General features: G+C 42.7%; 1 long non-coding RNA gene and 1 pseudogene across 1 annotated transcript; one reads left to right on the top strand and one right to left on the bottom strand.

The window, feature by feature from the left end:
- The first annotated feature begins 39,320 nt into the window (after window positions 1-39,320).
- Window positions 39,321-39,865, top strand: LOC115272685 (annotated as a pseudogene).
- Window positions 39,866-41,281: 1,416 nt separating this feature from the next.
- On the bottom strand, window positions 41,282-62,918 carry LOC115271670. Its single transcript, XR_003900051.1, has 3 exons — window positions 62,859-62,918; window positions 59,940-60,050; window positions 41,282-41,621 (listed from the first exon to the last, which is right to left on the bottom strand). It is a non-coding gene; the product is annotated as an uncharacterized LOC115271670 (long non-coding RNA).
- Between the last annotated feature and the right edge of the window lie 7,973 nt (window positions 62,919-70,891).

Here is a 70,891-nt window from a genome sequence, read left to right as displayed (position 1 = left end):
GTCCTTCTCTGCCTGACTTATTTCACTTAACATGACACCCTCGAGGTCCATCCATGTTGCTACAAATGGCCAGATTTCATTCTTTCTCATTGCCATGTAGTACTCCATTGTGTATATATACCACTTTTTCTTGATCCACTCATCAGGTGATGGACATTTAGGCTCTTTCCATGATTTGGCTATTGTTGACAGTGTTGCTATGATGCCCCTATGCATCAGTAATCCTGTATCCCTTGGATAAATCCCTAGCAGTGCTATTGCTGGGTCATAGGGGAGTTCTAGGGATAGTTTTTTGAGGAACCTCCACACTGTTTTCCAGAGCGGCTGCACCAGTTTTCATTCCCACCAACAGTGTAGGAGGGTGCCCGTCTCTCCACACCCTCGCCAGCATCTATAGTCTCTTGATTTGTTCATTTTAGCCACTCTGACTGGTGTGAGGTGGTATCTCAGTGTGGTTTTGATTTGTGTTTCCCTGATGATGAGTGACGCTAAGCATAATTTCATGTGCCTCTTGGCGCCTGGATGTTCTCTTTGGAGAAGTGTCTATTCATGTCTTCTGCCCATTTCTTCACTGGATTATTCACTTTTTTGGGTGTGGAGTTTGGTGAGTTCCTTGTAGATTTTGGGTACTATCCCTTTATCCGATATGTCATCTGCAACTATCTTTTCCTATTTTGTCAGTTGCCTATTCGTTTTCCTGATTGTTTCCTTTGCGGTGCAGAAGCTTTTTATCTTGATGAGGTCCCAATAGTTCATTTTTGCTCTTGATTCCATTGCCTTTGGGGGTGTGTCTAGTAGGAAATTGCTGCAATTGAGGCCAAGGAGGCTGTTTCCTGCTTTCTCCTCTAGGATTTTGATGGTTTCCTATCTCACATTCAGGTCCTTCATCCATTTTGAGTTTACTTTTGTGTATGGTGTAAGAAAATGGTCTAGTTTCATTCTTCTGTATGTTGCTATCCAGTTCTCCCAGCACCCCCTGTTAAAGAGGCTGTCTTTTTTCCATTGGATACTCTTTCCTGCTTTGTCAAAGATTAACTGGCCATACATTTGTAGGTTCAGTTCTGGGTTCTCTATTCTATTCCATTGGTCTATGTTTCTGTTTTTGTGCCAATACCATACTATCTTGATGATGACAGCTTTGTAGTAGAGGCTAAAGTCTGGGATTGTGATGCCTCCCATTTTGGCTTTGTTCTTCAATATTACTTTGGCTATTTGAGGTCTTTTGTGGTTCCATATGAATTTTAGGATAGTTTGTTCTAGCTTTGTGAAGAATGCCAGTGCAATTTTAACCCCTGACCCTACTTCCTTCTTCCATACCACAAAAATACAATGAGAACCAAAGTGTGGTAGAAAACCAAATAATTGTATTTGCAAAAGTAATGTATATTATTCTCAGTTTTGTTGTTTTATTATCACCGATTTGGTAAATTTATATTTTATAGGTCACTAGTAAACTTTTTCTATGCTTCATGTTGATATAAAACACAGTGTCAATCAGTGCTTTTATATTTGCAATATTATAGCTTATAATACATCAATGGCCCTCAAAAAACCCATTTTCTGTTAGTAGATCAATTATTGCAAAAATCATGAAGACACTGGTAGTGGATTAAATGGTAACCTTCGAAAACTTATGTCCACATTCTAATTCTCAAAATTTTGAATGTGATATTAATTGGAACAAGAGAGTCTGCAGAAGTAATTAAGTTAAAAATCTCATGATAGCCCAGGTGGGCCCTAAACCCAATGACAAGTATCCTTGGGACAATAGACACACAGAGGCACATGAAGAAAAGTAGGCGTTGTCAAGACAGAATTGAAGATTAGAGTGATGTATCCACAAACCCAAGAATGCCAACAGCCACCAGACACTGGAAAAGAAGGAATGGAATCTTCCCAAGAGCCTCTAAAGTGTATGCAGCTGTGCCCACATTATGTAGACTTCTGCACTTCAGAACCATGAGAAAATTAACTTCTGTTGTTCTAAGCACCCCCCCCCCACACACAGGGTACCCATTTGCCCAAAATAGGACAACATAAGAAACACAAAAAATAATGTTTGCAATAGGTTCATACTATATATATGTGTAGGTGTTTATTTAAAATTTATGTATTTGTCTATATATATAATAGAAATAGTTATTTAAAATTTTTAAAATAATGCTTTTTTAAAAAGCTCATGATTATAACTGGAGATCAGTAGGGCACTAAGTTAAAAGTCATAAAGAGAAGAATGAAGTGTTTATCTTGCATTTCCAATGGAGACTATATTTCAGGGTAACCTAATAGCTAATAAGATAAAGAAAATTATTATGGAAGAATTCTAGCTAAAAAATGCAGAAAGAATTATAGAATTAAAATTACAATGTCACTATTATCCAAAGTCATGAAATAATGGTTCTAAGAAATAATCATCAATGGATCTTGTAAAGCAGGAGGGATACATTTGACAGGAAATTCAATAATGGAGATACAGGGCTGACGGTGAATGAACCCACCCTTCGCCTTGGCATCACTAAGAGTGGGAGGAGAATCAGAAACATCATTCTCTACATGAGATGACGTAACAGGAAGCATACAGTCCCAGCTTTGATTCATTATTATTTCTTAAAAGTTTGAACCTGAATCTAATCAAGCCTCAAGTTCTAACAGTTTATAGGAAATACAGAGAAACACTTTGAAGGTTACTACAGGAAAGTAAGTAGCCAAATCTTTTGTCTATAGGACAAAAGAACTTGTTTCCCCCCAAAATCAGTAGTATTTATCCAAAAAGAGAGAGAAGAGATTATAGAATAAAGAGACATAGCTGCTAAATGCTGATAAATGTGTGTATCTTATTAGAATCTTTGTTTGCACAAACCTTCTTTGGATGTGACTGTGTCTAGATATTTTCCATTTGCTTTTCTAGAACCACTCCATACCCTACTTGACAGTCTCTGTGTCCCAGGTTGCTAGTGTTTATGAACTAAAATGGATCACCTAACTATGACCTGTGGGCCAAATGTAGCCAGTGACTTGTCTATGTACAGCCTGTGAGCTAAAAATATAAACGTGGGGGTGACTTGCATGGCTCCGTTGGTTCAGTGGCCAACTCTTGATTTTGGCTCAGGTGAGGGAGCCCAGGTTGCACTGACGGCATGGAACCTGCTTGAGATTCTCTTTCCCTCTCTCTCTCAGAATAAATAAATAAACTTTAAAAAATAAGGAAAAAGTGTGTGTGTGTGTGTGTGTGTGTGTGTGTGTGTGCAATATAATGGAATATTATTCAGCTCTAAGGAAGAAGGAAATTCTGCCCTTTGTGACAACATGTATGAATCTGGAGGATATCATGCTAAGTAAAATAAACCATAAATATACTGCATGGTGTCATATATATATATATATATATATATATATATATATACATATATATATATGTATATAAAATCTGAAAAACAATAAACTCATAGAAACATAGACTACAAAAGCAATAGGGAGCTGGGGGTTGGGGAAACAGGGAGAGGCTGGTAAGAGGGTATAAACTTTCAGTTATAAAATGAGTGAGATCTGAGGATCTACTGTGTAATACAGTGACTATCGTCAACACTGTATTATATCATTGAAACTTGCTAAGAAAGTACAATTTAAATGTTCTCACCAAAACAAAAAACCAAACAAAAGCAGATAAATATGTGTGGTGATAGATGTACTAACTCAGTGTGGGACAATCCTTTCCCAATATGCATGTATATCAAATCATCCTATTTTATCCTTTAAATGTCCTACAACTTGGGGCACCTGGGTGGCACAGTTGCTTAAGCACCTGGCTCGGTTCTGGCTCAGGTCATGATTTCATGGTTCATGAGACTGAGCCCCACATCAGGCTCCATGTTGACAGCCTAGAACCTGCTTGGAATTCTCTCTTTCTCCCTCTCTCTGCCATTTCCTTGCTCACTCTCTATCCCTGTCTCTCTCAAAATAAGTAAACAATTTTATAAATAAATAAATAAATCTTACAATTTTATTTGTCAATTTTACCTCAGTTAAGCCAGGAGCAGGGGTCGGGGGTGGTTATACCGGGCGGGGGGGGGGGGGGGAGGACAGAAAAAAAAAAAAAGAATATGGGAGAGAGACTGCATATGACCCACACAGCCAGAAATATTAACTGTCTGACTCTCTGTAGAAAAGACTTGCCAACCCCCGTACTAACGACTTGGGAACCCCGTCCTCTAACTCAGATGGAGTGTGGCCAATGGGAGACACCAAGAGGAGCCCTACGGGTGAAAGGAAAGAGATGAAAGGGTTTACTCCTCCATCTCTCTCCCTTCCGCAGGCTTCTCTCCGACTTGCAGGAACATTCCTCCCCTCGCTTCCTCAGCCCTACAGGTGACAACACGTTTCATGACTGCTAGCCTTCAGGCCCCACAGCATCCCTCGCTGGTTTTCTTTAACTCTGGCCGCAGTTTGTAAATAGTCCTTTTATTTAAATCTCTTCAATTATCTCTTTTGAATCAGCTGTCAATTTCCTACCAGGACCCAACTCAGGCAGACTACATGTTTAGGTAACAGCTTTGTTTGGCATGATAATGGCACGGTGTCTCTGCTGGAAAATGTCTCAAGATAGAGACACATACTGAAATATTCAGGGATGCATGACATGATGTCTGGACTGTGCCCTTAAATACTCCCGAAAGAGATGTGAAGAGATAGATTAAACCAGAGAGATTTGTGTGTAGAGGGATCATATATACCATTGGGTGCATACGGGGATACATTATACTATTTTCTCTAGTTTTATGTATATATTTAAAAAATCCTAATGTAAAGAAAGAACAATTGTAGTTTAATCTTACATTAGCTACTGAATTAACCAAAGGAAAGAATAATCATATTGAATAATTTTTTTAAGAGCCAACAAAGGTTAGGGTAGGTCTTATGGTTAAGAACAAGAACTTTGGTAATAAAGAGCTGTGTTTAAATCTCACTTTGGACACTGAGTGAGTGAGTGGAAAAAAGCTTTGTAATTACTCTTCAGTCTCATTTTCTCATCTGTAGAACACAGATAATATCATTGGACTATTGTTAAAACAGGTAAATAAGATAATGCATGCAATATGGGTGATACCTAGTAGATGCTTAGTAAATTATAGTTGACACTCCTGTTAATATTGATTATGATAGCTCATATTCAGAGAACACAATGGAATTGAATTTGGGATCAGAAAGAGAAAAAAAGGAAAGATGGAAGGTAACAAGAATAGTTTAATAGATATGTGTCCTCTGATACAGATTGGATTTTTTGTGAGGTTTCTTTTCACTAGAGACCCTAAATTCTTCCAGAGGCTAATTGAACTGTATCATTTGAGGTAAGTGCAGTCAAAGCTATTTAAATAGCATGTAGCAATTAGGAAACTCGTTTAATGGAGAAGATCTCAAAGGGAACTGATTCTTCCCCCTATTCGACAGAATGAATGTTTTAACACCTTAATAGGGATGCGGCATTGGTTCAAACCTTTTAATTGGGATGGTTTTCATTGTAATTGCATATAAAGTCCCATTATAATGAGAACATGAAGACGCACAGATGTTTTGTAATTTCACTTTATGCCTGTCCCTCTGAATGGTTCAAAAGAAAGATCTAGTGATGTGTTATGGTGCACATTTGTTTTAATATTTGGCTAGAGGTTCCTGATAAATTATTAACTGATCAATACAATGTCGTGTGAAAGGGCCATAAAACAAAATTATGTCCCCACTGAGATAAGGGAGAGGCAAAGATGTGCTTATTAGCGGTGTCTACACATGAACGAAGAATGACAAATTGAAACAAGTCTGCTGGGAACCTCGAGTCCAAAAATCACTCTAACCTGATATATTCACTCAGTTGAGGAAGAATCGCTGCAGGCTTTAACATTTCTAAGTGAAAGCTCTTACTTCCACCCTCACATTAGTGCAGCTGTGTCTATAAGCACAGATGGTGTGACCTTTGTCTTACCTCAGGTGACTTGGCTGTCTAAGCTTCCCATTTAACTGGGACCAAACAGCCTCCCTCGGGAGTCTTGGGTCTCTGTCAAGAGGCATCCTCTTAGGTGGCTCCACTGGGTTGTCCCCAGTACCCTAGTGCTCTCCCCCTTTCTAGAAACAAGTCACCAATCCCATTTTCCATGGCACACTCAGGTTATGAAAGACTAACACATTTAGATTTGTAACTTTTCCGGGGAGGTCGAATTTCAGGAGGAACCCATATCATAAGCGTAAAGAGTGTGAAGCTCTAATAGGTACAGTGTGGGGCTCACTTATGCTGGGGGCAGTGGTGAGAGAAAGTGGATCGTTACAGGGGATCCTGTACAGGGGACCCAGGCTTGGGGACACTCGGGGAAGTCATCAGAAGGCAGTCTCGAGCCAGCCCACATCTACCCATGACACACAGGCTCTAATGGAGCCAGGCCTGTCCACTCTGTCACTGAAGGGGGCCTTGAACGCCATACAAAACAAACAAAACCTGTACTCAGTCTAAAGACTGAAATTCTGCATGTGACTTTCTTATGTAACATCTAGAGAACATTTGTCTCTGTGGCACCAAAATGTTTTAGTGCAGGGTGATACCTGGTTTTCTGACACATCCTCAGTCATTTGTTCCCTTGGCCTCCGTGATTTTAAAAGTGAGGGAGGAAACTAAGGACATACTAAGTACAGCTATAAACGTCATGTGACACAGGAAGCTGTTCATATGTTTCAGGCTCCTCAGAGGAGAGATGTGGGAGAAGCTGTTCCTTCAGGACATTTCCCTTGGCAACTCAACAGCTTCTCTTAGGAGCTAATCCTGGTGACATCCTAGGGGAGACAACAGGATTAATGGTTTCCCTCTCCAGGGTTGTATGTTTATATTCAACAGAGATCTTTCGGAAGTAATGTTTTAACCCAAAGTGGTGATTTTGAGAACACTGTTCCCAGGTACATCAGTACGTATGCCTGGAAAAAGGACCCATGGGTCAAAGATGTTTAGTGAATTCTGAAATCAGTGCCTCCTTTGTAGTGATTCAAAATGCATGCATTAAGGCTCTGAGAAGTCCTGCAGTAAAGAAAACTATTAGACTCTGCATAACCCAACTTTCACCATTTTTTTTGTTTGCATGTTTATTTTGCAAACAATGTTTGCAACATTGTTCCAGAGAACACATGTTTATAAAATGCTGGTTAAATCAGTGGCCCCATTCCAGGGGCCATAAATCTAGGTGATAAAGCACAGGGTATGGGCAGTGGGAGAATAAAAACTAAAAATGCAGACCTACCATGAATTTGTATGTTTACAAAGCATTATCTCTAAACCTGATAAATAACAGGGCTTATAGATATGTGGGTGACTATATTTCTATATATTAAGGTATTATTATAATTTATTACATATGAATCTATGTAAAAGCACCACTGACTTTGTAGCTGTTTGTTTTGCATCTTTTTTTGCTCATTGGAAACTGGAAATATAGCTATAAATAATGTGGGACAGCTACAATGTTGGTTGATGTTAAAAAGGGTTCCTTGTATGAAAGAAAAAAAAAAAGGTGGGGAACCACTGCCTTCACCCATAGGAGTGACTCTAATGGTTGGAAATTCAGGCCAGGTGCCAAGGATGGGGACATTCTGAGGACATGAGCGCTGGGTTCTCCCAAATCATCACCCACAGTGTCACGTGGTCCACGCAGGAGCAGCCTGGGTGCGTAGAGGCCAGTGCTGTGGACAGAGCCCTGCCTTCACATCCCCCGGAGGCCAGGGTTCTGTGGGGCGCTCGGCACAGCACGCACTGTGAAACTGATGTGTCTGGATCCCAGCCTATAAATTGCTGCAATGGCCCGATGTGACCCTCCTGACCCCGTTTGTGTGCAGCATGCACAGGTAACCTCGACGACTCCCAGGGACCCGGCTGGCTCTGCGAGTCTTTGACAGGGGACTTCTGCAAGTCGTGCCTCAGAAAGTCAGACAGACTCCCGTGGAAGAGAAAAACTGTATTCGCAGATGCGGCTCTCCAAGGAGAGGGCAAATGCAGGTCTACCCAACGAAAGCAAGCTCTGCAAGGCCCCAAGTCACGAGGATGACCCCTCGATCAGCCGGAGCACGGCCTGCACAGCACAACCTCATCATCACTCTGCCACCATCGCAGCCCAGATGCAGAGATGACCATGGTGATGACCACAGCAAGTAGTTATGCAAATAATCTATTATGTGGCTTTGGATCCTTTTTTTTCCCTAGACCAGCTGAGAGACATGTAATTTTCTTCTTGGTATAAGAAAACCACCGCTGCTCTGCAGCGTTTGGACCTTCACAAACCCTCTGGAGGAACTGAACTTTAAGACAAAGTCCACATTTAGATCACAGCCCCTCGCTCTGAGGTTGAAAATGCAAGCTGACCAGGAACCCAGCGGGACGCAGCCAGATTCTGCCTTTGCTGGGAGCCGGTGTGGCGCCCTGCGGAGGAGGGTGAGTCAGCGCTGCTGGCAAGGGCAGCGTGCGAACCCCCTCTGGGGAAGGGAGGCCTGTCATGGGCAATCAGGAGCTCTTGCACTCTAGTGTTTCCTAACGACTCAGTAGTTGTTGACCTGGAAAGCATCCAATTCAGAGGAGCAACTTTTTTATTTAATTTCTTATTTTATTCTTAGCTGCAAGCTTTTGACCTTTTCATCTGTGACTCTGGATCCAAATTCTTTGATATCTTACTTTGCCAGGTTACTAGTCCCTTGGATGGTTTTAAATTGCTCCTGTCATGTGGGGTCTACAGTTTCCGGTGATTTTTCTATGAGGCATCTTCCAAACTGGGGTTCTAAAGTTTTCAGCTTTGAATCTTGTTTTAGGGTCTCTTGGGAAAAAAACCACATTATAGCTTTTGATGGATAACAGTGAAAAGACCAAGGAGGCAGAAATTCAGCAAACTTCCATGAATGGTAGCCTCAGATTTCTTTCAGGGGGAACATGATTTCTTCCTGGTTTTGCCTAGTTTTCCATTTTATTCATTGCAGATAAAAAGATAATTAACATTTACAGCTAAAGGTCCCAGTATACAGCCAACTAACAATAATAAGATTATCGACACAATAGAAAGCACCAGACCAGTATGATATGAAGCGGAGGAGGTGCAGAACAGGAAGAAAGGAATTAGTCCATGATTGGAAATTCCTGGCTACGGCCGCACAATGCCAGGGATTTGCAAGACAACTGGGCTTTCCAAATATTTGATTGATTGTAAGCAAGGTGTTTTGTTTGATTGGTTGTCTTTTTTATTTATTTATTTTTTTGGTTTGGTTTGGTTTTTAGTTTTGAGTACTAGGTATTAAGTAGACAACAGTCTTTCAAGACCATGTTTTTATTTACAATCTTGAGAATTACTAATTCTTTACCCGTTGGGCCATTTACCCAGCAGCGACAACATTTTAGATTCCGACCATGTGTGCAGGATAGCAAGCACTTTCTGAAGGATCATTCCTCTGGCTTTGTCATTATGTGGGTTCTCATGAACACGTGTGCTCAGGCACAGAGTTCTCCTGGGCTGACTACAGGTTTTCAGATGAAAACATGATGTTTGACTCTCTGCTGATCTGGACAAACCAGTTGAGCCTTGATTAATCCAGTCCTCATTTTGTTATTTGTTTCAAAATATGTGGAAAAATTATCCCTTTCAGGAAGCCAGGTTAACATATTAGCAGGAGGGAAAGACCCTGGGTAAATGAATAAGGAAGGGCCAAGGGGAGATAATATAGTTTTATATATGTCCTATTTATTTATTTATTTATTTATTTTAATTTTCATAAGCAGGCTCCATGCCCAACATGGGATCTAACTCAGGGCTTGAACTCACAATACAGAGATCAAGACCTGAGCTGAGATCAAGAGTCAGCTGCTTAACTGACTGAGCCACCCAGGCACCCCATATGTATTTTTTAAAAAGCACTTCAGAGGCATTCGGACCCTGAGCGAAGAGGACAGGGGTGCTGGACCCTTGGGCATTCAGTGTTGAGTGGGAAGCAGGCTGACAGAGTGCAATGTCTCTCACACTATGCTCCATAGACCATGTTCCTCCAGGTGTTAATAGGCATGCTAAGGAAAAAGTGCACCATGCTCAAGTACGTTTGGAAACTTCTGGGTTGGACAGAACTAAGCAGGTTTCTTTACTGCAGAACTTATCAGAGCCTAAGTGTACTTGTGCATTGTGAATTTCCAAAGAGAAGAATATAGTATCAAGTTTCCAAAGGTCTCTTAACCACAGGACAGTCTTTTAGAGACATGTCTCTTAATATAGCCTCACGAGATGTTTCTAGAAACCATTTTAGAAAGTTTTCTTGTAGTGCAAAAGTCTTGGCTTTAGAACAACAGGTCAAAGTGCAAATCTCGGCTCTTTCTCCTACTAGCTGTATGGGCTTAGGCAGGCCACTTCCTACTATGAGTCTGAGGCTTGTTGGTGTAAAATGTAGATTTAGATCAGTACAGTACAGAATTTTCATAAGAACAGTAATAAATAGAAATTGAAATTATGAACAGTAAAATATAAAATCAATGTTAGTTAATATTATTATGAATTCAGGTGATACATTATAAAAATTATCATCAGATATTTATATGAACACATTTTTCACTTAGAAGCTTTAGTTCTTAAGGGCGTTGCCAATAAAGCTGATATTTAACTGAAGAGGGGCACGCTCACATTTGACAATGTTCTGCAGAGCAGTTCATTTCTGAGTACCCCTCAACAGTTAGCAAAGTGGGCCCAAAGGAGTACCTTACTTTTTATTAAAAAATAGCTGGGAAAATCGGCTCAGTTCTACCCACAAAAACGTTGCAACCAAGTCCCTGAACATTTGGAAGCGACACAGCTAGTTTAGGATTTATGTCTGCTCTTTAAAGTCTGAAATAAGCTGAATTGTGTAAACATTTTGGCACAGTATGCGGGGAGTTAAATACATTACTCTGGGCATTATTAACAGGTGGTATGGGAATAAGTTGCTATGGAGAGTTCGTGCTGCAGTGTCAGCAGAAGAAAACGTATTTTATAGGCTTATAGGGAGAGAGGAAGGGGCCAACTGAGGTTCCATGAGGTCTGATGCATGAAGATGACTGCAAAATACTTTCCAGCTGTCACAACGGCACATGGGGTTGGATGATTTCTTGTAGTGTTATGAATGTAAACGCTATTCAATTAACTGTTTCAAAAGCAAAAAGGTTTTTTTCTAAAAGAGAGCAATTTCTAGGCACCTGAAATGGCTGAAAACCCCTGTTATTTTCCAAGTTGTTCAGTCTCTTGAGAGAGATCACCTCCCTTCTGACAAAGGCTTCCTGGTGCTCTGAGGATATAAAAATAGACATCCAGGGAATATAGTCTCTTTAATAAGAGGGGTGGCTGTCAATTTCCACAAAGCTGAGCTCGGATCGGGATCCGCTAAACCACCTGCCAAACAATAATGCAAGAAGGACAAGAAGGAAAGAGCTTAAACCACAGGAGGACAAACTCAGGTTGAGATTTGGAAAGAATGCTGAACACAGCATGAAGACAAGGAAAATGATGGAATCTGCTTTTCTGAAGCGTATACGGCAAAAGGACCCAATCTAGGATGACTGAAGGGTCCCTGCAAGATTTCTTTATATTTTTCAAGAATGAGCAAAAGGAAACCATTTGTTGCCAGAGGGGAGAAGCAAATATTCTCCACTGTGGTCTAGATGGGAATGGAGCCCAACACCGTGCCTGACAAGAGGAATAAGGGTGTTGGGAAGGAAACATGCACCAGCCCCGGTCGCCCTGGGCACGAGTGGGCCAGTACAGACAGCTAGCCAGCACTGGACACAGGCTCGGAACTATTCCATGTGCCTGGTTCAACAGGCCAAAACACCTGAGGTTTCCCCTTGTTAACTCTGGGGGATTTTTGCCAAGCAGGTGATGAGTTCTCATAGTCCATATTATTTCATTATCCCCATGTGAGTGCTGAACCCTGTGCCTGTGGCTGTATCATCAGGAAGCCACATGGCCCCATTCCAAATACCTGTCTACCAGCGCCACGGAATTCCCCAAGGCCTCGCAGTCAGCGGCCATCCTCGCTTTTACAACACAACACACTCACTGGCAGTGGGCTGAGGACAACTTCGTCGAGGGGTTAAGAATGTTGGCTCTGAGGGATGCCTGGGTGGCTCAATCAGTTAGATGTCTGAGTTTGGCTCAGGTCATGATGTCACAGTTCACGGGTTCAAGTCCCGTGTCGGGTTCTGTGCTGACAGCTCAGACATGGAGCCTGATTTGGATTCTGTGTCTCCCTCTCTCTCTGCCCCTCCCCTGCTCATGTTCTGTCTATCTGTCTCTCTCTCTCAACAAATAAATAAATACCAAAAAATTTTTAAAAAGAAGCGTTGGCTTTGGAATCTAAGAAAAGCCTGAGCTCGGGTTCAAATCTCTGCTCTGCCACTTAAGGGGTGAGGTACTTAATGTCTCATCACCTTTGCTTCCTCATCTGTGACATGATGACAACCACAGTCTCTCATTCCAGGGTTTTGTTTTGTTTTGTTTTTGTTTTTCTCAGGATTACATGATATAAGCCGTGTAAAGTGCAGTGACTGGTACTTAGCAAGCACTTAATACACTGGAGGCGGGAGGGTCCCTGCTCTCTGCAAAGAAAGGGCTGCTTTGGATGTTTGCCGTGGCTTCGTGAAGGTACCAGGCCCCACGCGCAGTAGAAGTTGCCCAGCGTCTCTTTCTTAGCGAGAGGAGACACCAGGGAGCACTGGCACGAACGCCCAGCTCCCCGGACCTGTGTTCCTATAACTCTCCTCTCACCTGTGTGCAGGATGCGATCCAAGGCCCAGGCCACGCGCTCCGATCTTGTTAGCATTTACGGCGGCTGAGCTGAGTGACGACTCCCGCTTTCAGCCGGTAATTTAAATAACTATATTTGAGTTTCAGTGTGTTTGGGATAGCACAGGACCTGCCAACATACATCTGTGTTTTTCAGATGAGAATTATTCACTTGGCGGGGAATCCACCCAAGCCCATGTAACCAGAAATTATGATTACAGCATTCAAAATTGTCATTTAATTTGTTTTAGTATTCAATCTGTCCTTCTACATCCAGAAATTCTACACCCAAGCAATGAGCAAATGAGGTCAATTTATATTTATTGCAATGGCAATGGATGTGTACTACATCTGCTGTGGCCCCGCCGGGCGTGAGGACCGCCCAGGAAAAGCCTGAACACGGGGGCTTCAACCACAAACACAGATTCGAGGCCTCGCCAGGCCCCTGCGTCCCACCACACGGAAAGCCTCGCTTCTGGTGCCCAGATCCGGGCCGGCGCCCTGCTCCCAATGCCGCTCCCCGCACCCCTCCAGTAACAAGGGTGACTGTGGTGGGTTCCGGCGATGCCAAAGCCGCCCATTTGATTGAACAAGGATGTTAAGTTTTTTTCATACGTGATGTTAAACAATTAAACGAGTTGATTTCTCATTAAGTTGAGAGATTTAGAAGTTATTAGAACTCAAATCTCAAGGCTCTTAATCCCATATTGTATCAACTAAAAAACATGAGGTTTAGCACTCTCTTGGCTCCCTCCTGTATGCCTCCCTATGACACTTAAAATTGAAATTAATATGAAAACCAGTCAAATATGGTGCTGTCATAACAGAAAGAAACAGGAGGCTGACTTGAAACAGCCTGCCGATTGTCCACCATCTGATATTCCACCATCCAGGGTGTTTACATTTAAAAATTCTTTCTAATTAAAAATTTTTGTAAATGTTTATTCATTTTTGAGAGACAGAGCATGAGCAGAGGAGGGGCCGAGAGAGAGGGAAACACAGAATCCTAAACAGGCTCCAGGCTCTGAACTGTCAGCACAGAGCCTGACATGGAGCTCAAACTCATGGATCATGAGATCATGACAGGAGCTGAAGTGGGATAATTAACCAATTGAGCCATCCAAGTGCCCATAATTTTTTTTAAAGTTTGTTTATTTTTGAGAGATAAAGACAGAGTATGAGCCGGGGAGGAGCAGAGAGAGAGGAGACACAGAACCAAAGCAGGCTCTAGGCTCCGAGCTGTCAGCACAGAGCCCGATGTAGGGCTTAAACTCACAAACTGGGAGATCATGACCTGAGCCGCGGTCGGAGGCTTGACCGACCGAGCCACCCAGCAGCTTTATCCTGTTAAACTAATCATTTGTCAAGCTGTGCTCAGCCCTACTCCTAGCCAAGCCCACCAGTGCCCTCCCCCAATAAAACCATAGACATCATCTATGGTCCCTAACCTCTGGCTCATTTCAGTTCACACCTTCTTGATCACTTGTTCTGTGTGAGCATTGCATAAGGGCTGGCGGGTTTGGTTTAGGGAGAAACCACTCTTCTGCAACCACATGCCCGATGGGGAGGTAGCAAACCAAAATTTGCTGAGTGCCTACTGGAGACAGACACCTCACATGCATCAGTCACTGAGTCTTCACAATAACCCTGTGCGGACGCGCATAACTATTATACTTCTTAAGAGAGAAAACCTGCTAGGAGGAGGTCAGCAGTTTCTCCAAAGTCGCAGAGTAAAAGTAGAACAGCCACTTGCACCCATACCTGTCAGAATCGGAAGCCTAAGCACAGCCTGCCACAAGACGAAAGAATCACCATTCTCCTAGTCTCCAGGGAAGACCTTATCCTCACTTTAAACCTCTCGTCCCTCTTACTCCACCAACGTGGCCTCAGCTGCCAGCCACAGAAAATCCCGACTCCCATGAGCTTACGCAGTAAGGAAATGTGCTATCACACACGACAGAAATGAGAAGCTTCATCTTCAGGGCTCCGCCGCCACATCTCCAACTTCTCTTGGCTCTGCCATCCTCTATGCTTTGTCTGATGCCAAGATGGCGACGCCCAGATTCAGACATCACATCCAGACATGTCAACATTCAGAGATGGAAAGTGGGACATGCGTAATGGTGCTTTCCTCTTACATTTCCCCAAGCCCCAGAACAGCTTACCTCACATCACTCTGGTTAGAACTGGATGCATGCCCACCTGTAAACCAATCCCTGGCAAAGGAGGGTCTAAGCAGGATCTACTCAGTGGGGCCTGGGATGAATACAGTCAACTCCCTTCCCTGCCTTGAGAAGCCCAGGATTATGTGAAGGAGAGGTACATTCCAACTGGGAATTCACTGGGAAGAAATAAAACAGAAAGTAAATGCTGGGTCTGCTTCACTCATCCCATATCTCCAAGTTCTACCTCTTCTGTTTCTTAATATTTTCCATGTTTTTTTCTTATTCCCATTGCTCCAGTTGAAGCCCCTTTAATCTTTTCTCTAGGGTGTTCTAATAGTATCCTAGTGAGGCTCTCCATCTCTAATTCCTCTCTGGGTCCATGACACAGCAAGCTTCCTAAGGTGTACTATGATCAATTGACCTTTTTCTGCAGAACCTACAATGGCTCTCAAGAAGGCATTGAAGACCTTCTAAGATTCAGACTCGATTTCCCTTTATAGCTTTATCTCACATAGACTGTCACTCACTAATCAAAAGTATGTACAACCCAACCACTGTGAAGAGGTAAGAGGATCACTGTTTCAAAGGCACAGGTCGAGGGTGGAGGTGGCTCAAGAGGCATTATCTTTCATGTTAATTATAAGCCATGTGTTAGGACATTGGCCCAGCATGGAGAGATGAGGGTGAGCCCTATCCAGTACTAGTACTTCTAGCGCTATGCCTCTTTGTCCCACCTTTAGGGTGGGACACCCTCAGGAACAATTTCCTCCATAAAATTACAAGATGATCCTGACATTCTTTCAGACCGCTGTGAGTCTGGATCCACCCAGATCCATGCTGCCCCCCATCAGAGACACCTACTGCTTTACCGATGCAAGTTCACTGGTGACTCTCCTGAGGGGCAGGACTTGGAGAGAGACATTTCAGTAGTCTTGGCCATTGTTCTTGAATTATCCCCAACATTGGCATTAAAAAAAATGATCTATTACAGAGCTAAATTAGGATATCTTGATTGGCTGAAATTCTCTTCAAATCCATTCATCTGCTGTCACAGGAATGTGTGTCCTCCATGTCTCCCTCCCCTAAACATACACACATGCACACATGCACGCACACATGCACACACAGTTGTGACCTGAAATTATGGAACAATACATTGAATATAGATACCAACCAACCTGGCAAAAAGAATCCTCAGACATTTTACTCATCTCATGATTGCTACCAATAATTCAGAGGACACACAATGCAATACCCCCAGCCCAGGTATTTAAGACTTCTGCTCCTATTCACTTTCCACAGCCCATCTTGGGTTAGCCCCACTACTGCCCTATCTCACAATCTCTACAGTACACTTCTCATGGAAAGCAGCTGAGGGATGTCAGGAGAGACAAAATGATTGAGTTTCTATATGTAACTCTTGCCACAGATTAGAATAGTTCATCCTGGGGCAGGGGGAAGAGAGGGCTATCTTCAGAGGCCTCTTCTGAGGGTGGAGATAGTAAGTCATCCCCTACCAGGGTTGAGGCACTCCAGCTTCTTAAGATGAGGGGACATCATTCAGAATCACAGTCCCTTCCCTGATGTCCAGAATCATTAGATAAAACCTACATAGCAAATTTGAGAGAAGTAGAGAGCTCCAGTACTACTATTACAATAAATAGTCTAAGGAAAAAGGCACACAGGTTTGCCAGTCCCAACAACTTCTTTCTTCTTAAAGGAACTCCTCACATGCAGAAAAAGCTGAGAGTTAATGACTGAATGAATTTTCAAAACTGATTGAAACCTAAGACATCTACCAACCCCCATAGGCTCTGCCTATCCACACGCCCATCACACCCACATACCTATAGCAGCACGTCTACTATAGGTACAAGGAGAAAAAGGTAGTCAGAGTGAAATCGCATGAAGCATGAAAGAAGCTGCTTCTCACTACCAGGGATTTAAATTCAAACATAAACTTGAAAGGTTCACACCATCTGCTCATTGCTATAGCTAATGCTTTAGTGTCTGCCAGACAAAATTCTATGGCTCTTGGGAGGTCTGGCTGGTCCATGTTTAAGTTCTGGTCTAAACGGAGTCTAGAGTTAAAGAAACAAAAAATAATTACCTATAAACTAGGAGCTTCTATCTAAATCTTCACAAGATTTGGAGTTGGAATTGAGTCATCCATGGAGTGGGACCCTCCACTGTTTGTTATGTGTGTGGGCTGAAGGGTGACAGAAACAGTATAGTGCAGACATTAAGGCTGAGGTGTGGGGGAGCCACACAGGCCTGGGTTGACTTCTGGCTTTTGCACTTAGTAGTTATGTGGCCTTGGACGAGTCATTTATCCTTAGTCCCTCCATCCATAAATTGGTCTACGTTAGCATCCCACCTAGACAAATGAGATCATGCCTGCCGGGCACTGTTCCAAACACGGAGTGAGGTCTCCATAAACAAAGCAGCTCTCAATCAATATACTGCAATTATCCATCGATTATCCCAATTATCATATAGCTTAATTACCAGATAGTTCTAAAAAATCCACTTGACTTAAAATAAGTCCAAATACACTTTAGTCAGAGCCTCCTTCTGTCTGTCATGCTCTCCTTCAAATAAATAGGTTTTCAGAATACAGTTCTTCTTACACAAGCATTTTGCTGCATTTTAAATTTTAATAGTTATAACATTAAATAATACCAAAAATCAGGCCTAAGAAGAATGGGGGGAAAGAAAGAAAGAAGAGGGAAGACTATCAAGGATTTATTTAAAATCCACTTGAAAAGGACATTTTTAATGAGTTAACAAAAATCCCCCTCGAAGAAAGTAAAAGTCCATATGGTTTGGCCAATTAGTTATACTGTGATGGCATGACCTCAGTACCTAACTTGACAATGATTTGTAGGAGGAAGGAAAATTAAAGACCATTCTGTCTCATGAATGCAGGTATAAAAATCCCAAACAAAATATTAACAAGCAGAATGCAGAAAAACATATAAAGGATAACACATCAAGATGAAAGTGGATTTCCCCCAGGAATGCAAGGTTGATTTCATAATATAAAATAATTTCAGTAATTTTCAGTTAATGTAATTCACATCGTTAACAAATGAAGAGCAAAAAATAAAATTATCCCAACAGATGCAGAAAAAGCATTTCTAATACTAACACCCAGTCGTGACTTTTTTTTAACTCTTAAAAAACTAAGCATTATCAGGGCACCTGGGTGGCTCGGTCAGTTGAGTCCAACTTCAGCTAAGGTCATGATCTCACAGTTCATGGGTTCAAGCCCCGTGTTGGGCTCTGTGCTGATAGCTCAGAACCTCAGATTCTGTGTGTGGCTCTCTCTCTGGCCCTTCTTCCCTTGCTCTCTCTCTCTCTCTCAAAAATAAATAACCATTAAAAAAATTTTTTTAAACACTGAGCATTATTAACAACAACAATAAAACCAAGCTCATGAATACAGAGAACAGATTGGTGGTTGCCAGAGGCAGAGGGTGGGGGGCAGGAGAAATGAATGAAGGAGATCAAGATTTACAAATGTCCAGCTATAAAATAAATAAGTCATGGGGATATAAAAAACAACAACAGGAATAAAAAGCTAAGCATAGTAGAAAATCTATTAAAAGAGGTTCTACCAAAAACAAACAACCAAAATTTAAGAAGCATCATACTTAATGATGAAAAGTAAAAAGCTCTGTCTTTGAGACTGGAAGAGGATGATGATGCCTGTGACTATAACATTTATTAAAAATGGTTTTAGAAATTCTAGCCAAAACAGTGAGGAAAGAAAATAAAATAACATGTATGGAAATAGAAAGAAAGAAACAAAAGTGTTATTACACACAAATTATTTGATCCAGTTCGTGGAAAATCCTAAATAAACTACAGATAAGTTATTAAAATTAATAAGAGTATTTAGCAAAGTTGCTGAATAAAAATTAGCATACTGAAAGTAATTGCATTTCATATGCCAGGAGGTAAAAGAAAATTAAATGTTGTAACCATTTGCAATGTTGTCAAACATATGAAGTATCTATGAATAAATGTAACAAAACAGCTATGGAGAAAATTATAAAAGTTGATGGAAAGATGGTTTGGTGTTCACAATTATGTTTGGGTTTCTTCCATCCTATATACTTTCCTTCTCCTGGTGTGGTCAACGTGACTTGCTTTGAGTGAAGGAAGATGAGCAGAAGCCCTAAGCATCAGTACTATTGAGCTCTCTTTCTTTCCTACCCACTCCTGAGACCAGCAATGGTGCAGACGCTGATGCTTCATCAGCTCAGGCTGTCGAGTGAGGATGAAACAGAGTGGATCTCCAGCTGGCCTACAATGGACATGTGGCAGAGACAAGAAATAAACCTCGTGTTAGGTCACTGAGATTTTGAGGTTGGCAGTAACCACAACATAACCTGGCCTATCGTGTCCATTACAGACATTACAGAATCCTCAAATAAATAGAGATGACCAAATTCAAGGACTGGATTACAAAACTCAATGATCAAAAACACATCAATTCTTCCAAATAATTTAAAGAGAACTTGATCGTCTGATTCTAACAATTCAAAAGGTCAAGAAGGCAAATCACTCAAAGATGAACAAAAGTGAGGAAATTGTCTTTCAAGATGTATTATAAAGTTACAGTGATGAGCACAGTGTTGAGTTGGTGCAGAGAAAGAAAAAGACTGAGGAGACACAGTCAAAAGCCCGGAATTAGACCCACACATAAATGTACACTCAACCTATGACAGAAGTCAAAGTAATGAGGACAGGATAGACTGTTCAACTTTTCCAAGAAAGGTGCTGAGGCAACTGTTTATCCACAGAAGAAAAAATAAAATTTGACCTCTACTTTCTATCGTCCACAAAAGTCAATTCTATGTGGGTTGAAGATATACCCATAAAAAATAAAAACTATAGACTTTTCAGAAGATAATACAGGGAAATATTTTCATGACTTCATGTTGGAAGGATTTCTTAAAATATAAAAGCAAAGAGTAAGAATAGAAAATTTAACATTAAAACGAGTGGCATCTATTCTTGAAAGAACACCATAAAGAGAATAAAAGGTAAGCCATAAACACGGAAAATATTTGCAAGACATATATAATCAACAGTCTACTAATGTTCAAGATATATAAAAAGAAACCTTTCAAATCAATCAGAAAGGGGCAAAAACCCAGTAGAAAAAATGGACAAAAGACTTGAATGGGCACTCAATAAAAGCAAAATTCAAATAGTAAATAAATTCTTGAAAAGATGCTCAATTTTGTTAGTAACCAGATGAATATATGTTAGAACAAAAATAAGGCATCGTTAGATATGTATCAGATAGAGGAAAAAAAAGTCAAAATATCAAGTGTTGCTGAGGCTACAGCACAATGGAATGGAAACTCTCATCTGGTATGGATGAGAGAGTAAATTGGTATAACTCTTTGAATTTCTGTTTGGTATCACCTGGTAAAGTTGAATGTGTGCTTATGTTGGGATCCATTACTTCTACTCCTTGCTAAATACACTAGAGAAAATGGTGTTTGTGTGCATTCAAAAATGTGTGCAAGAATATTTAAAGCACCATTGTGAGCAATGGGAACCACCCAAATGTGAAGCATAAATAGGCTGGATGGTATAGTCATACAACTGGAATACCATGCAGCAGTGAAGACAAGTCACTGTGAGTCCACAAACTGGCCCCTGTTCAAGGAGGGCAAGGAGAGCCCAAAGGAAGCAGCCAACCGCTCAAGGTCAGCAGGCAGAAGGTTTAACAGGCAAGGGACCTCACATACGAGACATGTCTTGAGCCGCTGTGAGACAAGTAGATCTCCATGCCATCCCACCAGAATCTTAAAGGTTTATGTGGAGGCCTTAACGAGATTCCGTCTTGTGTACCACACGGACGGTCCCAACGACACCTTACTCTCAAGAAAGCATCCCTGAAATGGCTCTGCTGGGGGAAGGGTGGGACATGCTCCCTTGATAACCTAACCAATTAAATCAATAAAGTGGATAAATCTCAGGAATAAAAAAATCCCAGAAGAGTTCACACAACGCAGAATAATTCCATCGATGGACACTAATGAACATGCAACATTATTTAGAGATACAAATATTCTTGGTAAGTTAGTAAAGAAAAAAAATACGGTAAGCCTAACAGTCAGGAAGACCGTACCTCTGGAAAGAGGAACTCTGGAAATGCCTGGATGGCTCAGTTGGCTAAGCATCCAATTCTCAATTTTGGCTAAGGTCATGACCTCATGGTATGTGCGTTCAAGCCGCACGTTGGGCTCTGTACTGACTGTATGGAGCCAGCTTGAGATTCTCTCCCACTCTCTTTCTGCCCCTGACCCCACTCATGCTGTCTCTCAAAATAAATAAACTTAAAACAACAACAATGAAAAAAAAGTCAAGGGAACACAGCACCATGCGTGGTGGGCTTTCAATGCACTCGGGATGTTATATTTTTTAGCCAGGGTGGCAGGCATGTGGGTATTCATTTTAAGTCACACATACTCCTTTAATTTACTCATATGTGTGTATTTCACATTTTTAAAAAGATTATTTTGAAATGATTATAGATTCAGAGGAAGTTGCAAAAATAGTATAGAGAGGTCCCTGTATTTCACAATTTTGAAAAATGCCTCTCACTCTGTCCCCTAAAATAAAAATCCAACATTAAAAAAAACTAGTGAGGAAATGAAATTTGTAGAATGTGAATTTTGCTGAGCAACAGGCATGGGGAAAAGCTGGTAAACTAGAGGGTGATTTTTTTTTAACTTGTCCTATTTTTCACCTTGGAGATGAAAGTGTCAGGGAGCCATGGCCAACATTATCCAGGTAAAAAGAAATGAAACATGACTGAAGAGATGGTAATGGGATGTGACATTTAAGTAGTTGAGAAGTGATATGATTCTAACATGACCTAAGTCCAATTTAAAAGTTCAGGAGTGCTGATTCATAGGGGCACATGTACCCCAATGTTTATAGCAGTGCTCTCAACAATAGCTGAATTATGGAAAGAGCGCAGATGTCCATCAACAGATGAATGGATAAAGAAGTTGTGGTTTATATATACAATGGAGTACTGCTTGGCAATGAGAAAAAGTGAGATCCTGCCATTTGCAGCAATGTGGATGGAACTGGAAGGTATTATGCTAAGTAAAATAAGTCAGCCAGAGAAAGACAGATATCATATGTTTTTACTCATATGTGGAACTTGAGAAAATTAACAGCAACTATGGGGGAAAGGAAGGGGAAAAATAGTGTCAAACAGAGAGGCTAGTTAAGGTTAGTTAAGTTCTCTCTTAACTACAGAGAACAAACTGAGGGTTGATGGGGGGCAGACGAGGTGGGGAAATGGGTGATGGACATTGAGGAGAGCACTTGTTCAGATGAGCACTGGGTGTTGTATGTAAGTGATGACTCACGGGAATCTACCCCCAAAACCAAGAGCACACTGTATATACACTGTATGTTAGCTAAGTTGATAATAAGCTATATATAAAAAATAAAAAAATAAAATAAATAAAAGTTCTCACTAGAAAGGCAAGAGAACTTTTATCTTGAAGCTATTCTGGAATTATTTCTTCTGAAACCAAAGATGACATTAAGCTAGATAGAAATACTCAGAGTACACCCAAGACATCCTTATGTGGTCTTGGAAACATCAGGCCCATTTGGATTTTAGACATAGAAAACTGGGTTGGTCTTGAGATAAAGCCCCCTATTCCATCCATTCTCTAGAAATTGAGGACATTTCTAAAATTAGCTGGCTCTTAAGCAAAAACTTGTACTAGATTCAAGAGTGGGAAGCACTAGAACACTCCTGGTGCAGCCTGGGAGGAAGCATTGTTGGTGTCCTCCATAAGAGATGGACTAATGATCTGTATTGAAACCCTAGAATGGCCGCTTATTAGCTGCATGACTTCAGTTAGCTTCTCTGAGCCTCTGTTGTGTCATAGGCACAATGTGAATAAGAAGACCTACCTCAAAAAAGTTGTGCCAATTTTGACTTAAAGAGCCTAGTACCTAGTGTTCAAAGTGTTAGTTGCCATTGTTAACTCTTGCTGAGAGCTTACTTTATACACCCATACGCTTGCCTATTAAGATGTATCTTCTTACTAGTAGGTCATGATCAATGGAATCCTTGTCCTTAGTGTCTCATCTGTGGGCCTTCCAAAGACTTGCGCATTCTTTGTATGTAAGAGGAGAGGTGTAAGTCTGAATTTTATGTTTGCTAATCCATTAGCATGCACTGCCTTCTAGCAATGACTAAGGCTCTGAGGGAATGAGACTCAACGCAGTCCCATTTCACTGGAGAGAAGAGAGAGTCAAGAACAGTTCAAACTCAGGCTGTCAGGGGCACCTGGGTAGCTCAGTCGGTTAAGCACTTGACTTCAGATCAGCATGATTTCATGGTTTGTGAGTTCAAGCCCTATATCCGGCCCTCTGCTGACAGCTCTTGGCTTGGAGCCTGCCTCAGGTTCTGTGTCTCCCTCTCTCCCTGCCCTATCCCAGCTTGCACTCTGTCTCTTTCTCTCTCTCAAAAATGAATAAATGTTTAAAAAATTTTTTTAATTGAGACAATAAATGTTGGTGAGGATGTGCACTGTTTGTAGAAATGTAAATTGGGATAGGGACTATGGAAAACAGTAAAGTGGTTCATCAAAAAATTAAAAATAGGGGGTGCCCCAGTTATTTGAAAGTATGACTTCGGCTCAGGTCATGATCTCATGGCTTGTGAGTTTGAGCCCCACTGGGCTGAGAGCTCAGAGCCTGAAACCTGTTTCGGATTCTGAGTCTCCCTCTCTCTCTCTCTGCTCCTCCCCTATTCATGCTCTCTCTCTCTCTCTCTCTCTCACTCTTTCACAAATAAACTACAAAAAAAAATTTTTAGTTAAAAAAATAAATATCACAGGATCCAACAATCCCACTTATGGGTAGATTTGAATGGAACAATCACTACCCCAAAGAAATGTCTGCACCTCTGTGATCATGATTTTTACAATAGTCAAAGCATAGACACCATTTAAGTATCCATCAACAGATGAATGGATAAAAAAAAATGGGAGATCTATATATCAGCCATAAAAAAGGAAGGAAATCTTGCCATTTGCAACAACATGGATGGACCTTGAAAGCATTATGCTAACTGAAATAAGTCAGACAGAAAAAGAAAAATACCATGTAATTTCACTTATACGTGAAATCTATATGAAACAAAACAAAATAAATGAAGTCATAAATATAGAGAACAGATTGGTGGTTGCCAGAGGTGGGGGATGGTGGGTGGGCAAAACGGGTGAAGGTGGTCAAAGGGTACAAACTTCTAGTTATAATAGAAAGAAGTTCTGGGATGTAATGTACAACTTGATGACTACATCATCATACTCTATTGCATATTTGGAAGTTGCTAAGAGAGTACATTCTAAAAGTTCTCATCATAAATTTAAAAAAAAACTTGTAAATATGCAAGATGGTGGATGTTAACCCGATGTACTATGGCGATCATTTTGCAATATACATATATATCAAATCATTACATATTTCTATTTTATGTCACACTGACATACATAACACATTACAGTGTTATATGTCAATTATATCTCAGTGAAACCGGGCTGGGGGTGGGGGCAAGATGTGTCCAACCCTTGAGGGTCAGTATCTAACCCGACGGTGCAGAAGAGACTGTCCTCTTGCTAACAGGGCATCTCCCTACTGCCTCCTTCCCAGCCTTTGCCCTGGGTTGGGGAGTTCTTCCCTGCTTTTACTAACTACTTTCTCAGACCTGCTTTAAGGAAGAGGTCAGGCTTGAGCAATTGGGTCACCAAAGTGCTGAAGGGTATTAAAGTGGGTGGAGCAGAGTTCAAAAGCTCCTGTATTCTGTGAATGTTCTATTTTGGGACCCTTCTTACTTTCTTGACAAGCATCCTGGCTGACTTAATGATGGAGTCTCGGGTCTGATGTGGCCTGAAGCAATGCTTGCACCTTCTGCTAGCCAAAGTCAAAAGCGCCTGGTAACTGAAAGCCCCAGACAGCAATACTTAGCCTTCCCAGTCCTATAGTGTCCTCTGCACATCTGACTCTCTGGCGTAGAGTCAGGGATGAGGCAGTGTTTGAGCACATTTCAGACTCCAGACCCTGGAAGTACTTACCATGACTGCCACTGACCCCCTTGACCTTGGCTGTGCCCACCAGACTTCTTCCAGCCCACTTTCTTTCATCTTCTAGGCCAACATTCCACCCCTCTCTGCCCTGCGCTGGTCTGCCCAGTCCCATGGACAGAAAAAGGCAAACATTTGACTCTGCTAAGTGCAAAGAAAATCCCATGGCCACAAAATGCTGCCCTCTATGATTTCACATCAAAGGCAATAGTGCACTATTATTGTTACTAACAAAAATATCTATCATTTTGAGAAATGTTCCTGTGTGTCAGAAGCTGTTCTGGCAAAATAAGAGCTTTATTCACACAGATTTTATATTTTGGGAAGGGATGCAGATAATTAAGCTTAATCCATTTTCTTTATAAAGGCAAGATAATTACATGAAAGACAATTTGACAATATCTATTCAGATTTAAAATTCCTATTCTCCTCAAACCAGAAATTCTGTTATTCTTTCTCCTCTAGACTGTTTTTTGGCACATGCACAGATAGATACAGGAGTACATGGATGTTCAACACAACACTGCTGGTAAAAGCAAAAAAAGGAAGAACTAGCTGAGTATCCATCAGTAAGGGAATGGTTTAAATAAATTATGATATAGCTAAACAATAGGATTAAGATGTCAAAAAAGTTACATAGGGCTACATGTCCAGATAAGCTAGCCAGTGGAAAAAAAAAAAAAGCAGAAATAATATGTGCAGTATAATTATATTTTGGTTAAATAAAAAACCGTATGTCTCTGTGTGTGTGTGTGAGTGTGTGTGCATGTGTGTGTGAATATTTTTATGTGAATCTTGAAATATAGATGCAAAACTTTTAATGTTGGCTATTGTTGGGCAGCAAAGAGGGCTTGAATGTTTCACTTGTACTTTTCTATTATTTTTGTATTTACAAATGTATGAACATTTGTAGTTTTCAATGAAACACGAAAAATAAAGGCAACTTCAACAAAGTATAACACAAAACTAAAATAAGATAATAGACTTAAATACAAGATAATTACAGATGATGATGAATGCTGTGGGAAAAACTTTTACAGGGGTTATGTGACATATAAAGGCCAATATATGGGCTTTTACTGATAGACTGACCGTGGTGGGTGATCATGGAGATGTGAAGAATGAAATGGAACTATCCAGGGAAGATCCACGTGGGCAGTATCCCAGACACTAATGCAGAGGCCTTCGAGGCAGAACGAGCTTTGCACGTTCCTGGAAGGGAGCAGAAGCCTCTGGAGGGCTGGAGGGGAGCCAAGAAATGAAGCGAACCCAGAAAGGCATGGGTCAGCTCGTGCTCGGCTTTGGAGGATTTCACCCTAGAACTAATGAAAAGAAAGTCTGATCTGATTTACATTTCAGGAAAGTCCACTTTGGCTGCTGCACGGAGAACAGATTACAAGGAGTAAAAATCAGGAGGCTATTCAGAAACCACGCAGGGGATTCTGGTGATTTAGATAAGAAAGGGTGATGGCAGTGGCGGTGGAGTAAAGTGGGATGATCCTCACAGTTGACAGAAAGAAAACCGAGACTCTGCAGATGTCAGGGGAACGGACAAGAACAAGCCAGAGAGTTGCACACAGAGTCAGGATTCAAACTTCTGTCTGATGCCAAAGGATGTGTGCCTTCCGCTGCATTGCTTTTGAGTGTGTGCTTTCTCATCTGTAAAATGATGGTTTGGATGAGATTATCTATGACATGTCTTCTGGTTCTAAAATATTAAAACTTTCAGCGAATTCATCAAAACATCAACCAAAAGAAAACTCCCCCTGCTTAGAGATGCGTGGTGGTCTTGGCCTGCTCAGCTCAGTTTCTGTGTTATGCAGTGAGGAAACATCCATATCGTGACACAGAACACCCATGTGGTCTTCAATTTTCAGGAACCGTCAAGACAAGGGTGAGAAAGAGTCCATGTCTAGTGGCTGCCGCAGCAGGAGAGTCTCAGGTCATCTGCAGAAGGCAGTCCAGCCAGTGAGAAACAGAAGGTGGGAAGGGACATCCAAAGGGGAACTAGATCATCAGATAATCACCAGGAATAACTAACGAGACATAGATAAAGGGAACAGTCAAATCCATCATCAGTAAAATCCTTTAAAAATTATTTTTTCGTGGGGCACCAAGTTGGCTCAGTCAGTCAGGTGTCTGACTTCGGCTCAGGTCATGATCTCACCACTCGTGGGTTCAAGCCCCGTGTCAGGATCCATGCTGACAGCTCACATCCTGGAGCCTGCTTTGTATTCTGTGTCTCTTTTTCTGTCTGCCCCTCCCCCACTCGTGCTCGCTCGCTCTCTTTCTCTCTCTCTCTCTCTCTCTCAAAAATAAACACACATTAAAAAATTGTTTTTTCATTTTTAACATACCTTTGTTATTTGATAAATATGTATTAATATAATATGTATACACATCTGTATAAAATGTGTATTACTTGTGTCATATAAAAAATGTTTAAACAAAGTAAAGAACAGCCAATTTATAGTAACAGTTGCCTTAAAGTGAAGATTTCAGTAGTGTGGCAATTTGTTCTGGATAGTCTAGGAGAGGCATGATGTCAAATATTTTGGTGGTAGAGCAGAGAGAGAAGGAAGGACACTGAGAAGACATATATACTGATGACTGGCTCAAGGGCTAGAGCCAGACTGCACTCCCAAAATCCTGGCTCTACCATTTACTGGCTGTGAGAGCTCAGGAAAATTCTGGAATCCACCCCCTCTGAGTCCTCATCCATAAAATGGGTTCAAGAATCTCATGCCACAGAGTAGCTATGAAAGCTAAATGAATTCATGTATATAATTTATGTAACTATGAATAAGGCCCAGTTTTGCAGTTTCAGAAAGCATGTCACTCGAGCACTGGGACTCACTTTTAGCTTTCCTTTTCTTTTGAGAATTTCCTGGCACATGTGAGGCACTCTGGGGGAAATGAGTAAAATGTGCTGCATGAATAGGAAAAAAAATCACTTCAAATCAATCAGTGTTTGAAGGCAGAAAAGAGTTTTCTATGTAAATCGGTCTACTCATGTCAGCAAGCATATTTATTTCAATTAAAATAAAATTTTTAATCTGCTCTAGCATCAGGATGGTTAATTCAATCTCATGTGCTCTTTGAAAGAGTTTAAGTTTTCATTTCTTTTTTTTAATGTTCCTGTAGCTCTGATAAGTTAGGCGAAAAGGACCTCTAATTAAAGTGTGCATGAATAGTGATTAAAAATGTAAGAAGATAAGAAACATGTCCTACGGCATCTCCTCCTGCTGAAATTCTTGCATGCAGCTCTTTGGTGCTCACTTTCCCCTTTGTTGTGGCAAAAGCACTATAGGTAAAGGGCCACCAGCAGAATGCCCTTGTCCTAAGTCAAAGGCAGAGTTTTGCAGAGTCATTGAGTTACCCAAAATCCTTTTTTTTCACCAGAGGTTAAACATGGATAAATCATTATCGAGATTTATGAAGGCAGTTTCTTGGAGTTTTCTTGCTTCCAGGCTCCTCCAGAGCTCTCCAGATCCTTCTACGGTGAGGTTGGGCCTTGGCATGCAATTCACGTGCTATGGGAGTCTAGAGGGTGGTCTTTCCTTGCTATCAAAGATCCCTTTCAGTAAAAAGAAAACCTGCAGTTGAGGAACGCCAGGTCTCCTGAGATAAGGTCCTACATCAGCTGGCAAAATGCATAACTAAAAACACAGAATAATCAGCTCTTTCAACGATCAGATGGGAATTCTTTCCAATCACACCACTTCCAGGGAAGTGACGTCCCACGAGTTTTACTATGCAGGATCACATATAGTTCAAAGACAGTAAAGAATGTATGGGATCCTGTGAGTGCCACCAAGTCAAAGGTCAGGAAGTGCGAGCCACCCTGGTTCATTCCCACGCTTCGAGACAGAAATGATTAGTTTAAGGGAAAGCCCTTCTTAGAGAAGAAAAGGACCTTCAGAAAGTCAGAACGAAAAGGCAAGTCAGGACTCTTACTATCTGCTTCTATGACTCTCAATAGCTTCTTCATGGTCTTCCCGTTTTTTCTCCCTAAACTCTACTTCTTATTCTTAAGGGTCTTTGGAAACCCTTTCCTTCTTTCCACTAGCAAGGAAAAGCTACACTGAAAGATCAGTTGGCTTGCTCTTCCTCTTCCAGAAAAGCCAGAGAGAACATGAAAACAACCAGATCTCTGCTGAGGTTCAGTCTTCCATCCAGGCTCCTCTGGATGTTAAGGAGCTGGGCTTTGGCTCCCATATTCAGCACCTCTCAAAAGCAAATGATGACATAACACCTAACAGTCTGGGCTCTGGAGAGGACACACATGGATTTGACCCCACCACTTGGGAGCTATGTGATTTTGTGCCCAAGAACTGAGCTCCAGTTTCTTCATCTACAAAAGGAGGAAGTAATAGCATTTCTTTGTAGAGCAGTTGTGGCAAGTAAGATAATGCACTTAAGAGAACCACACTTAGCAACGTTAGCTAGTTTTCTTATTCTCTAGGTCCTAACAATCTTAAGATCAAATTGCACTCCCTCAGGTTCACTCTGCTCCAACCACAGCAGCCCTCTCTCTGTCCTCCAATAAGGCGGCCATTCCTGCCTCAGACGTCTTGCTTTGACACCCTTCTGAAAGGAGGATAGAGGCATCAGAGTGCAATGTACACGAGTGTGCACAGATTTGTGTCACACAGAGGCCCTGGTTACCTGGAAATGACCAAGTGGTAATTTTTTTTCTTTTTTCTTTATGTTGGTGCAGCCGGTGAGTCTTGCAGGAATGGGGAAACCGTAGATCTGGCCCTTGATCTGTCACTGACTTCCGCAGGCTCATTCTCCTCCTGCCCAGGTCTTCATATGGCTGGATCCTTCTCAACATTCTGCTTCAAGTGCAGTGTCATCCCCACAGAGAGGCTTTCCCTGGCCTCCCCAGCCTAATCATTCTCTATACTATTTCCCCATCCTTAGAGCAGCTGCCCACTCTCTGGAGTTACCTGCTTATCTCCACACTTGTTTGTTGTCTGTCCCTCCCTGTGATAATGTAAGCTCCGTGAGGACACTGCCCTTGTCTATCTTGCACATGCTGCTTCCTCAATGTCTGGCACAGAGTGCACACCCAGTAAATCCTTCTTGACTAAAGAAATGAGTCAAGAATTCTTCTGTATTCCATGACTTCCATGCATTCTTCAAGGCCATGGCCATGGCATGTCTGAGGGGGTCCTCCACATGTGCAATGACAACCTAACTTCCCTGTCCCCACGCCTCTTGTGCCAAGATCTTAGAGGGTCTTTTCCTGTCCTGTTTCAGTGCATGTGCAAAGAGTCAACAAGCCAAGTATGTGTCCTGTTCCCATGTCACAAGATCTGCTATTTACCATGTGGAAAGGGACTTTGAAATTACGCATGAGGGATGTCCCTGCACTTCAGATGATCTCTTGGGGAACTGTGTAAAGATGCTGATTGGTTCTGGGGCACCTGGGTGACTCAGTCAGTTAAACGGCCGACTTCACCCCAGGTCATGATCTCACAGCTGGTGAGCTCGAGCCCTGTGTCAGGCTCTGTGCTGACAGCTCAGAGCCTGGAGCCTGCTTCAGATTCTATCTCCCTCCCTTTGTACCCATCCCCCACTCAGATCTCTCTCTCTCTCTCTCTCTCTCTCTCTCTCTCTCTCTCTCTCTCTCAAAAATGAATAAACATTAAAAAGAGTTTAAAAGAAAAAGAGGCCAAGTGGTTCAGAGCAAGGAGAAAAACGTCCTTTGGCTAGCAGTGCTGTGCATGTTACAACTCCCTCCAGCCTCAGGAAGAAGGCAGACACAGAAGGTCTGAAAAGACAAATGCCCATGTGAGTTGTCCGTGGACTTCCTGCACAGACCTTGGGAAAGTACATAAATGGAAATTAACTGAGAAAACCTAAGAAATGCTGAGGGAATGGTCCCAAATTTGATGGCAAAATTAACAAACGGCTTTGGTGTGGGGTTTACTTTGCATTGTTGCTGTATAGTGAGAATCTCCTCATGAATGGCAAGTTTCTCAGGATTTTGACATCTGTTGATATCAGGTATGTTTTGTTCATTGTTCTTCTTTCACAATGTGTACCTCATTGCATTGCAGCAAAAAAAAATTAGCTGCTTAATTTTGGAGGGAAAATTGTGCCCACCACATATTTGTATAAGCAATAATTTAAAGGCTAAACACTCTATCTGAAAAGGAGACAGTATATGGAAGGGGAAAAAAGTAAGATTGGGTTCTGATGCCAGGCTACAGGATGAGAAAAAGTGGCACTTCAGAGTGAGTCCCTGTCTGTCCCAAAGCCACATTGTTTGTTCAGTACATTCCCCCCACCCACCCCCAGCACCTATTATAACTCAGGTCTTGTTCTAGACACTGGGAACACCAGGATGGAGGAGGAAGTAGCAGATGCAGCCATCCTGGAGCTGACAGCCTGATCGGGGAGACAGATGAGTCAACAAGTACAGTGTCATGTGACCAGTGTCCCTAAGGGATATGGAAACACAGCAAGGAGGGCAGTGAACCAATCTATCAGGGACAAGTCACAGAAGAGGTGTTGGAGAAATGATAATCTGTCATCTGGGGAAGGCCGCAAACTTGTGAACCTGTTTTTCTTGCCAAACGAATCAGGCAACATGAGAACCTTGAATTATTAGAGAGGATGTGAGCCAACGTCACTCCTCCCCATCTTTACCCGCGTCCTTCTTCTTTCCCCAGGCTCCAGACATCCCGCCCCCCCACTAGCCCCTCCTCCCCTCTGCTCTCAACTGAGATGTCACTTTCTGGAAGGAAGCCCTCCCCGACACACACATGACAAAGTGCTCTGCCTCCTCAAGCATGTTTCCGTGACATCCATTCCATTTGTCTCTCCATCAGACTAACATCTACATGCTCAGTATATGCCGGGCCGTGTTCTGAGTGTTTTATGTGTGTTAACTCATCCATCGTCTTCACCAACTTACATGAAGTATTAAGACTATATCCATTTCACAGACGAGGCAACTGAGGTCTGAAGAGTTTAAGTTATTTACCTTTGAAAAGTGAGAGAGCCCTAGATGCAAGACCAGCAATGTAGCTTCGGGGTCTGCTTTTTGATTTTCCACTCTGTACCTCCTCTTAAGGTAAGCAACTCTCCATCCAATATCCTGTTCTGTCTTTCTCCTGCTCCAGACTACAAGCTTCTCAAATGCCTTACAGTTATATTCCCAACGTGTAGCCCAGGGCCTGCTGCATAGTAGGCATTCAACGATGCCTCTATGATCCAATGATTCATTACTGCATCTTTAAGAATACCCCACCGCCTACACTATTCACAAAGGAGCCACCACCTCTGCCAATACTGTAACAGGTGCTTTGTAAGCCAAGTGTGGGTCCTCTAATAAACGGGTCCTCAGGTTTCTTAAGACTCAGGACCTAACTCAACTGAAGGGCACACAGACCTCTGGAACACAAAATCCAGAGAAATATCTGGACCTTTTCACCGCAGGTGCCTCCGTGTGAAATCCTGCCTAGGATCACTGAGCTCCAGGTTTCTTTTTCATTAACTCTCCTTTGCTTGAGGTAGTTCTATATCTCAATGTTACTCACCCACCTCCGCCCTGGAACAGGGTTTTGTTTTGCCGCCCGCACGACAGCTTCCAAGAGGAAGGGTACGGTGCCGCATGGCATCCCCCCGACTTCTCTCTATGACATGTCATGCATCATTTTGCTTAGCCACCTTCTCTTTGCTGCTTGATCTATTCATGCCTGGCCTCACCGGCAGTTCAGATGATATATCCCCATCTGGATCTAGGCATGCTCAGTGTCTCTGGGGAACCTTTGGGGAATCCGGCTGCATAGATGAGATGTCTCCTGATTTTTTATTTTTCTGATATGTCAGAGGCGATCACACTTCAAAGGTACACAGAAAATCAGGGTCAGAACATATGGCAAAGGTAACAACAGCAATAGTCAAGGAACCTTTTAGTGCTACACAAAGCCTTTTTTTTGTCTGGGGGGTTTGAGAGAGATTTTGCACTTAAAAAACAAACCCCAGCTAAGACTCATTGACCATTACTTAGAATTCAAAGAAGATAGACGTAAAAAAGCAAAATGGAAAGAGTTTTTAAAGGAACTATTGTGAAATAACAATCTGTAGGCATCTATGATCTGGCCTGGAAAGTAAATGATGCCACTTAGTAGGCAGTTCTGATTAACTGTATGTCCTGAATTGAATGATAATATAGATTATTAATTCTCAAAAAATTAAAATGAATTCCATTATTTTAGTCCCCAAACCAGTCATCTTTTATTGCTTAATATTTAGAAGTCAATTAGTTAATGTTTTTAATCCACTTTAATACAACAGATACTCCAGCAAATTAAAAAAAAAAAAGTGCATCATTTCTCGCTGGCTGAAGCTTGAAAGACCGGCTAGGACAGTGCCTAGATCTGGTCCTGTCGGCTCTGACTTTGCGCATACTACTACACAGCTAGCCCCCAATAGAAATGAGTCCCAGATGCCCTATTCTCAACCCGCTTCAAGCCCCAATCCCTTCCAGCCCTTCACGTAGCCCCTTAGCCCTTGCCCCGCTCTCTGCTTTCACACATAATGCTGGGAATGGCTTTCCTGACTAAATCTTCCATTCTTCTTTTCAGCAGACTTTCACATGAGATTCCATTAGATCTACTTCTGGGTGGCCACCGTCATTAAAACCAGTCATGGTCACAGTGATCTCACTTGATCCAGCCCCCTACAAGAGGAAATCAAACTTATTGGACCCACTCCTGATCCACCTTTGAAGTTGTCATCTTCACAACACTGGTGTCTTGGTTATGAATTCAGAAGACCAGGAATTTTAAAGAGAAGATAAGGAAGAAAGAAGAAAGGCTTCTGTTCATGGATCAGTCAATACTGAGAAGTCTTAGTAGAAGAGGTCTGGACAGATGCAGATTTGTTACAGAGCATTGTTATTCAATCAAAGGGACATTTGAGGCTCTCTAAATAAAGGTAAATTATTGCAGGGGAAAATGGATTACATCCCATCAGGCATCATCGTTGGCTTGTGAGAGGGAGCCTGAGGAGGTGTAAATGACAGACAGTGTCTTAGCTCTCCCTTGGAAGTAAGAAATACGCCCAGAAACTGCAGTGGTTCCAAACCACAAGACACCTTCCTTGAGACGTTCAATGGAATGTGCTCGGGACTTTTTTTTTTTATTCACACAAATGAAAAACTGTCAAGTGGCTGGCTCCAGCTCTTACTAGGCACTATGTCAGCACTTCCTGTCCTTGAACAGAGTGGCCCTGAGTGTTTGGGGGGAGGGGGAGGGCATTCTTCTCCAGACATCTAAAGGACGGCTGCCTTTAGGACCCTCAGCTCAGGTGTTCCTCAAAGGTTTCAGCTCTTCTTACATGGCCATTTAGTTCCCAAGCCTGCTTACTTTACAGTGAAATATGTCCCAATAAGAAGCTTGTGAAGCCACCTTTCCCAAATGACAGCAGTAGGGTCTGGCATCCTCACTGTGCCCCATGTCCCCTGCGCTGTTTTGAGAGGCTTCTGCCCTGAGAGACAGGGTGGCTTCTCTTTCCTGTTTGCCCAAGGGACTGAAGGAAGCAGCTGTTATGCTCTTGAGTTTCAGGAGTCCTTGAGAAGGTCACAAAATGGCATTCTTCATGGTCTAAATTGTTCCACACACCGCACCTCCCTGAGGACAATGGCTTTCTGTGGATTTTCTCTGGGGGGTTTGTAGACATGATTTACTCTGTGTATTATCATATACTTGATGGTTCAGAATGACAGAAATGTATTGCCTCACAGTTGGGAAGTCCGGAAGTATAAAATTAAGGGGCTGGGGGTTGTTGCACACTCTCTAAGGCTCTAGAGTGAATCTGTCCTGGCCTTTTCTAGCTTTTGGTGGCTGTTGACACCCTTTAACCTCCAATCTTTAGCCTATGTGCTTCCTCCTCTGTATGTGTCTGTTCTCCTCTCCTGTCTGTTATAGGGACACTCATCAGTGGACTCAGGTCTCACCCAGGTAATGTACCATGATCTCATCTCAAGATCCTAAACATAATTCTATCTGAAAATATCCTTTTTCCAACTAAGGTAACAGGCACAGGGTCTGGGTATCAGGACGTGGACATAGCTCTTGCGGGGAGCCACCTTTCAACTCGCTACATCTCACATTCTGATGACAATTCTCCACACACAACTGATACTCACCATTTTGTGTTCACCACAGATGTCATATGGCCATTTTGAACCCAGGGCAGAGCTGGTACCAGGTTGCCACAGTTGGCTCTGAATACTCACAGAGGAAGGTGTGTGTGGTCTTTGTGGATAAGAGCAGCTAGAGGTGCTGGTGGCTAGAGATGCTGGGACAGCTTAGCTGAGAGGGGTCTGTGAGCAGCAAGAGTCTCCCTAATGGATCCAGCTGGGTTCAAAGTTCAGATGAAGGATAAGACTTCTCCACGGCCACGTTTAGTTTCACCCCAGGCTCAATTCAACTTCAGAAGCCTCTTCCTTTCTATCACTTCCTCCACTATCGAAGTTCAAAACAGATCTCTGCAGTACTTTTTTTCTTGGTAATCATGAGAACAAAGAGATTAAAAATCAGTAGGGCCACAGAACATTTGAACAAAATAGATTTGAGACAGCAAACTCCCCCATTCGGGGCTCTGCTGACTCTGTGTGACACAAGCTGGTCTTCAATTACTCCGAATCCTTACTAAGTGGATGCTCTGGTTCCTACATGTCTGGAGAGCTGATTCTGAGAATCATTTGAGAAATGATCTTTTCTATCCATTCATCCAACAGATCTATATGAAATGGCTCCTTTATTAAGCTCTATACATCATGGAGGATTAAAAGATGAATTATAATAGCACCGAAATCCTGTACAAAATGTACAAATGTACAAAATGCTTTCCCACATACAATCTCATGTGATCCTCAAAACAAACACGCAAGATTACTTGTGTAGTTGCCATTTCACCAAATATGAAATGGGAGCAAAGAGAGGGGAAGGGGGTGTCCAGTACTCTACAGGGAGTAAAAGGCAGGGCTGGACCAAGACTCAAAACACCTTGCTCCCAGCCCTTCCCTGTGCCATGCAAACAATGCCTTCAAGATGAGTATCAGGTAAGGGAGTTCATCTGTCAGGGTCCCACGAGGACACACAACTCACTCTAGATGGTGCATATGAAAAGGTTTTGATGAAAAGGCTACATACAGAGGTGTGAGGGTGTGACAGGAATTAGCAAGGGCTGTTGAGGCATACAAACAGCAGCAACAAATGGTAAGCCATTCCTAGTTCTACGGCTGAAGGAACAGGGGAGGAGGGAGTGTAACTGGAGCTGATGACAGGTGGAAGAGGAAAAGGGCCACTTGGCAGAAGCTGCGATGTTGGAGGGAGGCAGCTACTCGCGGAGCTGCAGAGCTAAGGCAGGGGTAGAGAAGGAAGGGCACTCCTCCCCACCCTGATCTTCCTAATGGTCCCTCCCACAAACTGCAGTCAGGTGGAAGCTGGCCGACAAGGCAGCCAACTGACAAAGTGTTTAAGGATCAGTATCCCAGAGCAGGGAACAAGGTAGAGAAAGGCACAGAGTGCATCTGGGTGAAGGCCAGGGTGGTGCAAAAAGACGACCACCCCCGAAAGATAGAACATGTACATAAATAATAGAATCCAGATGGAGGAGAGAATTTCCAACTTACAGGTGAGTAGGTGGGTTAGTGTGAGCCTGGGAATCAGGGAAGCCGTCATCAAGAAGTGCTGTGGGTGGGTCTTGAGGAAAAGGAGAAAGCTAGAGATACAGAGATAGGAAAGGTGGTATTCTCCGGCAGCACGACAATACAACAAAGGCATGCGCACACAAAATGTCTAGGGCTGGGAGGGCCTGTGTGAGGGAATAAAACTCGGTCTTCTGCTTGGAATGTGACTACAGGAAGGGAGAATAAGGCCGGAAGGTAGGTTGAGCCCTGGAAGTGAGGAGCCTAAAATGCTCCGTGAAGGAATTTGGCTTTTCTTCCCGAAGCAATGGGGAACGGCTGTTCTATCAGGGGAAGTATTTAGAGAGGTTAACCCTCTAAAGCAGAGAGCGCAGACCATAGAGAGGAAGGAGAATGTTGTTTTGTGGAAGAAGTGGCAGCAAAAAGGCTTTGTCTTTTGCTTGAACTGAAACAAGTCACCCCAGCAAGATCTTTACAAGATCCTTTCTCCCATTTGTCTTTGTTCTTTAATCTTTAAAAATCAAGTTCAGGTTCAGTTAAATATTCAGTCAACTGGCCAGTTAGTTTAGTCTACTGGTGCCAAAATTTAAGGGACATCATTAAAAAAAGTAAATTCCATGAGAAACCTAGACAGAAATAGATTTCATGATACCACAGCCCAAACTCCTGAGCACCGCCCGGCACTACTGACATGGTGTGGCGGGAGGGTGCAGGGATCAGCTTCTCTTCTCCTGAAGTAAGATGCTTTTCTTCGGCTGTTGTTTTCCTCTTATTAGCTAGCTACTGTTTAGCTATTGGCCTAATATTTTTGGTAGCCACTTATCTCCTTAAGGAATCAAAAGAATCAACCTTCTATTCCGAGGTTGTTTGTTTTGCTTTTCCTAATAGAAGTCTGGAATGTGTAACTTAAAAAAATTTTTTTTAATGTTTATTTACTTTTGAGACAGAGAAAGACACAGTGCGGGTGGGGGAGGGGCAGAAAGAGAGGATGACACAGAATCCGAAGCAGGCTCCGGGCTCTGAGCTGTCAGCACAGAGCCCGATGCGGGGCTCAAACCCAAGGACCAAGAGATCATGACCTCAGCTGAAGCCGGACACTTAACCAACAGAGGCACACAGCCATCCCAAGGAATGTGTAACTTTTATATAGCCATGTGGTCCAGATTCCAGGAAGCAGGGCTCTTCCAGATACTTCTACGAAAGTCCAAACCTCTTCCAGTCTGGTTCCAGTTGCTGCCAGTGCTAGCAGAACTCCCAACGAAGGGAAATGGTAAAGAGAGGAGAGAGGTTGCAATGTGCCAAGTCCTAGGATGTTGTCAGACAGGCACTCGTGAGTGAAGAATTCTTGCAGACTCACAGATTGCCACAGAAATGTCTGTGCTCACAGAGCAGTTTGCGACTTCATTAAAAACTCGTTGGTTTTCTGATCCCCAGACTTCTGGAAGGAAGCATTATATTGGGAAGATATCTATGTGGATTTGGGACCATATAAGACACTGACTGAATTGTTTTCCCCTTATCTCATTTAGGGCATTGTGCAGAGAAGAACACGGAGTCTGCACATGATCCTGATGTAAGCACCTACTAGCTGTGCAATCTAAGACCAACCACTTAGTCTTTTTCAGCCTCAGATTCCTCATCTGCAAGATGAGCAGGATGATGTTCACGCCACAGTAGTAAGATCAAATGATAAAGTCTGTTGTCCTGCTATTTAAAAAAACTGCAGTGACTTGTATAGGTGGTAGTTTGTTATAATTGCTAGAATTTCTTGGGAATGTATCTCTTTTCATTTATCTTGTTAGAAAGGGTAGTAATGGGGTTTAGGAGTCTACTGGCTATCTGTCTGTACCTTGTATGTTGATCTTAGATATGTAGAAAAGGATGTCATTCATTCTTCAAAAATTGTCTGGTTCCCTGGTGACGTGCTGTGGGATGCATGGTGATGAGTAAACACAGTGTCTGTACTTCTTGGGCTTATGATGGAGTGAATAAATGGGTGGATGGATGGATGGATGGATGGATAGATGTGGAGATCAAGAGAGACAAACTGTCGATGTGCGTGTGGAAGCAGAGGCAGGTGTAGCTGTAGATAAAGCTGTAGACGTAGATACTGGACACCCTCTCCTACACTAATTTTGCTAACGAATGGTCTTTGCAAATAAAGCTCTGCTCTCTGCTGCTTTGATGACAACGGACATGGCTGTGAGATGGGAAAATGAGAGGTTCACCCTGAAAAATAGGTTTATCAACAGCCATGCCTGACTACGTACTCATGCTGTGTAATTTCCCTCATAGACATTTGGCCTAAGAGTTCTTCAAACTTTTCTGCAGGCAGATGAAAGGTAGTTCCCTAACTGTGTATACAGGAATCTGTCTCACTTTTGTCCTGGTTTGTGAGTGCAGTATCACAGAATCTTGGATGTAAAAAGGAAAACCATTTAAAAGACTAGAGAACAAAATCTAACATTTTTAGCTTATGAGTTTTTGCTGGGTACGTTAAAAACATGAAAACAAGGTGGTCTCCCATGTGCTCTGCTTTCCCTCGCTTTGAAGAGAACAGTCACCACAGTCATGGCAGGGAGTTTGTGTTCAGTAGTTCAGAGGCCCCCAGGCGGACTCCAAATTGTTAACAAAAGGTGTGCAGTCTCATTTGCACAGACTGGATTCATCACAAATTTACCAAGTCAAGAATTCCAGATAAAGTATTTCAGCTTTCACCTGAGATCATGAAAACTGTGGTGGGGATTCACAGCACCCTGATTAACCACATAGTTATCAGAATAAAGAGTACAAAAAGATGTCCAATTTTGGAAAAAGATACAATAAAGATGTTTGGATTAGAAAAAGCACATACTCCTCAGGTTCACAAAAATATCCCTTTGGTGAATGCAAAACTGAAAGTTGTTAAACATTTGATAAGAACCAAGCCCCTGAAGTTGACACAAGGACTTCCAGCAGAGGAGGACATGTCTGACATGGGCCTCAAGAGCTCTGGGGAATTACTGGAGAGGTGGCATCTAAGTAAACCCTGTAGATCAGGAAACAGTTAAGTCAATGCCAGAGCAGTTTCATATTTGAAAATGTAAATCATTTTTTTAAATTAAAAATATTTTTAAATATTTATTTATTTTTGATAGACAGAGAGAACACAAGTGGGGGAGGAGAACAGAGAGAGGGAGACACAGAACCTGTAGCAGGCTCCAGGCTCTGAGCTGTTGGCACAGAGCCTGATGCAGGGCTCAAACTCACAGACCATGAGATCATGACCTGAGCCAATCTGATCAGACGCCCAACCAACTGAGCTACCCATACGTCCCTAAAAATGTAAATCATTTTTATTTAAAGATAGAAAGTGTTCCCATTAAAATATATTTTAAATACTAGTCATTTTCACTGGATAAAAAAAATAACAACAATAACAAAAATGATTAATTCTTACTTTTTAGGTAGTGGAGTCATTTGCCACTACATATCTCAAGGCATCCTTTGGAAACACAGAACTGGCTTTATAGACCCTTAAAAATGATCCATTTCTTTAAGAAACTGTATTTACATTAAAAGAAACAAACTCCAATAGAATAAAGACTGGTTGAGATACCAAGGATAAAATAATCTGGATTTGTAAAAACATCTTAAGGTATCTTTATGGCAAAGATAGACAAGAAAGAAAGGAAGGAAGGAAGGAAGGAAGGAAGGAAGGAAGGAAGGAAGGAAGGAAGGAAGGAAGGAAGACAAAGTCAGACAAAATAAGATTTAAATTTCTGCCCTTCAGCAAGACCCAGCACTTTGATTAACTCCACCCGGAGAAGAGAAGGCTTATGAGGATTCTGATTTATCCCAATGAGACACTGTGTACAAGATGTGATTTTAGGATCTGGAGATAAAGTTTCAGTGAATTGGCTCCCACTTGTGCTAACTAGCTTGCCAAATGGTGAAGAAAAAAAATCCACAACATTTACCTTTGACTTGAAGATCTTTGGGATGTTTTCTCTGAATGAAATACTATCTCATCTAGGCATTCTGGATAGTACAAAATAAAATCAACCATTTAAGGAAGTAAGTGGAGGAAAATATCATGAAGAGAAATATATGATAAAGGTGGAAGAAAGGTGAGTGAGTGGAAAAAGTGTGCACCTGAGTGAACACAAAACAAAGCCACTTGTAAGCACTTTGTCATGCCTCTCCACTTCCCACCCCAACCCCAAAGACAGATCAGGGGTTGTCTTCTTGGTGAAGAGCACTGAAATAATCACACAAAATATTATCACTGAGGAGAAATTTAGAGATCTGGTCAAAGGTTTGTAACCTTTTTTTTTAAGTGATGGATACTTTTCTTCAAATAAAATCTTACATGGAAGTCCCACAAGTACATGAAACTGATCTAAATAGAGCTTCTCTGGTTGAAGCAGGGACTCAGAGCTCCCACTAAGGTCATCCTCACCTCCGCAGACAGCAGGACACCATGACATCATTTGAAAACCACACACCTCATTTTATTCATGTGATAGCATGACAGAGCCTGGGGGGGGGTGCAAGGGGGTGACATGATGTGCCCAGGATCACATAGTAAACCTGCAGCAAAAATAGGACCACTGCGCTTGGGCCCAGGGTCATTTCAGAAGTGACCACGAAACCGTGGTTGTGACAACTTCAGCCCCAGATGCTGTGTTTGCCTCCTGGTCCAAAACTGCAGCCAGGGCTGGGAAGACAGAGACAGTGGAATCGCCACAGGACTCCTATGGTGTCCGGTGGTGCGCGGTCCATGGGAGAAGCCTGCCTGCAGACAGCGGGGGTTGGGTTCGCCTGCAGTTTCACACAGGGCAAGACTGGGTGCCTGAAAAACGGGGGACAGTGTGTACCCTCTTCCTACTACCTGCCTGCAATTTTCCACCCCCACAACCTGGAGGACAACATGCTGTGCCCCAAATGTGTATGAAGGAATAAGGTGTTAATGAAAAGCCTCCAATGAGATAAGAACACCAGAAGAAGGGGTGCGACTATGAGTATAATTGATGGTAGAAAGGGAACTACCATCAACTCGGTGGTCCCACTGACAGCCGGTCTGGAAGCTGCTCAACGTGCCACACTTCGTCCTGACAGGACACACAGCCTGGTGGGTTGCAGACGTTACCCTCAGACCCCAAACACGGCCGGCTTTCCCTTTGGTGTAAAATACTTAACAGTTTGAAGTCAAGAGACTTGAGAAAGTTAGCAGCCTCTAGCGGCGTCAGAGTCCTGGGAGTAGGAATCCAGCACTGGAAGTGCACCTGCTCTCCACCCCTCTCCGCCTCCCCTCCACGGGTCCAGCTCAGGGTCCCACTTTAAAAGAACTGTTAAGGTCACTTCTATTTCAGAAGGGTAAGTAAACTTTTGGGAGAAAAAAAAAATTAAGACCACTGCTCCATTGTCCCAGTTCTTCTTTGTGATTTCTTCCCACTGCATCAATCTGATCAGGATTATGGGGCGTAAGTTTTCTTGTGGAAATATTTCATATGGCCACATAAGTTTTAAGCAAGCATTTGAGTATCTGAGTCATAGATTTTTTTAACTGTATCCTTCCTCTGAAGGCTCATTCAAGGTCTCTCCACAGGCTCTTTTTGGATATGCAAAATTACCAGCAGCCATTTTTATCAAACTTGCTGACATGTGTGCCTCCTACATCGTGACAGCATAGGAGTGGGAACCGATCTTTTGACATGGGGCATATTCCATTCTTTTTTCCGCCAGGAAAAGGCACCAAAAACTGAGGAATAATCTCTGAACCTTAGTCTTATCCCCATCAAAACGGAAAGAAGGAAAGCAGTAACGTGAACTGCTTCAACTTTCATTCTTTTCCATGTTCCAAAACTGTCTTCCAGTTGAGCTGTGGGCTCGTACTGAAGTAACCGGCAAGCAGGTGAGCAGCTGGAGATATTCATATTAAAGGGCCTCCGTCATTGGCTAACTAGACAATCAGACGCAGGGTCATCAATAATTTAAAATTGCTTTGAAGAAATATTTCGTGGTCATCTGCTTTAGACTCTTATTTTCTGCAAGCAACTGAAGAAAGATTAGAGAGGGCAGAGGTGATATGATTATCATATAGCATGTGATGCCCTCCCCCATTTTCAACCATCTGAGTGACAAGAGTGAAGCGTCCACTCAGTGCAATGAGAGAGGGTCCCAATGTGAGTGAAACATGGGGTCGCAATGCACAATTCCAGGTGATGGCTTTGTCAGGATATCCATCTTGTCTTTCATCGTGACCTAAACATTGGGACCAGGATAAAGCATGACAAGAGGCATGTAACAATGAGGGTTCTCCATAGAAATTAAACCAATAGGAGATATTTATTTACAGTCAAACCTTGGATTGTGAGTAACTTGTTCTGCAAGTGTTCTACAAGATGAGCAAACATTGCTAATAAACCTTAACTTGATAAATAAGCAATGTCTTGCAACATGAGTAGTACGTGACACCAAATGTCACATGATCACAACTGAGCCAAGGGTTCTTGAAATTCACTTTGATATACATTGCTTTGGATTACAAGCATGTTTCTGGAATGATTTATGCTTACAGACCAAGGTTTTACTTATTTATTTTAAGAAATTGGTTCACATGATTATAGATTCTGAGAATTCCCAAGATCTTCAGTCCAAAGGCCTGAGAACAGGGAGAGCTGATGGTGTAAGTCCCGGCCTGAGTCAGTCCACAGTCAGGAGATGACTGGTGTCCCAGCCTGAAGACCATCAAGCGGAGAAGGCGAATTCTCTCTTACGCAGCCTTTCTGTCCTACTGGTGCCTTTGGTGGGCCTCCACCCACAGAGAGGCCAACAATCTGCTTTAGTCAGTCTACTGCTTCAAATGTTAATCTCACCCAGAAACACTCTTGCAGATACACTCCAGAGTAATGTTTAACCAGGCGTCTAGGCACCCCCTGGCCAAGTCCAGTTGGCACATACAATTAACCATCACAAGGCCTGAGGAAGGAAGAAGGTCCTCAGCAGGTGTGCCCCTGAAAGCCTGTCACTTCAGACACAGACTGGGGTCTGTCTCAGCAGGTGTCCAGAGCCCATTCCAGAACCCAACATGTCTGTGGATGAGGCCACTCTGACAAGCCCTAGACTTGACTTTAACATTCCTCTTGAATGAAGCCATTGTCCCTATGGGAAGAAATACAGAAAGGATAAAAAAAAGTGTTCTGGAACATTCTTAGGATCTTTGGTTAGTAAATGGGGGGGGGAGGGGATATGGAGAGGCAAATTTGGAAACATTTATGTCTCAGGATGGTTTGGCAGGAAAAACAACAGGCTGTTAACAGCCTACTGACTTGGCTTCAGTGGCCTACCAAGAGGACACCAGTTTCAGGGATTCATCTGCAAATCAGGTCCCAGGGCGCGGAGAAGATCCACAGGCTGACTTTTCTTTAGAACACATTGATTATTTGATGTTACTGGGGATTCTAACCGTGTTTCCTAAGAAGCCGCTTCTGAATCAAAGTGCCTAAAGGAATCTATCTCCCTGCAAGATCTAGCAGGCAGTGGACAGCAGGGGTACTTCAATGATCATTTTTTTAAAGGATTTTTGCCATCCTGGTTTGTCTGAATTGGCTTCTTAGGCACAGGATTTGGATCCACAATTCATTCACTTTCCTGATTTGCTTCAAGCGTTCATAGTTTTCCATTGACCTAGAATTTCTCCAGCTCCGTATAGACCTCAGCCCAACAGAGAAGCAGCAGTGGGCCTGAACGACCGCTGAACTGATGCTTGCACAACACGGACTTGAACTGTGCAGGTCTGCTGACATGTGGGTTTGTACTTCTATTTTTTTTTTTATAAACGCAGTACAGTAATGTGAATGAATGTATTTTCTCTTCCTTACAATTTTCTTGATAACATCTTCTTTTCTCCAGCTGACTTTATTGTAAGAATACAGTATGTATACATTATATGTATACATATAATATATGAAATACGTGTTAATCAACTGATTATGTTGTCGGTAAGTCTTCTAGTCCATAGTAGGCTATTAGTTATGTCTTGGGGGGAACTGAAAGTTATGTGCAGACTTGACTGCATGGGGTGGACGGTGGGATCCCTAAGCCCCAAGTTGTTCAGGGGCCCACTCTACTATCCCTTTAATGCTGCATTATCATCTATATATTAGGCAAGGATCCCTCTACTTGGTAAACATCAGGTTTTGGGAGCGCCTGGGCGGCTCAGTCGGTTAAGCGTCCAACTTCGGCTCAGGTTATGATCTCATGGTTTGTGAATTTGAGCCCCACATCAGGCTCTGTGCTGACAGCTTGGAGCCTGGAGCCTGCTTCTGATTCTGTGTCTCCCTCTCTCCCTGCCCCTGACCCATTCATGCTCTGTCTCTCTCTCTCTCTCTCTGTCTATCTCTCTCTCTCTCTCTCTCTCTCTCTCTGTCTATCTCTCTCTCTCTCTCTCTCTCTCTCTCTCAAAATAAAGACATTTAAAAAATGTAAAAAAAAAACAGGTTTTTGGCATAACTCATCCCTAAGCCACATGTCAAGAGCCTGTGGCAGGCAAATTAATCTTAAAACCAGCTTAAATTGACTGTATAAAACAGAGTCCATAAAGTCAGTGAAAAAGCCTTTCTACTGGGGAAAGACAGCAAAGGTCTTTGGTTCTGAACCTGGATATAAGTCAAAAACCAGAATCTTAATTGTCTGAAAGGACAATCCTGCCTCCCTTCCCACTTTTCCTGACCCCTCCAGCATACTCAGAAAGGAAGTGGCATATTTGTCTGGATTGGGTGATTATGGGGGTACAAATCCGGATTATACAGTGTTACGGGCTCTTGGAAGAAGAAAGGTGCTGTCAGAATGAAAGATGCCGTTCTTCACTCTTTCCATGGCACTTGTATATAAGTCCTCGGTTTGTGACCTGTTTTCTAGGTGGCTGACCCCTCTTCCACCCTCAACCTCCCCCCCCTTATTAAACAAGAGACTTGCACATTCTGGGAAGTACTGGTGACGCAGCCCTGCCCCGTCATCCCGGCCGTGCCGTGATGTGCTGAAAAGAGCTCCTGGCTGGAGCCAGAGAGCAGCTCTGGCCACTGCGGGGCACATGCGACAGGCTCTGGACAAGGGTCGCCCGAGCTGCTGGTGCAGGTGGAGGGTAGCAAGGGAGGCTGCTGGGAGAGGAGGGTGCTGCTGCCTTCGCCACAGATGCTTCATCATCTCTCTTCCCTCCACCCTCCCCGAGACTCTCGCCCTCCACTTTCTGTCAGCTACATCTCTCTTCCATCTATAACCAACTTGTCTCTAAGTTATCACTTCAGATTCATTCAACAAACATTGACTAAGCCCCTATCACCGCTCTTCATACCCCTCAGCCTCCCCTTCACCCTCACTGTCCTCGCTGCTCGGGCAAGGGCACCTGTCTCTTGTTCCCAGCGCGCTCTCTGTGGCAGCTCAGAGTGCTGGTCTCCGCATGTTTCATAACACTTGCGCATCCTTTGCCTTCCTTAGTCACCCTCTCTCCTGGTTTTGCTCCTTCCTCTGATGCCTCCTTTTGGGCCTCTTTCTTTTTCCTTGTCCTTTCTCAGCATTCAGTGTGGATATGTCCCAGAGTGACATTCCTAACCCTCCTCTCTTTCACTTCGACACACTGCCCTCATCGCCCCGCGTCTTCCCAGGGCATCGGCCATCATCTGCAATGCAGAAAACCTGGAGGACTACGCTGTTAGCCCGAATGTCTCTTCTGAACCGCAGACATGTTTCGTCACCTGCTTGTACAACACAACCTCTGTTCCAGTGACTAGAGCTGCATATCAAGTCATCCCCAAACTGCGTGGCATAAAACAACTATTGGTTGGGTCCGGAACTTGGGGCACAGTAAAGGCAGTTTACTGCTTGGGATGTCTGGAGCATCACCCGGGAGGACTTGAAGGCTGGAGTGATATAACAGCTGAAGAACGGAATAACCTGGAGGTTTATCCACTCATATGTCTAGTGGTTGATGTCTGTGACTGTCACATGTCTGTTGGTTGGGATCTCATCTGAGACTATCAGTCAGAATACCTACACATGGCTTCTCCATGGGCCCAGAATTCCTTACAGCATGGCAACCTCATGGTCTCTGGGCTTCCTGCTCAAGGCTCCAAGGGTGGATGTCGTAGCTGACAACGAAGAGTCTGCACCACCTTTTGTGACCTAGCTGCAGAAAGCACTTAGTGCACTTCCATCAATGGATGCCAGTTACAAGGCGTCACAAGCCCACCATATTCTGGGGGGAGGGGATTAGACCCCATTTGATGATGGGGGGCTGTGGAAAAGCAGTAAAAGAATGTGCAGGACAGGAGATGTGACATCACTCCTCCACACCCCCAGCCTCACAACTGCGCTCCATCTGTGTAGATGCATCATAGTACCACATACGCTCTCTTTTCTCCATGCTTTTGCACATACCATTCCCCTTACTAGAGCATCTCCTTCTGTCTTCCAGCTCCCACCAGTAAGTGATTTGTTTCTCTCACTTCTGTTCATCCTTCAAGCCTCAGATCAGGTGCCCCCTCCTTCAGATCCCAGTTTGTCCTTTTAAGAGCCACAGAGTCCTTCACCTCATCTTGCTTTCCTCCCCTTTGGTTCCTACTCACTCAACCACTGGATGTGGCTGGACCTCTCAGGCCTGAGCTCTGAGTAACTTACCCTGAGCTCAGAGTCTGGCTCTGCCACTTGCTGACTGTGTGAACCCGAATGATTTGCCTAACTTCATAAAACTTTAGTTCCCACCTCTATAAAATGAGAAAATGATTATATTTCCGTCTAGGGCTGAGGATTAAATGAAATGGTGTAAAGATATGGCTCATAGTTGCTAGCTATTAACACAATCCTCAAAACAGCTGTATGGGTCAAAGATTAATTTGAAGAACTGGTGTTTACAGTGCAAACACTTCCCCTCTAGAGCTGAGAAGCTTGATTGCTTAAAAAAGTAAACTTCTTAAGCTATATTTAATGTGCAGGCATCTATTGTCTCTATTTCTATACTTTGTTTTAATGGTTATATTTAACATACATTCAGTATTTAGACAGCCGTTCTTAGGTACAAGCATTTGTATAGTATGACCTATATTTGGCACAGCTTATTATTTCTCACCAAACATGCTTTTATTCCTACTGATGTTAGAGAGTCCTCTGCTTTTGAAAGGACACTTGCCCTAGCTGCTTCTCCTAGGAAGGGCACCTCTCTTTCTACTTGCACCACTCATCCCAGGAGGGCAGCCAGGTCAGCATCATTACTACCCATATATGACTTGTCTTCCTCTCCTTGGCTCCACTCAGCACTGTGCTTGGTGCTCACCAAGCATGGTTGTGGTCTGGCCTGGGGATTAAACATAGGGCTCCCTAAGATTGCCCTTGGGTAGAAAATAGGTCCTGTTAAAATATTTGCAGTGAAAAAGCATGTTCTTCTGATGATTTTGAGGTGATGTTTTGGTTTTGTGGTGGGTTTTTTTGTATATTTCTGTTTTTGTTTTGCTTCTTTTCATTGAATTTTTCTAACTTGCCAGGCAGTTACAGTTTGTACAATTTATGTAGATGGGCTGTTTGTTTTATGCATTGCCATGCCAGGGAAGAGAAGCTTTCAGTGTTGTTTAAATACCACATGTAAAGTGACCCATGTTTGAGCAGAGTACAGAGAATACACAGGAGTAATGGAGAAAGCATTACAGGGACATAGACATCGGTTAAGCATATGGATAGAGCCATTCAAGGAATGGAATGAATCACTTGCCTTAGAGGCAATGAGCTTTCTATATTGGCTTAAAGGACTGGTTCATCAACAAATTGCAAGGAAAATTTAAAAATCAATGAAAAGTTGGATTAAGGTGCTTTATTCTTCCAAGATTTCATAACAAAATGCCATGAAGATTCACCACAATTGCTGGACAGCACCTTTAGGCTGCACTGCCTGGGCTTTAGAGAAGAAGAGATCTAGAAAAACCATGTCTGTGCAGGTGAAGAATTTAGTGTCCTCCAGTTAGTGTGACCATGAATAATGTGTGATCAGGCCACGTGTCCGCGCACACACACACACACACACACACACACACACACACACACACAAAGGGAGCCCAGAAAAATGACATTCTGCAGCTGTATGAATCTTTAACAATACATGGAGACTGTACATTAGAATTCTCTGAATCTGTTCTTTCAAGTTCAGAATCATGTTTGTCTCCATCTCCAAAAATATGTGTTTGGTCCCCAGTCATATCCTTTCAATATTCAAACTGGAGATGCGTTGTTGGGTTAACAGAAGCGGCAAGGCAGGCCAACAAGAATGAGCACACAGGAAGTCAGAAACCCTGACGGAACAAGTACAGAAACACCACGCCCCTGTGTCTTTAGAATGCTCAAAACATTCTTGCAGGGAACAGTGTTGGGTGATCTGTGCCAGGAACCTGTGTGCCTCTTGTTACAGAGTCACCTCTGGTACAAGAAGTGGGCTTCCTAGAGCTTAGAGCCACAACCTACCGCTGTGCCCAGAGACTGGCCTAAGAATTTAAGTAGTGTTAAAAGTGGGAATATGGTCACAGGATTTCAAAGCCAAAGAGAAAACAGCAAAACACTTAATTCAATCATTCTACCTTCTAGTTTTTGGGTTAAATGTCACTTTCTCAAATAAACTTCTTCTAGATTTCTGGACTGGATTAGGTTTCTAGTTATATGCTCTATGACACACTGTTCTTTGACTTTACGGTACTTAATACAATTATAATCAAAAAGTAGGTCCTGTAATAAATTGTACAGTGTCTTTCTCCAACAATCTTTTTGTTCCAAGAAGGAAGCGATTATGTCTCTTACGCTATGTATTCCCGTATCTTCATCAGCATGCCTGAGATTTAGTAGGTTTTGGGTAATACTGGTTTAGTTAGTTAGATGAGAGTTAAGCTCAGATAAATTAACAGAGAAAAATTAAATGGATGTCACAGCCTCAACACATATCTCATTCCCAACTCCCAGCTGTAGTTTGGGTGCAGAGAGATAAAAGGAAAGAGAATCAATTGAGTGCCTGAGTGGCTCAGCAGGTTGAGCGTCTGCCTTCAGCTCATGATTTCACAGTTCATGAGTTTGAGCCCTGAGTTGGGCTCTGTGCTAATAGCTCAGAGCCTGGAACCTGCTTTGGATTCTGTGTGTCCTTCTCTCCCTGCTCCTCTCCTACTTGTACTCTGTGTCTGTCATCTAACAATGAATAAACATTAAAAAAAATTTAAATAGGAAAGAGAATCAAGGAAAGTCTTTTGCAAGAATCTAAGAAATTCTAAAGTATGTATATTTCATCTCATCCCTGGAAATTTGCCATATTTTCTACCTCACTCATTCAATAAATATTTCTCCAATGCCTACTAGAGTCAGACACTAAGTTAAATGCTGGAGATACAAACTGAGCAAAATGCAAAGATGTTTCATTTCGGTTTCCCTATATCCAGTCTGCAGTAACAGTTTGTAATTTACAAAATCTCGTCACAAGTTAAAGCTTTTCAAGCTTCCAAGTCTGGAAGTTCACAGAAAAAATGTCCAGGAAGCACTCAACAAATGGATCCTCTGACATGATCCCAACAGCAACATGATCATCATTAGCAGGATTCAGGCCAGACATCCTCTATCATAGGTCAGACTACCCCAGAAGCAGAGTCTGAGACAAAAACGTGAGGGCCAGGGGTGCAGAAAACAGGACAGAAAGGGTACATTATCAAGCAAGATTTTTCTGTGGGCTCAATCCTGCCAGGGAATTCTGGAAAACCATAGACAACACATCTGAGTTCTCCCACATGAAGGACAAGAAAATGTGAATATTTATCTTGAGACTCCCATCCGGTCACTGGCAGAGGGCTGCTTGAATGTCTCTCTGGCCTGCCCTGAGTCAAGGGAAGCCCATGATGCTCTTGTAATTCCCAGGGTGGTGCACGCCAAGGGTCTCTGGACAAGGTGCTGATGGTGTCAACCATATTTTCACCTCTGGTCAAAGAAAGTCTCAACATATGAAAATGGAGCTTTGGTTTTCCCTCTTCACTTTCTGTTTCTGGTTTCTTCTCTCATCATCCCTGCAGTCCTGGAAAGCTGGCTGGTGCCTGCTATGAGAATAAAGACAAGCTTCTGTCTGGTCCAGGGACCTGCGCTCAATGGGTGACGAAGACTGGGCAAGGGAAGGTCTGAGGACAATATGAGTACAGCCCATTATCTTCATGCCCATTCTTGGAATGGCAGGCAGCATGTAGATTAAGAATGCCTTTAAAATGCAGATTCCAATCACACCACTCCAAGAGTAAATCCTGCCCTTGCTGCCACGAGACCCTCCAGGATTTGGCTCCAGCCAACCTCCTTGACTTCATCTCCTGTCACCTGGTCCTCACTCACTTGGCTCCAGCCTCACCGGCCTTCCTTCTCCTGCCCGAGCATGCCAGACCTGTTCCTGCCATAGACTCACGCCCGGTGGTTCCTCTGTCTAGAACGGTGCCTCCAGGTCTTCACACGGCCAGGTGCTTCCTCTCATTCATGTCATGGCTCAAGTGTCGCTTCTCCAAATACGATGTCCTTAACTGTCTCCACGTCATTACCTATCCATCAACCCTGCTGTATGTTCTCTGTAGGACTTAACACTTCCAAAACGTTTCTTACAGTTTATTTCTCACATACACACAGGCCCAAAGTAGACTGTAAGCTCCATAAAAGCAGGGACTTTGGTGTCTTGTCCCCTAAATCTTCAGTGCCTAGAGTAGCATCTGTTCACCCATGAATATTTGATGAACGTGACTGTGGCCTAGGTCACTGTCCCTGCTGGAGCACACAGGAAGGTGAAAAGCAATGTGAGTCTAAGAATAACACTATAGAAGTCCCTCTGTCTGGCTTTTATCAGCTTTAATATTCTCCTTTGAAATCAGTTTGCTATATATTGCTATTTCCTTTGATACAGGATAATTGTGTTATTCAGGAACAAGGATGCCCACATTAACCACTCCTGTTCAATGTAGTACTAGAAGTTCGAGACAGATTCATTAGGCAATAAATAAATATATGGGGTGCAAGTTGGAAAGGAAGAAATAAAATGATCGACATGATTTCATATGTAGAAAACCCAAAAGATTCCTCAGAAATACTATTATAACTAATAAACTGAGCCAGCCGCAACACACAAAATCAACACACAAAAATAAGTTGTATTTCTACCCACTAACAATGAACAATCCAAAAAAGAAAGCAATTCCATTTACAAGAGCACACATATACACATACACGGAAATGCACAGAAATCAATTTAACCCAGAAGGAAAAGACTAATACACTGAAAACTACAAAAAAAAAAAAAGCTGAAAGAAATTAAAGACAAATAAGTGGAAAGACGACCTAACATACTATTAAGATGTCAGTATTACCCAAAGAAGTCTACAGATTTAATGCAAACTCTATCAAAATCCCAACAGTATTTTTGCAGAAATAGAAAAAAATCCATCCTAAAATTTATGCTGAATCTCAAGGGACTGTGAAGACATAGAAACAGTCTTAAAAAAGAAGAGCAAAGTTGGAGGCCACACATTTCCTGATTTCAAAACTTATTATATAACTACAGCAATTAAAACAGTATGGAACTGGCCTAAGATATATAGACCAATGGGATAGAAGAGACAGTCCAGAGATAAACGCTGTATATATGGTCAAATAACATTCCACAAAGGTGCCAAGACCATTCAACAGAGAAAGGGCAGTCTCTTCAACAAATGGTTTCAGAAAAACTGGCGATCGACATGCAAAAGAGTAAATGTAGATCCTTACTTAATACCATATATAAAAATTAACTCAAAATTGTTGAAAGACATAAACCTAAGAACCAAAACTATAAAGCCCCTAGAAGGAAACAGAAGAAAATCTTCTTGACATTGGATTTGGCAATGATTTCCTAGATATGACCCCAAAAGCACAGGCAACAAAAGAAAAAAATAGATAAAATGAATCACACAAAAAATGACAACTTCTGTGCATTACAGGACACAATCAGCAGAGTGAAAGGGGAACCCACAGAATGGGAGAATATTTGCAAATCGTATGTCTGATAAAGGATTAATACCCAGAGTACAAAAAGAACTCCTATAAACCAACATCAACAAAAATAAATAACGAGATTTTAAAATAAGCAGAAGCCTGTAGTTGATATACAGATGGCCAACAGGCATATGAGAAGGTGTTCGACACCACTGATCATTAGTGAAATACAATAGGAACTAGAATGAGATCCTCATGTTAATTAGGATGAATACTTGCAAAACAAAAAATACAAAACAGAAAATCAGTGTTGGTGAAGATATGGAGAAATTGGAACCCTTATGCACTGATGGTGGGACTAGAAGTGGCACAGCCACTATGGATAACAGTATATTAGTTACTGAAAAAAAATTAAATAGAGTTAATTATGACCCAGCAATTTCTCTCCTTGAGTCTATACCCAAAGGAATTGAAGACAGGGTCTTGAAGAGACAGTCAAACATCCATATTCATAGAAGTCATTATTCACAATACTCAAGAGGGGAATGGAGAAACAAAATGTAGAATGTACAGACCATGGGGTATTATTCAGTTTTAGGGAGGGAATTCTGTAACATGCTGTAACATATATGAACCTTAAAGACATTAAGCTAAGTCATATAAATTAGTCACAAATGGACACTTATGACTCCACTTACATGATATATATAGAGTAGTCAAAGTTATGAAGACAGAAAGTAGAATTGCCCTTGCCAAGGGTTGGGGGAAGGGAGAAATGGGGAGTTGTTATTTAATGGGTATGGAGTTTCAGTTTTGCAATATGAAAACGTTCTGGAGATTGGCTGCATAATAATGTGAATATAATTAGCACTATTGAATTGTACACCTGAAGTGGTTAATTTTATCTTATGTGTATTGTACTACAATTTCAATTTTTTAATTGAAAAAATTTACTAGTTTCTTAATTCAGGAGGGAGAAACAAAGTCTACATCACAAATTATTTAGAAATTCTATTAACTCAAGTTCATAGAAGATATGAAGTCATTCTTTAAAATGTCATGGCCTCAGGGCATCTGGTGGCTCAGTCAGTTGAACATCTGACTCTTGATTTCAGCTCTGGTTGTGATCCCAGGGTCCTGGGATCGACCCCCATCACCACCCACAGAGCCTGCCTGGGATTCTCCTTCTCCCTCCCTTTCTGCCTCTCTTCATCTCTCTCTGCCCCTCTCCCACATCATACTCTCTCACTCTCTCTCTCTCTAAAATGAAAAAGAAAAAATAAATAAAAAGAAAAAAGGAAGTATCATGGCCTCTTTCAGCTGAAAAGCACTTCTAAGGAGAAACTTAGCCCATTTTCCACTTCCACTCTGAGCTCCCCAGCTCTTTAAGCAGCCCCGAATGACTGCTGGACTTTTCTTCAAGCAACCCTCTATCTCTGTGATGATTTTGAGAAAGGGGAATACACAGAGGTTTACAAGACAGAGGTCTCCATGCTTCCCTGCAGGAGTTAGTGTGAAACTGGAGAGCAGCCTCTGACAGGAGACAAATCAGGGAACAGGTCCAAAGCTTAAAACAACTCATTTCCAACTTATATTTAGTTGACCATATGTGGTGGCTGGAGCAGTCTTCTGAGAGTCAGAGGACTTGTGTTTCAGTCCCAACTCGGCCACCAAAGAGCTTCCTGAGCTGAGGCAAGCACCCCATTGTGCTTTAGCAACAGGGAGAGTTCATTTCGGACCCTGCCACTCTTCCAAAGGAGAGATTAATTACCTTGCTTGCTTCTCAAACTTGTAAAAACGTAGCAAAGGCCATTCAGTATCCTGAAGTCTTCAAAGAATCACTAGAGAAACCTGGCAAAATCCCATCAGCCCCGCAATGCCTTCAGTGCTATTACAAATTCTCTTCAGTTAAGCATCCTGCTTCGGCTCAGGTCATGATCTCACCATCCGTGAATTGGAGCCTCTCGTTGGGGTCTGTGCTGACAGCCCAGAGCCTGGAGCCTGCTTCAGATTCTGTGTCTCTCTCTGCTCCTCCCCTGCATGTGTGTTCGCTTGCTGGCTCGCTCTTGCTCTCTCTCGCTCGCTCTCTCTCTCTTCTTCTCCCTCTCTCAAAGAATAAATAAATATTTATTAAAAATTTTTTTCAAATTCACTTCAAGCTGTGTGGTGGTAAACTGGAACTCGCTATCACACAATGCAATTACTTACCCTCCCCACAGCATATCCCTACTGGGCGCAGCTGTGTCCGCGTGCTGGGACTCGAGGCATCTCCCAACTACGGAGTGAACCACCGGTGGGCTCAAGTTCTCAGGGAAACTAATTTTCACTTGGGCGGCTCTATCGCCCAGAAACTGCTCCCAGCATCTGTGATCGTGAGCGCTGCGAACTGGACTGTATTCAGGCCCCAGCCTCCGTGCACCAGTGTGGTCCAAGATGGTCCAAATAGCTCAGGGTCTCCCTCCCCACCCGGTCCTCCTCCCACCAGATCCTCCGGCCCTCGAAAAACGCACCATGGAAAGGACTGAGGAAGACAATGTGTATTTCTTTTTCTCTTTCTGACAAAAATAAACGTTCATATCACGTTTTAAAGTCTTCAGAGAAGTTTTCACATGCTTGGTGATTTAATCCCCACAAGGATGAGATAAGTGGTATTTTTACCCCCTTTCATAGACAGAGGCTCAGACTTGGAGGACTGTGTGCCTTGCCACAAACGCCAGAGCCTGCAAGTGGGGCGTCCTGACCAGTGGTCACTAACGGAGCTGAGATCTATCAAGTTCTCTTCTTTAGTCTCTGAGAACGTGCTGCTGGGCACAGCCAACAGTATTTGGACAGAGGGTATTCAGTGGGTGGTCACGAGCTGCTTTTAATATACGCGAGAACAGAGTTTGAACACCAGCGCCGTCTCTTGCTGGTCTTGTAACATGGGTTGCGTTAGTCTTTTCTTCATTCATTCAGCAATAGTTCCCAGGCGCCCTCTGTGCCAGGCGCTGCCCTAGGCTCCGGGAACGCAGCAGGGGACTAAGTGGGCAGGGACACCATTCTCATGGGCTTTACAGTGAGAGGGGAGAGGGCAAATTAGATGTATCACCAAAATAGTTCCAGGAACATAACTGCCATGAAGAAAATGATCCTGAGAATGATGATAGAGAATAAATCCGAGGAGGAAAACGCTCATTTAAATAGAATGGTCAGGGAAGGCCTCTTTTGAGAGATGGGATTTGACCTGCAATCTGATTAACAAAAACAATCTAGACATTTGAGGAATCTGGGGCCAGGGGAATGGAAAGTCCAGAGGCTCTAAGGCGAGATTAATTTGGGTTTGACACAAAAAGAAGGCCCCTGAGACCAGAGCATAGAGAAGGAAGGAAAGCAATGACAGAAATAAACTGAGCCGTATTATAGAGGGCGTGCAGGCCCAAGTAAGGAGGCTGGATTATTCCATCACAACAGGAAGCCACTAAATGTTTAAGCAGGAGAGTAGCATTATCTGATTTATATTAACTGCTTATAATACAACTTTTCTAAGCCTGAATTTCCTCATCTGCAAAGTTCTTTTTTTAAGCTTATTTATTTATATAAAGTTAAAAAATTTTTAATGTTTATTTAATGTTGAGAGGGTGAGCAACAGAGCGCAAGTAAGGGCGGGGCAGAGAGAGAGGGAGACAGAATCTGAAGCAGGCTCTAGGCTTCCGGCTATCAGCATAAAGCACAACAAAGGACTTGAACCCACAAATGGTGGGATCATGACCTGAGCCAAAGTCAGATGCTTAACCAACTGAGCTAGGTGCCCCTAAGATTCTTTATTTTTCAGAGAGAGAGAGAGAGAGAGAGAGAGAGAGAGAGAGAGAGAGAGAAGAGAGAGTTCATGAGTGGGGGGGGGGCTAAGGGGGGGTGGACAAAGGATTAGAAGTTGGCTCTGCACGGACAGCAGTGAGCCCAATGTAGGGCCCAAATTGACAAACCATAGAATCATGACCTGAAAAGCCAGATGCTTAACCAACCAAGCCACCCAGGCACCCCCATCTGCAAAATTCTTATAATAGTAGCTGCTTGTTTTGTTGAGAAAACTCAATTTGACCAATGACAACTCAATATATAATAGCACCTTTTCTTCTTCTTCTCTCTCCCCTCTTCCTCTTCCTCCTCCTCCTCCTCTTCTTATGACTATGATGATGAGATGGGTGACATTTGAACACAATGTCCTAACACAAGGAGCACGATAATCAGAATATGTCATGTAATACTCCTAGCACACACAAACGGTGCAAATTGCATATAGACACGCAGCCTTCTAGATGACTTCAGGCTGTGAAATCTGGAGGCATTTGCTGCTCTGTGTCTCGGCGTGATCCCCTGGGACAGGAGGTGGGAACACAAACTGTTTGAGCAGAGGGTATCCTGTTCTCTTCCCTCCAGCTTTCTCTTCTCCCAATGGGTCTCCAGAAATCTTCTCTGGCTTAGTTCTCCATTCCCCATTCATGGCTGTGGCAAAAACTGTCTGCTATTCACCAACTATTTCCTCCTCTTCCTGGGGTCGCAAATGGATTGCCTTTCCCGGCTGCCCCTGGCCACTTAGCAGTGAGCCTGGACACCACATGTGACCAGAGGTGATCTGTGTCACTTCCAGCTGCCCCTGGCCACTTAGCAGTGAGCCTGGACACCACATGTGACCCGAGGTGATCTGTGTCACTTCCCGGTCAGCCTTGCCTATAAAGTCCTATTATGGAATATCCTCTATGCTCTTTCCCCTTCCTGTGGCCAGAGGCCCATGCCCAGGCAGTGATGGAAACTATGTGTTACGGAGTGGGGGGAACCTCCACCAACCCGGGCCCCTGCGTGATTTGCAGAGCAGAGTCCTCAGACCTACCTGGAACCGCTGGGCCTCACTACGTGCTGTAGCGGACTGAACGACCAGTCCGAGGTAACACAATCCTCCATTCCATTTCTAGTCTTGTGGTATCAAAAATCGCCAGTGTTTTTGGCCTAATTTCTGAAAATACATGGTTCTTGATAGAAAGCCTTCAACAGGCACTCAGAAGACCCTGAAGGCTCTTCTCTGGTTTGATGGCATATTTTTCACTTTCCAGCTACATCTGTCCATCGGCTTCTCTCTTCGATAGCAGCATAAAAATGGCTATGGATTTGTATCTAGTTCAGTGATAAATATCCAGGAAGGGGACCTTCCTATTTAGGGACCTTCAGCCACAAATTTAACTCCTCCTTGGAATTATTTTTGGTTCAGCCTACTCTGTTCCCAGTGCACTGTGTTTCCCTTGGCAGAGTTGTATTTTTGGTGTGTCTGTCTCCTCCCCACGGCTCCCGAGGGTACATTCAAGGTCTAGGGCAGCTTTGTGTCCTCAATACCTAGCCCTGTGACTAGTCCTGAGGAGGTGCTTAGGGATTGAATTAATGTGGGGGGGGGGGTTTGTAGTTTTTATAAACTTACTGACTTGACACAGACGTTAGACTCTATTGCACTAACAGTTACCATTAACCAACATCCAACAACTAGCTACAGGCAATGTCTTAAACTCACTTCAGGAATGTTCCCAAGGCCACAGTTCTCAGTCATCAGTGCACCTGCTGAAGCTTCAGAACAGTGCTGTGATGTCTACATCCTGTCCACAGTGCCTGCTTCTGTGTGAATCAGGAGCGGCACATGGAGGCAAGGACGGGGCGGCTTACTACCACACGGAGCCCGATAAATCCCCGCGCGATTTCTGGCTGGCCTTCAGGGCCAACACGTATGTAAGTGGTGCCCATCTTCCCCTTGGCACAGGGGTAGGCTCCCAGCATGTGAGAGGATCAGTTAAAATCAAGAACTGGCCTTATTCACATTTTTAAAGACTTTTTGGCTCTCCAGCAGTCTTGCTTGATTTTGGCAAGGGGAGAAGAAATCACACTATTTTCTTCCCTGCAATATTGTTGCAATTGTTTCAAATTTGAAAATTTCAGAAGGAAGTGGAAGGGACCTTGAGAAACAGTGATCCAGGGGATAAGGGCAAAGGCTTGGGAGTTTGATAGATCCAGACTGGAATTCAGATGCAACCCTTACTAGCTTTTGAACCTCTGCACCTTGCTTAAATTGTCCAAGCCTCAGTTTTCTCATCTGTAAATTGAAAGTGAAACTAGTACCCACCTCAAAGGACTGATGATAAGAAAGTGAGATAATGTATGTGCTTAGCACCCTACCTAACATGGAGTAATCTATACACATATTCACTATTAACATAGAACTCTAACATAGAACTATGAGAATATTAACTATAGCATATTAACTATATTTGGGCTTTTTTGTGATTATCTTGCCCCTTACTTTTATAAATGAGTAAACTGAATCCTGGAGAGATTAAGTGATTTCTCCAACTAATTAGGAGTAGAGTAAACACAACAAATCAGATTATCCCGAGCCTCACTCTGAGGGTCTGCCTATGACAGCAGCAGATTTATTCTCATGCCCCAGGTTCTCAACGCGATGCTCCCCTGACTTGGAATATAATTCCATTTGCTTGCAAGACTTTCAAACCAATTGTCAGGGAAGAGAGTCTTCCTGTCTTCAAGGAGGTCATAATCTATGCACAATCTGAAATCTCTCCATATAGAGGGAAATAGAAGATACTCAGATCACATATTGAGTTGGAAAAGGAGATGTTCTAACATTATTTCTAAGACAGTGTCCTTAGGAAGAAGCTGGAGATAATCTGGAATCATTCTAATAGGTCTTGAAGATGAAGAAAGTAGGCACTCAAGCCAAGTGCAAAAATCAAAAGACGCTAGGATCAGAGATGTGTTCCACCATTGGGGAGAAGTGTGGAGAAAAGCCTGAATAGGGTTAGTACCCCTTAAGAGTGAGGAAGCCAAGAGATGAGGTATTCACACACCACAGAAGTTTCAGAATGAACTCAGACTCGGTGTACCGTAATTTTACCCAGTTCCTCACCATGCTTCAACCTGTGCCTTCTGTCTTTGACTCTGTGCGTGGTCTTTCCAGTCTCCTGTCCCTCGGACTAGAAATCTTTGCTTCGCCTTCCACTGTTCCTTCTCCCCCGAACACAGCCATCCACAAATTCTGTTTTTCCAACCAAAAAACTCAATCCAGATTTGGAAACTGGCCCCACCTCTCATCTCCACTGCCATTGCCCTGTCAGAGCGTGGGCTTTACCTGTTGGAGATCCTCCACCGGCCTCCTGTCTCACTCTCCTCTCTTCTAGAAGTCATCAGATATGGAAAGTCAGGCATCCTTCAGTCTGGTCATGCATTTGCTTTAGTACTTCTGTTTCAAATGAAAAAAAAAAGACATAAATAGGGCAATTAGCACCACTGAGTGTGAGATCTGTCAGCCACTAAATCAGTGAGCAAGTTTTGTTTTGTGTTTGAGTAATAAATATCTATAACCGATTACAGAAGAAAAGCTTAGGTTTATTTTTTAAACTGCAGGAAAAACTAAACATTTTGATATTAATTCTCCAGCTCCTTCTACACTTTATCTCCTAGTACAATAATGAAGACATCTTAGGGTTTTCATGTGGAATGAGAATGAATTAATTGGACAATAAATCTAAAAGATGAGACATTTCTCTTTCAAGTGTTTACTTAGCACCTCCTCCATATTGAACTCTCTCACAGTCGGGTACTAGAATTGTGGCAAAAAGAATTTTAAGACCTGGTCCCTGCTCTGAAGGACAACATAATCTCGTCCTGTGAAAAAATGAAAACACATGATACCACTGGAGAATAACACAAGTCACCATTTGGTAGTATTAAGTGCAAAAAAATAAATAGATAAAGTCCTAGAACAGGACATGAAACTAATCCATGAACAACTTGTTCTAACTTCATAATGCTGCATATTTCCAGAACATTAAAATTTGGTTCAGTCTATTTTTAAATGCTTCGTCAAGTTTCAAGGTCGTTTCAGGTGAGCACTGTTATCTGGTATTTCAAAATGTTGCAAGTCATCTTCCCCCAAATATTCAGAATTTCCTAGAATTTAGCTTGTATTGTTTTCAAACCATCTGTCCTACTGCAGTCAGATATTACAATACACATCTTCGGGTCATGACTATTTGTTATAAGAGCACCACAGAAGCTTTAGTAAATTGAATTATTTTCAAAATCAGTTTTCTTTTTCTTATTATAAAGTAATTCATTTTGTGTAGATGTTTCTGCTACGTGCTGTTTGTTTTTACTGCAAATCTCTCATTATTTCCATATATTTGCAGTTTCACACCAAAAAACCCCCGTCATTGATGCACCTAAGACAGTATTAACATTTAATGGCTTCCCTTTGAGAGGCTTCTAAGTAGGAACCCCTGGCTAAGTGCTTTGTATGCAGTATCTATGCCTAATCCTTACAACACTCTTCAGGATAGGTGTTAACTACCACCATTTTACAGATGAAGAAACTGAGGCTAAAGAGGAAAGAGGCTTCAAGTAGAGGAAATCAGGACTGAACCAGAGCCCGTGTCTTTAATTGTTTCCTGCCACTTCCATCTCTTTATTCTCTATAGCAAATGGTACAGATGCCAAAAGGACTGAATGACAAGGATGTGAGACCAGTGTGACCAGCATCCCTAGGCACTGCCATCCTCCAGCCCAAGGGCCATGAGCCTGTCCACACAGAGGACAGCAGCTCTGTCCTCGGGTCCTGTTTGACTCGGTCCCAGGTACAAGATCTGGCCAGTGTCTGTCTTCTGATCCATGATAGTGACGAGCCACAGAACACAGCATGTGCTGTGATTACTTCTTGCTTTTAAGATGGCATCAGTCATTTCAGAAAGGCTGGATTATACAATATGTTGGAAATTCATAACATTTCCTTCTGGAGTTGACACTGACCATTGGCTCAGGTTTCTATAATCAGGTTCTGGCACAGGGCCATGTTTTTAGAGGAAAAACAAATTCTGTGGAAGCATTCAGAGGGGGATGATCACAGCGATGCCATAGCAATCACAGAACAGAAGGACGAAGCTTCTAAAGTAGGTTGAAATGTATAAAATACACTGAAACTTCTAAAAGAGCCTGAAAGGCTTTAGAAGAGAAATTCTGTGTAAAATAAAAAATATATATACAGCCAAAAGATTATAATATATATATAAATAACTATTTATGTTAACACATGAATGAAATACAGTGTACTGAGAATATATTGAACAGAAGCAAAAAACATGTATGTAGACATCACCTTAGGTCCCTTGCTCTTTCTTGGGAGATCTTGACCAATGTAACTTGAATCCATATCTGTAGCCTGGGAAGGGTCCAACGCCTCCTCCACATTTTCTACGACTTCTGGGACATCCTTCCTCAGGCCTTTCTCTACAACTCCACTTATACTGCCTATACCCTGTCCATCCAGACCTAAAGCCCAGACCCTGTGCCACGTCCCCTGGACACTGCACCCATACAAATCCACCTGCACCCAAGCACCGTGAAGATTTATGAACTCCAACATCACCCCCTAACTCCTCTTTTCTTCTTCATTCTTCTCCCACTGGATTAATACAGGGATTCTTCTCTCTCACATGTAGAGAATTTCAGCTTTATCAATCTCAGTTCTCTCCCTCTCAAAATGCTGTGTCTTTCCTAAGAGGAACTGGAAAATAAAATTGTCTCCATCTCCTTACATATGTCCATTACATCCACAGTGCATAGAGTCCATTGCTCTTTACAACTCTCTTACATATTTATGGGTTAGGACTCTGGTTTGCAAGGGGTAGAAATCCAGCTCAAACTGGCAGAAGCATACAAAAGAACCTACGGGTTCATGAAATTTAAAAGTCTAAGAAGGTGCTAACCATGGATGAAACTTGATACAGTGATTCAACTGAGCCATCTGGGTCTCCCTACCTCACTCAGGTCTGCTTTTCCTCAAAGACAGGTCCTCAACAGGTGGTGGTCCTTGAGATTCCAGTCTCGAGAAAAGCTATACCCTACTGCTAGATCATTAGGAAGTTGATTGCATAATGTCTATTTTTGTTTAGTGCCTAGCCCATTGCCTGGAAATTAATGAGAACCCAATAAATGTGAGCTGAATTCAATTATTTGTTTAAGTAACATATATTCAGTGCCTATGTGCGTTCACCTTGAAAATGGAGCAGCACACCAGAGAGAGTCCCTGCTGTCATCTGGCTTTAAGGTTCCCCTGAAGGAGACAGGTAATAAACAAATCAGGTAATTTCACATAGTGAAAAGGACTATGAATAACTTAAACAAGGAAACATGATAGACGGTGACTAAGGTGTGATGGAGGGCTCCCTTAGACAGGGCTAGGGAAGGACCACTCTGAAGAGGAAATATTTGACCTTATATCTGGATGGTAAGAAGGAGTCAACTGTGTGGAAATAGAAAAGGATGTTCCAAGCAAAGGCAGAAGCAGAGCAAAAACTTTATCTTGGGAATGAGTTTAGTAGGTCTGATCTATGAGATAGATGATCAGTGACACTAGCACATTCCATGTAAGGGTAGTGCTATTACATGAGGCCAGGGAGGTAGGCAGCTGACAAATCAGTGGGATTTATGGTTCATAAGCGGTCATTTAGATCTTATTCTGGTGCAATAAGGAGCTCATTGAGGATTCTATATGAGAATCTTGTGATCTGACTTACTTTTTATTTTTTAATGTTTTATTTATTTTTGATACAGAGAGAGACAGAGCATGAGGAGGGGGAGGGGCAGAAAGAGAAGGAGACACAGAATCTGAAGCAGACTCCAGGCTGTGAGCTGTCAGCACAGAGCCCGATGAAGGGCTCGAACCCATGAACGTGAGATCATGACCTGAGCTGAAGTCCGAGGCTTAAGCAACTGAGCCACTCAGGCACCCCTTGACTTACTTTTTTATGGTAAAATACATATAACATAAAATTTACCATTTACCATCATAATTTTCAAGTGTACCATTGTGGTGCAACCAATCTCCAGAACTTTTTCATATCACAAAACCGAAACAATACCCACTGAACAACTCCTTATTACCACGCCCCCCCCCCGGCCCCTGGCAATGACCATTCCACTTTCTGTCTCTATGTATCTGAATATTTTTGACATCTAACTTCATATAACTAGAATCATATAAAATTTGTCCTTTTGTGACTTATTTCCTTAGCAAAATGTCTTCAAGTTTCATCCCTGTTGTACCATGAGTCTGAATCAGAATGTCCCTCCTTTTTAAGACTAAATAATAGTCCATTGTATACATACTTTGTTATGTTGCTCCTACCTTTTAGCTATTATGAATATTGCTGCTATGATCATGCATGTGCAGATATCTCTTCAAGGCTGTCCTTTCGATTCTTTGGGGTATATATTCAGAAGTGGAATTGCTGGGCCATAGATAATTCTGTTTCTAATTTTTGAGCACTGCCATACTGTTTCTCACAGTGGCTGCATGATTCCAATTTCTCCATATCCTCACCACACCTGTTATTTTCTGTTTTTTCACTCTCACCCTAATGAATGTAAGGTGATGTCTCATTGTGGTTTTCTTTGCTTTTCCCTAATGTTTAATGAGATCAAGCAGCTTTTCATGTGGTTGTTAGCTATCTTTATATCATCCTTGAAGATATATCTTTTCAAATCCTTTGCCCATTTTTCAATCAGGTTCTTTGGTTTTTATTTGTTGACTTGTAGGAGCTCTTTATATATTCTGGATATTAATTCCTTATCAGATATATCATTTGCAAATGTTTTCTCCCATTCTGTAATTGCCTTTAACTCAGATATGCCCTTTGATGCACACGTTTTTAATTTTAATGTAGTCCAACTTATCTGTTTTTTTCCTTTGTTTGCCTATGCTTTTGTCATACATATCCAAAAAATCACTGACAAATCCAAGGTCATGAGCTTGAACCCTATGTTTTCTTCTCGGAATTTTATAGCTTTAGCTCTTACATTTAGGTCAACTTGCATTTTTAAAACATCACTTTGACCCCTGGTGGGAAATGGGTTCTAGAAAGGGAAGAATAGAGGCAGGGAGATCAGTTAGGAGACTTATGGTAGCAAGAGATGGTGGTGACCTAGAGCGCAATGGAAGAGTGATGGTTGAGTCCCACTGAACAAACACCTGTGGAGAGTCTTCTGCAAGGTAATACCATCTGTTGAGGGTTTATCATGTGCAGGGTGTAGCAGAGGCTGCTGACTGCTTGCACAGGATCCCCGATCCTTCTCTTTACTGTGAGACCCTCAATCCCGCTTATGATGTCACAATGGGTGGATTGAAATATCTGCCCTCACAGATTCCTTTACAGTCAGGGGAGGCCATGAGAAAAGTACTGGCCTGGGCATATAAACAGAAGTCTCACAGAGATTTCTGGGTGGATTTTGGCTTTCCCGATAAAGGCATTACCCCTTCCTTCCTCTTCCTTCCTTCTGAATAGAACATGAGGCTGGAGGCAGAGTGGCCATGTGGTTATTATGACTTAACAAGCATAAAAAAGAAAGCCATAGGCTAAGAAGGACAGAGACAGAAGTTCACAGGAGCCTGGGGACGCTGGCACTATCCTAGTCTCTACACCAGCCCTGCACAGCCTCCCTGGGGACTTCCTAATACGCCAGGAATCCAAACCCTGACTCGGCTAAGCCATGAGAGTTGGAGCTCTAGGACATGTGGCCAAACAGAAGTCTAACTCGCACACAGACACAGTGCTAAGCACCTACATCCCACATTTTTTGGGATCCTCAGAACAACTTTATTAAATATGTACTAGTTGTTCCCATTTTATAGATGATAACGCTGACACTTTCCCACAAAACTCTCTTCCTTATGTGAAACACTGGCTGAATAATAATAAAGCACAGAAAAATCTAAATTCATGATCAATGGCATTAGAAGATCCAGACATCTCATGAATTATATACAAGTAGAAAAAAAAGAAATAATTCAAAAGGAAAATGGCCAAGAATGATCACCTCATTTGTCTGGCAAACTCCTGCTCATCTTACGACCCAGTGGAAATGCACCTCCTCAGTGAGATCTCCTCAGCATCCCCCAGGTCTCAGCATCAAGGCTGTCGTCCTCCCTCCCCACAGGGCTCCCCCTGTAGTAGCATTTGTGCGTTATTGTAACTGATGTGCTTACACGTCTGTCTCCTCTTAAAGGGGAGGACCGGGGTCCTAGTCCTTCACTTCTTTCTACCAGCCAACACAAGCCTGGCACAATGGGTGGAGCGCATGCCTTTGAACTCAACCCAACTACCAAAGGCTTCATTAATAGCATCCAAAGGTGACGCTGATTTTCAGACTGAGATCCTCAGCAAACAATGAGGCGCTGTGAAGCGGTTCTGCGAACACACAACAAATTACAAATGTAGGAGATTAATTATTAGGAGGAATCATGAGAGAGAGAAATTGCAGTAAACTGAAAATTGCAACAATGCAGATCAGGGGCTTCCCTGAACTTCTGTGGAACAACAAGGTCTGCAGAATCTACAGCAAAGGGAGCAGCATCTGCCTCAGTTTGGTTTGATCGTTAAATTCCTGAGCAAGGCTTTCAGCAGCTGCCCTCAGTACGACCAGGGTCATGAGTGCCTTTTTGCTCTTTCCTTTTCTGTTTCTTTTCTTTTTTTTCTTCTCTTTTCTTTGCTTCCTTCCTTCCCCCCTCTCTTTTCTTCCTTCCTTCCTTTCTTTTACGGCAAAGTTTACAAAAAGGAAGATCTGTAAAACTTTAATTTATGACAGGCATTAAAGGTTAGATGAGGGCTCACACTAATCTTGCAGGAACATATATGTGCTGTTTACTGGTGGATTAACAAAGCACAAACCACAAGATTCTCATAGCGCAATGACACCCCAGACATAAGGCAGGAGGGGTCCATGCCTGAGAGGCCGCACTCAGGCCTCCACGTGCTCCTCTGCACGAGGCAAAGTCCACAGAGCCCGTGTCCCTGCTTCCAGCTTCTTGGAACCCTACAATGTCCTACACGAATGGGCCTTTGCGAAGCCCAAAGGATGGCCATGAAGTGGCTACTGGTGGTGTGTGGGAGGGGAACAAAGCTTAAACATGCAGGCGGGGTGTCCCCTGTGTGCTGCCAGGGTCCCTCACTGAGTGCCTGCGGCTGGGAGGAAGAGGGGCCGCAGACCTGTGCTATCTCTCTAACCAGTGCAGAAACCCCAAGCTGAGTAACTACGGCAGAACTCAAACCTGGCCTCCCAATGCTTCCTCCTTTTGTCCAAGAAGGAGGACAGAACATCTGTTATCTAATAGTTTGCTATCCTGACTATAACTTAAAAAATAAGTGGTGGGTAGTGACTAGTACCTAGACCCCTAATTATGCTCTCACCCCAGGTACTAATGTGAAAAATCAGTAAAGACAGAGAGAGCAAATAAAATTGAGAGAGGAAATAACACCTAAAAGACTAACATATTTAAAGCCTGTTGCTCTAAAGTCACAATAAATGTGAGCTCTGGGATGGGAAGGATGTCAGAACCTGTCTAAGAGCCCATGACACAAAATAGATGCTCATTAAATATTTGTGGAGTGAATTAATGAGGACCAAACATGCTCACTCCATGTTCAGTTGGACAACCAACACTGCCCATAAGAAGTACTTGGGGTACCTAGAGGCAAGCTCACCATGACTAGCACCACCTCCCCCCTACACCCCTGCAACCTGGGCTCCTCTGCTGTTAATGGGATCCCTATTCTCTTAACTCCAAGTCTGGTACCTCCAGCAATGTCTCTGAGCTCTCCCCTCATTCTACCTTACCCGTAGCCAATCAGCAGCTGACACCACAAATCCCTAGTCCCTGCTCACCCCCCAAATTCTTGTAGCAATCTCCATTTACCTCCATTAGAGGGAAGTCCATTAAATGTGACAACAATGTACTGTTTGTGCTTTCCCACAGCACTGAGCACAGGGCTTCACAAAGTGGCACTGAGGAAAACGTGTTGACTATTCACTGATGATCCCACTGAGTCTGGGATGCGGCAGAACCTTTTCAAAATAGCATGGCATTCCTGAAGTCCACACTAATACTCTGTGTGAAGAGTGTGGGCTCTGGAGACGGGCTGCCTGGATTTGCATCCCTGCTCTGCGGCTCCCTGCCTGCTCCGTCTTGCACAAATCCATCTCAGCCTCCTCTGGGAAATGGAAATGATATCACCCACCCCATAGGGTCGGGCTGAGAATTGAGTGAGTTCATACATGTAATGGGAAAAGTGCTTCAGAACTGTGTGTGGCCCCGGGCACCTGGATGGCTCAGTTGGTTAAGCCTCTGACTTCAGCTCAGGTCAGATCTCACATTCGTGGGTTCGAGCCCCAAGTCAGGCTCTGTGCTGACAGCTAGCTCAGAGCCTGGAGCCTGCTTCAGATTCTGTATCTCTTTCTCTCTCTGCCCCTCCCCCTCTCATGTTCTGTCTCTCTCTGTATCAAAAATAAGTAAAACATTTAAAAAAATTTAAAAAAGAACTGTGTGTGGCCCATAATAAGCATTAGATACATAAGAACTCATATTTTTTAAATTTTCTTTTAACTTCTCAACAACCTTTGGTAGGTACTGTCGCCCCAGTTTTACAGCTAGGGAAATCAGTGCCTGGTGGACTCCGGCGAAGTGTGAGCATCACACAGCTAGTGTGGTGTAGCACAATCAAAACATGAACTGAAGTCAATCCACCCCAGCCCTGCGGCGACCGACGCCCCCATGGTGACTCAGGGTGGCAGTAAGGATGGTGCAGACACCACACAGGTGCAAACACATCAGCCCAAACCGCCCCGTGGCTTGATTCTCTGGGAATAGGGAAGCATGGCTGTCTTAATTCCTCACATGGCACAGCCCCTGAGTCAGGCCTAGGAATAAATGTGGACTGAATGTTTGCTTCCCGCGATCCTTCGGGTCTGCCCCATCACTTCCTGTGGCAGCAGGAAGGCGCTGTGCCTGGAGTGCCCGGACTGGGTTGCACAACGTGCCCCTTGGGCTATATAAAGAACCACATGGCAGCAGTAGGAAAAGAAATGGGAGGTTTTGCAATGCTTACCATGACAGTTTAGCACTTAATGGTTTTAGCAGCATGAGGCCGGGCTAAGAATCCAGCAGGCACTCAGTAAATACCTGGGAGCTCCCTACTTGATGGAACATTCCCCGCCCTGGACAACTAGCCAGCCACATCAGTGCTGGTAAAAACCACCCCTGTTCCACCCTCTGCCATCTTCCTCCCCACCCATGACAAGTTAAGCCTTTAATCAAAGAGCTGAAGAAAGTGGAAGAAGCTGTTTTTATCCTAAGATGAGGTTTTAAGCTCTCCAAATCTCAAGGCTCTGACATACGGTGGTGTTCCTTTGTGTTAAAAAACTCTTCTGAAGAACATTTGCACTACAAACCCTGTAATGGGCAATCACACCAAGATACCACAGCAGTGACTCCTGAGGCCAAGAAAAAGCACAAATGAGTAGACCACGGAAGAGAGGACTCTAGAATGTATTCGGATCATTCATTGGCTTGATGGGGCGTTCTTAGATTATTTTTAAGTCTTAATTTCATGTCAGGCACTTCAAGGCTATTTTACTATAATCTTACAATTTATTATTTTCAAAGATTTTTGCTAAACATTGAATCCTCTCCAGTTTGGATACTTTGGTAAGTCAAATTCAGCAATTTCTTTAAGGGCAAATCTTCAGGAATAGGCTATCACTGAAGTAATAGTAACCAAAAGCTAAATGAATCCAAATTGAAACGGTAGTATTAAACCAGAAATTTGGTTCAGTTTCTCTACAGTTAAGGGAAATAACTAGAAAAGCTTTATCCCCCTGAGGTCTAGGCTTAGGTGAATTATGCAAATGACAACAAAACAGGCCAACACAAGAGACTTGTTTTTCAAAACAGAATATTTCAAGCTATACATCATAGTTCACCGACAGGTCATGAAATCAACTTAGTAGGTCACGAATAGCATTCTTTTCAAAAAGGAAATAGAATAGATTAGTGTAAAAATAATCAGAGTGCACTGCAGCTGCTAAGTACAGGTTTGCAAAAGTTTTCTTTCAAGTATTTATATGGGTGTGTGTGTGCGTGTGTGTGTGTGTGTGAGATGGTTTGCAATATAAAATGTATGTTTTCCTGGGGGCTGCTATAAAAGGGTTTGAAGGCCCCTAAAGTGTACCTTGCAGTTAACGCATCTTCTGCCCTGTGCGCTATACCGTGCACACCTACAGCTCAGCACACTCAGCAAGTGTGTCGTGAATGCCTTGCAGGAGATTTACCATCCCTGCTCCGGACCCAGCACCATTCACCCTCCCACAGTAAATTTCAATATGGATCAAAATGTAAAGTGTATTAGAGTTAACTCCCAAGTAAGCAAAAAGCTGAATTAACCAGAAAACACCATTGTTCAAGCATAGTAGTTGTTATTTATAATCGCCCTTTGGAAACTTGAAACTGGAAACTACTTCCTTAGCTTTTTTTTCCCCCATCCTGTGCACACACTGATAAGTTATTGCAGGGCAGGGAGCGTTTGGGGAGGATATGAGTTAACACAGAATTTTTCATTCAAGGGGAAAAAAATGTTTGTTTAGAGAAGAAATGTCATGTAAAAACTTATACAGTTTCAAAACTTTTAAGCAGTGTAGGACTTCTGAAGCTTGATGGTGTCTCTTTTCGCATAATTTCCCGGTCTATTTAAATACAGTGGACTTTGATCATTATTTTAAAATGTACTTTCAAGAAAAATTCCACCTCAATTACATCGAATCACTGTCATGAACTTTTTAGAAAGAATTTCTTTGGTCTGTAGCTTAGAACAATACCCAAACTCACTGATCCTAGAAGATTCCTCATTTGTGGGGGCTTTGCTCAAAAAGTTAGAAGTGAAAGTCAGATGGCCGTTAAACTTTTAAATATCACTTTAATGTTTAAAAGTTTAAATCATTTGGGGTACCTTAAGTGCTTTAGAGAAATATCTCGCACAGAATAAGCTCTGAATAAACGCTGATTGAATGACACGTTTACACAGTTAATAAGTGCACAGTAATCAAGCAATTGCATAAAAGATAGCTAAGACTTCTGAGCCTCTGCTGTGTGCCAGGAACGGGGTGAAGCACCGTGCATGTGCTACCCAACTAATCCTTGTGAACTGTGCAAGCAGATACAATGCAGCATTATACCCATTACAGAGATAAATTAACTTT

The sequence above is a fragment of the Suricata suricatta genome, chromosome 11, assembly GCF_006229205.1.
Source record: "Suricata suricatta isolate VVHF042 chromosome 11, meerkat_22Aug2017_6uvM2_HiC, whole genome shotgun sequence".
Classification (NCBI taxonomy): Eukaryota; Metazoa; Chordata; class Mammalia; order Carnivora; family Herpestidae; genus Suricata; species Suricata suricatta.
The sequence above is the reverse complement of the archived record's forward strand: the minus strand, read 5'-3'. Positions and strand labels throughout refer to the sequence as shown.